This window comes from Setaria italica, chromosome VII (genome assembly GCF_000263155.2).
Source record: "Setaria italica strain Yugu1 chromosome VII, Setaria_italica_v2.0, whole genome shotgun sequence".
In the NCBI taxonomy this organism is placed as follows: domain Eukaryota; kingdom Viridiplantae; phylum Streptophyta; class Magnoliopsida; order Poales; family Poaceae; genus Setaria; species Setaria italica.
This window is the reverse complement of record NC_028456.1, coordinates 26,852,856-26,904,343: the sequence shown is the minus strand read 5'-3', so window position 1 is coordinate 26,904,343 and position 51,488 is coordinate 26,852,856. Positions and strand designations below refer to the sequence as shown.

At 47.5% G+C, this 51,488-nt stretch overlaps 7 protein-coding genes across 9 annotated transcripts; 6 read left to right on the top strand and 1 right to left on the bottom strand.

Moving 5' to 3' along the window:
* Positions 1–3,795: 3,795 nt before the first annotated feature.
* LOC101781015 (anthocyanin regulatory R-S protein) lies at positions 3,796–15,196 on the top strand. Its single transcript, XM_022828158.1, has 9 exons — positions 3,796–3,989; positions 4,378–4,525; positions 12,377–12,631; positions 12,750–12,846; positions 13,010–13,024; positions 13,126–13,208; positions 13,366–14,002; positions 14,108–14,530; positions 14,663–15,196. The coding sequence occupies exons 1-9, from the start codon at positions 3,971–3,973 to the stop codon at positions 14,732–14,734; spliced, it is 1,749 nt and encodes a 582-aa protein (XP_022683893.1). The 5' UTR covers positions 3,796–3,970; the 3' UTR covers positions 14,735–15,196.
* A 759-nt stretch (positions 15,197–15,955) lies between these two features.
* LOC101780613 (5-amino-6-(5-phospho-D-ribitylamino)uracil phosphatase, chloroplastic) lies at positions 15,956–18,264 on the bottom strand. The gene is made up of 2 exons (XM_004976415.3): positions 18,116–18,264; positions 15,956–17,411 (listed from the first exon to the last, which is right to left on the bottom strand). Exon 2 carries the CDS (start codon positions 17,305–17,307, stop codon positions 16,273–16,275), a length of 1,035 nt encoding a protein of 344 aa, XP_004976472.1. The 5' UTR covers positions 17,308–17,411; positions 18,116–18,264; the 3' UTR covers positions 15,956–16,272.
* A 3,107-nt stretch (positions 18,265–21,371) lies between these two features.
* On the top strand, positions 21,372–24,472 carry LOC101765627 (brain-specific angiogenesis inhibitor 1). Its single transcript, XM_012847478.2, is given in 4 exon segments — positions 21,372–21,599; positions 21,791–22,090; positions 22,949–23,003; positions 23,746–24,472. Coding segments are annotated over 4 exon segments (987 nt in total). The 3' UTR covers positions 24,150–24,472.
* Positions 24,473–26,665: 2,193 nt separating this feature from the next.
* On the top strand, positions 26,666–31,110 carry LOC101779272 (trichohyalin). The gene is made up of 10 exons (XM_004976411.3): positions 26,666–26,974; positions 27,292–27,363; positions 27,635–27,885; positions 28,313–28,433; positions 28,516–28,590; positions 28,684–28,810; positions 28,898–29,649; positions 29,795–29,922; positions 30,114–30,203; positions 30,548–31,110. Exons 2-10 carry the CDS (start codon positions 27,337–27,339, stop codon positions 30,651–30,653), a joined length of 1,677 nt encoding a protein of 558 aa, XP_004976468.1. The 5' UTR covers positions 26,666–26,974; positions 27,292–27,336; the 3' UTR covers positions 30,654–31,110.
* A 50-nt stretch (positions 31,111–31,160) lies between these two features.
* LOC101779938 (protein CUP-SHAPED COTYLEDON 1) lies at positions 31,161–33,765 on the top strand. Of its 3 annotated transcripts, none has more exons than XM_004976414.3 (4): positions 31,161–31,295; positions 31,378–31,756; positions 31,958–32,325; positions 32,454–33,765. In XM_004976414.3, the coding sequence occupies exons 2-4, from the start codon at positions 31,387–31,389 to the stop codon at positions 33,081–33,083; spliced, it is 1,368 nt and encodes a 455-aa protein (XP_004976471.1). In that variant the 5' UTR covers positions 31,161–31,295; positions 31,378–31,386; the 3' UTR covers positions 33,084–33,765. The 3 variants fall into 3 exon arrangements, with proteins under 3 accessions (XP_004976471.1, XP_022684034.1, XP_004976470.1); XM_022828299.1 differs by having other exon boundaries at positions 31,184–31,304; XM_004976413.3 differs by lacking the exon at positions 31,161–31,295 and having other exon boundaries at positions 31,343–31,756.
* A 7,036-nt stretch (positions 33,766–40,801) lies between these two features.
* LOC101778864 (cis-zeatin O-glucosyltransferase 1) lies at positions 40,802–42,540 on the top strand. The gene has a single exon (XM_022828051.1). The coding sequence runs from the start codon at positions 40,944–40,946 to the stop codon at positions 42,342–42,344; it is 1,401 nt and encodes a 466-aa protein (XP_022683786.1). The 5' UTR covers positions 40,802–40,943; the 3' UTR covers positions 42,345–42,540.
* A 4,720-nt stretch (positions 42,541–47,260) lies between these two features.
* LOC111257853 (putative cis-zeatin O-glucosyltransferase) lies at positions 47,261–48,841 on the top strand. Its single transcript, XM_022828050.1, has one exon. It carries the CDS (start codon positions 47,273–47,275, stop codon positions 48,680–48,682), a length of 1,410 nt encoding a protein of 469 aa, XP_022683785.1. The 5' UTR covers positions 47,261–47,272; the 3' UTR covers positions 48,683–48,841.
* The last annotated feature ends 2,647 nt before the right edge of the window (positions 48,842–51,488 follow it).

The window sequence follows — 51,488 nt, the reverse complement described above, 5'->3', positions numbered from 1 at the left end:
TAGGTTTAATAGATCCGTCTCGTGAATTAGGCTCCATTTGTGCAGTTAATTTTGTAATTAGCTTATATTTAATTCTCCTAATTAGCATCCGAACATTCAATGTGACCCTGCTAGCACCTCGTATCCAAAGCCCCTTAAATTGCTATATGCTTCAGTGAAATTCGCAGAAAGTGGTATCCCCCACATGGTGACATGGATTCGGTGCCTTGTTGCGTGGAATCAATTCGATTTGATGCCATCCTCTGATCCTTGTCTTGCTCCGGTGAGACCGTGGAAAGAAACTGCAACCTAGAAAATTCATAGGCGCATGTGGTTCTGTTTACACCGTTCTAGCGAAAGTTACGTCGAATGAATTCGGTGGACAGAAGCTAGTGGGATATGAGCTTGTTAGTGCCACACTGCCACTGCCATAGCATGAGCGCGTACTAGTTTGGGGGGCAAAATCGTATATGCGTTCCAAGAATAACAAATTAACAATGGACCGAATTGAACAAGCTGTTAGCTAGTGACGACGACGACCCACGTAGCTATAGCAGCGTAGCAGGCCGCCGGAGACAGCTCGTACGGAGCGTCTACTTGAGGTCACCGTGTTGTCATCGAGCAAGAAGCCAACAAGGGTCCTGCATCAGGCGTCAGATGCCGTCACGCCACGCGGACACGCGGTGCCCCCTTGCAATCGCTGATAGCCGATGGACGTAACTACCACACATGAAACGTGTGCTTCTTTCGACGGCGCAACGGGGACAGGGGTCCGCCGCCGAGTCGGCGACCGGCCGTTCTGGAGGCGATGCGTCGCGCGTAGGGTCATGTGTTACCTCCAACTTTCAATTTTGATACTATGCAAAAAGAAGATTTCCCATCACATCAAACTTGCGGTACATGCATGAAGTACTAAATGTAGACAAAATTAAAAACTAATTGCACAGTTTTGTTGTACTTTGCGAGACGAACCTTTTGAGTCTAATTAGTTAATATTTGAATAATAATTTACAAATACAAACGAAACGCTACAGTGTGCTACAGTACTGACACACTAATTTTGCCCTCCTAAGTTGGGCCATGTTTAGTTACTCCCAACTCCCAACTTTGACACTATGCAAAAAGAAGATTCCCCATCACATCAAACTTGCGGTACATGCATGGAGTACTAACTGTAGATGAAATTAAAAACTAATTGCACAGTTTTGTTGTACTTTGCGAGACGAATCTTTTGAGCCTAATTAGTCAATATTTGGACAATAATTCACAAATACAAACGAAACGCTACAGTGTGCTACAGTGCTGTAACAGTAATTTGGCACCTCCCAAATTCCCTAACTAAACAAGGCCTTGGCCAACTAACCAAGCCCTATGCCCTGGTGGCGACGGGGGCTAGTTTCTCCTGTTCGGCGACCGGGACGCGCTCGCGAATCACGAGCAAGAGCAGAGTAGCAGACTGGCTTGTCCCCCGCCGCTGTCAGACTGTTGCGTGTAGCCATCGTGGAGCGCGCCTCGGCTTCACGAATTTGGCTTTTTTTTCCTAATCCTGCGTGGTTGACGGACGGCCCCGTCGAGTAATGGAAAGCTCCTCCGATGAGTCCGGCCGGTGCACCCCCCTCACGAGTTGCAGAGAGATCCATCGCTGTGCGGTGACGACGCAGCAAAGCTACAGCGCGAAATGACCGGTACGGTTTAGCGTAGGGTACGGCGTCGGCTAGTGCCTAGTGCAGTTGTGCTCAGCAGGGACGTCAGTGCTGGCGACCCATAAAGTCGAAGCTTTTGACACGTAACATTTGTCTGCGGGAGGGGTTCCTCTAGTTTGAGCCTCTAACTTTGCGTCACTGACGTACAGATCCAAACACGGTAAATGCTACAGGTGACTCAAAGATAGAGACCTCAATGAGGAACTGACTTCAAAGATAGAGACCTCAAAGTTAGTTCCTCTGTCTGCACACGAACTCAACAGCGCAACATCAATAGCTGGAAAATTAAGCCAGAGCTGAATCAATCGTGATTGGTGAAGCATAGCGGGCGCACGCATGACCACATCACCTTGTGCCCCACGTAGCTGCGATCAGAGGAGGATTGGGTAGGATCGAGTTGGTGAAGTGAGTCCATGCTCGATCCTCTGGGCTGTTTTGTCCTACTACTTGGGTAAAAATTAAATAATCTCTCCCCACTTAGAATTCTATTTAAAAAAAATTATACACTTGAATTTTTGGATCATCAAATTCAAAATCAACTACTTGTATCTAACCACTCTCCAGCCTTATTCGCTCCCTCTGTCTCTACTCTGACACCACCTTGCCAGCATCGTCCCTAACGCCCGCGAGGCCTGTCCTGCCTCCATCGTCCCTTCTTTCTCCCTTCACCATTCGCACCCACCGTCAGAGCTCACCTCCGCGTTTTCCGCTGCCATCTCGACAGCTCCCATGCTAAGTAATTATTGGAGCTCGCTCTTGCGCCCCTCACCGCCCCGCCTTGCCGCCGCCTTCCCGTCACCACCACCCGCTACCCTACTTCCCCGAAGTTCCCTTCAGGTCATCAGGATGCAGGTAATCCCAAACCTCCAAACCTAAAAAACTCGTCGTGAAGAGCCACAGGGGAAGATGTGGAAGAGAAAAAAAATCAAGTGTGGGAGAGGCAATTTAATTATACTTAAGTCTAATCTAGCATTTATGATATTTTATCATGATGCAGGCATGATGCCATGAGCTACCATGTATATGGCGCTACCCGAGTCCCGAGACTCCGAGAGCAAATGGTCGTCATGTAGGTGGCCCACGTCTCTGTACTGTTGCTAAAAGCCTCTGCATGCACGGAGCAGATCGATCGAGTGTGTGATCTGTCGCCCTATGCTACAAATAACCTACGCACGGGCGATGCAAATGGGGATCTGATGAGTGATGAGCACTAGCTGCTACGGAGTAGTACCTGCTAACCTGCAGTGTATATATTTAGGGGACCAGGGCCAACGTACAATCATTGGCGTGCAGTGCAGCCATGCACTTTGGCTAGGGATCGGAAGCACTTCGTACGCTCCAACCTAGCAGTAGTACTCGTGGCACTACTAGTAGAATACAATGCAAGACATGAGTAGCTAGCTCGCCTCTACTCGTCAACTAGCTCGGGTTTGGCGACACCCAAAGTGATGGTGTGCCGGTAGACGCTCGCCCGGTCTGGAGGGCTCGCGGCTACGAGGCTGTGATGACGACGACGATGCGTGCGGACGCGTTAGGTGTCGCAGCCCACTGCCGTCGCTATCGCGTGATCAGCCCCGGCCCGCCGGAACTGTGTGACCGGCGACAGATCTCCCGCCACTTGCTCCACCAGCCGAAGGACCCCGCTGGTCAATTGCGCCTGTCACCTCCCTCACATCAACTGGACGCGTGACGCGCGCGAGGCTACCTTGTGCACCACTACTCCTGATCGAGCTTATTATATTACTTGCAAAATGCTCCATCACCATCAGCTAATAATAAGCTCATCGGTTACAACTAACACAATGCCTTGTCGTTTATGTGCCTTCAGACGCCTGCTATTTATTGGGAGGTGTGATGAACAAATAACCTTTCTCTGGTCACTGATGTTGGCCCTGCCTCTTGCTTCGCGCAGAATGAGACCTTTACCTGCCTTTTGACCAGCAAGAATTATATAAGGCAACACGTGGGACAGTGTAATACTACAGCGCAGGTCCTTTTTCCAGCTCATCAGTACAGCACGAGAGAAGAAAACTCAGGTAACCGGGTAACCGTGACGTCTAGCTTTATAGACGCTTTCGCCGCTCCTGCCAGGCTAGCACTGCACTAGCTCCTTCCTTTTGTTGCTGCAGAATTTCGTACGTCTCGAATCTTGCTTGGTCACTTGGAGATCCACAAAACCATTTTGGATTCGGAGATTAAATTCGTGGCGCAGCTGCAGGCATATATAGCAGTACTCCTTCGGCCGTCGTCTTCCTCGGGGAGGCCGCCGGGGTCGCCATTGCTAGCATATGGTGTGCTCGGAGATGCGTATGGCTTCCACCCAGAGATAGGATCTCTTATATTAGTGCGGAGCTGCTCCTATTCTTGACCGGCTTTGCAAGTTCTTTGCATTGCTTCCTTCGCTGCCTCTCTAGCTTACTTCCTGTTCGTGCTACACCCTCGTAGCTTCGTCTTTGGCCGATCTAGCTTCATGCATGAGTGAATCTGATCTGATCGGCAGAGATCAGTATTACTGAGCTAGAATCGAGTTGTATTCTTGGTGCATCTAGCTAAGCTCCTTAATCAGCATAGACCTTACAGTATTAGGTACAAATTAAATTAAGATATGCATGGCTACATGCAAATTGTACGCACTGTTATTGAGCTTCTTCTTTGTAGCTTACTGTAACATCACTTTTCTGACTTCTGGGTGTAGGAAAAATTACGGCGATGGCACTACCAGCTTCCCCAGTTCAGGAAGAACTGCAGCCAGAGAGTCAATTGAGGAACCATCTTGCTGCAGCCGTGAGGAGCATCAACTGGACTTATGCCCTCTTCTGGTCCATTTCAAGCACTCAGCCAGGGTAATGTGTAATATAGAGTCAATATTTGGCTGCCAGACTTGGACAACCTAATCCATCATTTTGCATGAGTATATTATCTTTATATTCCAGCTCATCTATCTATAAATCAAATAAATAAAATCAGATCAGGTGATGCAATTCTAGGTTACATACTTATCAAATTTTACATACAATTAATTAAGCAACTTTGTTACTTTTCAGTCCCTTTTTTCAGCCACTGAACCACAGTTAGTGTCTGTTCGTTCAAAAAAACAAAATCAGCCCGTTTTCCTCCTCTATGTTAGAACCGGCAAATAAAATCCCATGCATATTTCGGGGAGGTGCAATATTACACTTTGAGCTAAAAAATTAAGGCAAAATCACAGGAGGTTTTATTAACATAAAGCAGGATTAAAGTCTACTGCTCCCGACCTAATATTGTATTTGTAAGTTGTTTACAAATTAAAATCCTAACTAATAATCAAAATTATTTACCCGATACTCTCTCTCATTTTTTCAATACTTCAACATAATACTCATAAAGATGTGTACTTACCTTTGTTCAATTGTGATTGATTTTTAATTAGTAATTACTCTATACTTTTTCATCCACATTCAAACTTTTTTCATTTGAAAAAAGTTTATTTTACTCCTCTCACCTATTTACTTTATGCACTTAACCCCCTAAGCAAATTTAGGCTCACTTTACTCCCCCAAACTATTTCATTTGGTCCAATCTACCCCATAATTAGATTTCTCTTTTTTATTTCTTCGCGTACAAATTGAATTTTAATTTCATATTTTCTTAGTTGACTTATAACATGATGCTCCATGTCAAAAAAAATTTATTAGAATTTTTCATGATTACTTTTCGTACATTTTTGTATATCTAAGATCAATTTTGTACTAAATATTCCTAACCTATGAAAATAACCATGAAAAATTCGTAGTATAATTTTCTAACATAAGACATCATGTTTTGTATATGCTCACAAAATTTGAACTCAAAATTCAACTCATACATGAAGAAACAAAAAAGATAAATCTAATAAGGGGTAGATTGGATCAAATGAAATAGTTCAGGGGAATAAAGTGAGCCAAAACTTTGGTCAGGGGGTTAAGCGGACAAAGTGGATAGGTGAGGAGAGTAAAATGGACTTTTTCCTTTTCATTTTGCATCACACCTCCATGCATTATGTTTAGCATAAAAATTAATATTTTTCATCACTTTCTCACATTCATACATAAATGGTCTACATGGTGACACTCATCATTTATATATAATTTAACTTAGTATTTCTATACTAACAATGACATAAATAGGTAATTTAGAATCATATATTAGTTTACTGTTGGACATTTCTGTATGATGCACACGAAGATAATTAGATTAAAATTTAGGTATTTCCTTTAGGTTATTTTTAATAATGACATACATGAGTAACTTAGATACAAATTTAATAATGATGCACAAGTAAATTGGATGAAGATTATGGGACTATTTTAGATTATCTTTTATAATGGCTGAGCTCGGTAATTTACATATAGATTTATGTTTTATTTTAGAATATTTTCAGAATGACAGTGGTGGGTAACTTTTTATAAAATATAATAGACCAATAACTATAATTATTATAGTTTACATGATTGATGTTTGATAATTCTGATTTTTGTGAGAATTTTTAGGATTTGTCTTCTTTTCTAGCGTGTCTCTTGAGTACTAATGTGGAGTCTCCAATGATAAAAAATTAGGCCACATTGCTACAAAATCATTTCCTTGAACTACCTCTCATTTGTTAAATAATCGAACGCAATACTTATATAGATATGTACTTATTATCTTCGTTCATTGTGATAGATTTTAGTTAGTATTCTTTAACTTTTCACTTTGCATCATAGGTATAATCTTGAATTTGTTTAATGAATCTTAAGTTTGAGCTATACTTTTAACATAGAATCTATATTCTCATCACTTCCTCTATATCTTAATACATGGTGACACACATCATGTGTATATAGCTTAATTATTATATCATATACTAATAGTGTAACAAATAGACGATTTAGAATCATATGTTGGTATATATTTTTAATTAAGGTGATTTGGGTTCAAATGTAGGTTATCTCATGTTAGTTTTAATAATGTCATATGTAGGTAATATAGATGAACATTTAGGGGATTACTTTAAGTTATTTTAAGTTTTAGTGGTGGGAAATTTAATTGCAAATTTTGGAGGTTATTTTAAGTATTGTTTATAATGGCAAAAGTGGGTAATTTTGATGAAGATTAGGGGTTACTTTAGTTTATTTTATATAGTGGCAAATGTGGGTAATTTAGATATAGATTTAAGTGGTTACTTTAGGTTATTTTCGTAATGGCATAGGTGTCGGGCATGAATCCTGGGCCCACGAGTAGGTCCTGTGCGGCCCACTAAGGGGCGTACTCGGACACAATCAAGATTAGGGGGCTACGTGGCAAGAAGCGTGTCCCACTCGGACTAGTTAGGTGTGCATATAGAAACTACTTGGTCTACATCGAGTAGAACTCTGTAATCATACCCGACTAGGATTCAAACTTGTAACCCTGCCCTCCCGAGTATATAAGGGTGGGCAGGGACCCCCTCAAAGACAACTCATCCAAGATCAATACAACCAACTCATAGGATGTAGGGTATTACGCGATCTAGCGGCTCGATCCTGTCTAAATCGTGTTCCTTGCGTCACCATTGACTCCTTGATTCTTGACGGTCCTTACCGCACAAAAGACCACCTAGGGTACCCCTAGGCGGGTTGCCGGTCTAAAACACCGACAGCTGGCGCGCCAAGTAGGGGAAGTCGTCGAGTTTCTCTGCGCGAGCTCGATGGCACCTGTCGTTATCAAGCCTATTTTCACCTTCAAGGCAGGCGAAACTTTCGTTTTCGGACCTAGGCTCTGTATCGCCAACAGCGCTGGATCATTTCAGCGTCAAATCATCAACATCCAGGAGAAGAAACCTCTCAACGAAAGCCTTTCTCAGCCGAAAACAGAGATTTCGGTCAGAAAAAACCAAAACTTCAAAATCAATAACACCGAGTTCGACTACGCTGCGGACTCGATCCCAATTCGGACTAGTCGGTCCCAGTCACTTCACAAATCGACTTCGACTCCAAAACGGTTCCCATACGGACTCCACAATGCAACCAAAGTCTACCAAGGTCTCCTCACTCGAACTCAACTCGAACACGGGGAGGACAAAGGCGACTACTCCAACTCGGACTACGTCCCAGAGATGCCGCTGTCAGGACCAGCCCAAGGTCTGGTATTAACTTCAACATCGCAAAGCAGATTTTTTCACTGGCAAGGAATGAGACCATCTCTCCTTGCCCGCGACTACGAGTCACGCCTCATCGCTCATATAGACAACCTCCCGTACTAGGAAGGCGTCCCACTCACTTCGAGCCGCGAGGAAAGTTCCACAGAAATCGCAACATCAAGCTCTGGAAGCTACTACCCAGACAGAGAAGTCTTTATCATTACCCAAAATAACAACGCGGGTACTAGCCAACAGAGAACCCCTCGATGGATAGCACAACTCAACAACGTCTCAGAGGACGAGTCATCAACTAACGCCCCACAAGATGAAACTTCCGATCAAAGAAACCAAAGAAGGATGCGCAATATTACTCGGGCTGAACGCCGACAAATGCTGGCTACAAACATTCCCATCACAAATCTTGAAAGAGCATTTGACGCAGTACAGGCTCAAGAGCACAACACTCCACTCGCAGCAATTGCCTCGATCAACCTTATATCAACTCTCATACCTCGAGACAGAGACAACGAAATGACAGCTCAACTTGCGCAGTGAGGCAACGGACTAATTGTACAACTTGCAGAACAAGCTTACAAGCTACTCGATAAGGAATCACCAATCCCATCTGTTCCTTGCGTTATAGTTCATCAAGATGGCAGTAGAGATGCTGCAGTCAACAATGACTTCCACGAAGCACAAAGAAATAACAACGAAGTAGTCAACCAACCAAGGCAACATAGCCAAGGACCGAGCAAACACGAAACTCCAGTACGACAAAAAGATGTCGGAGAGGTCAGCTGCACCAATTCTGCAAAAAGTCCTCGCCATGTCCGAAAAAATCATGAAGTATCACATTTCAGCGATCTACAGGAAATAATCTATAGTCGACACAAGCGAGAAGTCGACAATTACAACCACTTTCCTGCCTTTATAACTCGGGTAATGAGGACAAGACTACCCAAAAAATTCAAGCCAACAGGAATCACTAAGTATGACGGCAAGCAAGACCCAATTCAATGGCTCCGATGTTACTCATTGGCAGTCCAGGCAGCCGAAGGCAATAACGACACCAAAGTCATCCATTTTCCTATATGCATGGAACTCGCGCCTCTAACATGGCTTGAGTCACTCAAGCCTAGATCAATCGACTCTTGGAGAGACTTGACAAAAGCTTTCACCAACAACTATGCCGGCTACATGACTAGACCAGGTAACAAGATCGACCTAAGTCAAGTAAAACAGAAAGATGGTGAAACACTACGTGACTACTTACGATGATTCTTCAAAAAGAAGGTCACTACAATCGACATTTCAGAAACAGACATCATCGAGTGCTTCCAAAATGGCCTCTACGATCGACGAACATACCAAGACTTCAGCAGACGACGACCAACCACCGTCAAAGATCTCAAAGCTATGGTGCAACAATGGACAGATGAAGAAGATAGAGAGAGAGAATGGTTCGACTCTCATCGCAACCGCGGGCGCGACAATAACAACCATGATCAGGATAGAAACCGACACAGCGATACTCAAAACAACTTTTCGAGTAACCAAAATTGCAAACGCAAACTCGACAACACCATTGCTTCCATGACTAACTCAGGGAAGAAGGGATCCCGCAAAAATGATGACGGACCAAGCTTCACCGAGCTACTCAAAAAATAGTGCACATAGCACCTAACTAGCAAACACTCAGCAATAGACCGCTACAGCATGCGTCGAGTAATGCAAGATTTGCCCGCACCACCACCTCACGAGGAGTACAACAAGAAAAAAGATAAAGGCAAAAGCAAGGTTCACAATGATGAAGAAGGAGAAGGCGACTTCCAGACCGACTCCAAAGTAGTCAACGTTATTTTTTGCGGAATCCCAGGTACTGCATCCAAACGAGCCAGTAAACTGGTACTTAGGGAAATCATGACCATCGAACCAACAGATCCAACACCGCTTAAATGGTCAGAGGTACCCATAACCTTTAGCAGAAGGGACCAATGGACAAAATTCTCAGAACCAGGCCGATTTCCCCTAGTACTCGATCTTGTCGTTGCAGGCTCAAAATTGACAAAAGTACTCATCGATGGCGGAAACGGAATCAACGTCATCTTCGCCAAGACACTAAGGAAAATGTGTCTTAACGTCACGAACATGCTCACTCCAATAGACTCACCCTTCTACGGAATCGTACCAGGAAACGCAGCCATACCACTAGGACAAGTCGTCCTGCCAGTCACTTTCGGAAATAAGGAACATTACCGAACCGAGTACATTAGATTTGAAGTCACCGACTTCAAGATATCTTACCACGCTATACTCAGGAGACCAGCTCTGGCTAAGTTTATGGCTATACCACACTACGTTTACCTGGTACTCAAAATTGTAGGGCCCAAGGGAGAACTAACGCTACGAGGAGATTTATGGCAATCCTACGAGTGCGACACCGAAGCCGTGGAGATTGCCGTAACCTCTCAAGCACCCAGCCCTATGCAACAAGTTTTCTCAGCTTCAAAGAAACTTCACCCAACAGAACTCGAAATACCAGAAAATAAGTCAGGGTCAGCAAAGGTAAAGCCAACAAATGAGAAAGACTTCAAACCAATTGATCTCCAAACCGGCGACTCTTCTAAGACAGCTCTAATTGGAATAGGGCTAGACCCTAAATAGGAAACCGCGCTCATCAGTTTTCTTCGGGCTAACCACGATATCTTTGTCTGGAAACCAGCTGACATGCCTGGTGTGCCCAAGGAACTGATTGAGCACTCTCTAAACATTGACCCCAAAGCTACTCCAAAGCGACAGTGCCTCCGATGGTTTGCCCAAGATAGACGAGAAGCAATCAAAAAAGTGCTAGCCAAACTACTCGCAGCAGGGTTCATCAAAGAAGTCTTTCAGCCTAACTGGCTAGCCAATCCTGTACTCGTTCGCAAGAAAAACAACGAATGGAGAATGTGCGTCAATTACACGGACCTCAACAAACACTGTCCGAAGGACCCCTTTGGATTACCCAGGATCGACCAAGTAGTTGACTCTACTACTGGGTGCGATTTGCTATGTTTTCTCGACTGTTACTCGGGTTACCATCAGATAAGCCTCAAAAAAGAAGATCAAGCTAAGACAGCCTTCATCACTCCATTTGGGGCCTTTTGCTACAAAACAATGTCATTTGGACTAAAAAACGCAGTGGCAACTTACCAACAAGCTATATACATATGTGCTTCGAAAAGCAATTGCATCGTAACGTGGAAGCTTACGTGGACGGCGTAGTCATCAAAACAAGAAATCAGGAAGATCTAATTGCCGATTTGGAGGAAACCTTCTCAAGCCTACGAGCTTTCCGATGGAAGCTTAACCCTACCAAATGCATTTTTGAAGTACCTTCCGGTAAATTACTCGGGTTCATCATTAGCCATCACGGCATTGAGGCCAACCCGGAGAAAATATCTGCCATCACAAACATGCACGCACCGGCCAACATCAAGGATGTGCAGAAACTTGGAGAACGAGGACTACCCTTCTTCAAGCTTCTCAAACGACAGGACAAGTTTAAACGGATAGAGGAGGCAGACAAAGCATTGACGCAACTCAAAGACTTTCTGTCAAAACCACCAATCCTCACTGCTCCATCTCCAAACGAGGACTTGCTCCTATACATAGCGGCTACTACTCACGTCATAGGTGGGCAATTTTTTTAGAAAATATAATAAATTTAATGGCTATGATTATTTGAGTCTACCAATTAATGGCGAGATGTTTTGCCTTTTTGTGAGAATTTCTAGAATTTCTCTATTTCTCTAAAGTTTCCACTTAGAATCCTAGGTGGCTTCACCTTCAGGCTTCAAAAGGAGCCTCCAATAGTAAGATGGCTAAAGTGTTTCTAAGAAAATTCATTTGGAGCTAAAAGTATATGTGCAAAGCGTTTAGACATAAAAGTTAACAAACTGTACTATGCAAGCAAAGAAAAACTAGCAAAAACCATTCATAATTATGCCTTTCAAGAATTAATTTTTATTTCACTTAATTCATCCTAACTAATATTGATTATGCTCTTCTTTGGGAAAAAAACTACTATAATTGATATTCAGGGTCAATCAACAAAATGATTTTTAAAACACAATACGAACACATAAGCATATAGTCACATAGTCTCTCTAAACCCTAAACACGCCCATCACACGTAACGTAAGCGCACACTCACACCATTGGCAGCATAACAAAAGTGAGCGTAGACTCTTGTTTTGTATTATGAGTTTGATCTCGCATGAGCAGGTGTGCAACCAATTCCATCAATTAACCATCCAATCAAGCAACGTTGGTTGGTTGAAGTACATATGAGCTCGTGAAGTATCATTTATGGTTTTGTTTTAAATCTAGCAAAAATATTGTAATACAAAGAGGATGTGGTAGAATATAAATTAAATATCCGTCACGTCTTCATAACTCGTAAATACTAAAGAAACTTATGTTGTGTAGTATGATCGTAAAAGTTGACAGCTACATCTCGCATTAGAGTTCTTTCTCACTAAAAAAAAATGTTCTCTCCTGTCGCGGAATCAAGTCAAGGAAAAAATTATGGTTGCAGATTCCTAACGTGGACGGATGGGTTCTACAACGGCGAGGTGAAGACGAGGAAGATCGCCAACTCTGCGGAGCTGACCGCCGACCAGCTCGTCATGCAGCGAAGCGAGCAGCTGCGGGAGCTCTACGAGGCCCTCCTCTCCGGCGAGTGCGACCGCCGGACGGCGCGGCCGGTCGCCTCGCTGTCGCCGGAGGACCTCGGCGACACCGAGTGGTACTACGTGGTCTGCATGACCTACGCCTTCCGGCCAGGCCAAGGGTACTTGTTACGTGATCAATTACTGAGCATAGCTGATGTCCCCTTCACATAATCACATTTCATTTTTGGTCGCCATGGCTTGTTTCGGTGCTTGCCATTCGCGTGCGTGCGGCTACAGGTTGCCGGGAAGGAGCTTTGCTAGCAACGAACGTGTCTGGATGCGGAACTCTCACCTCGCCGACAGCAAAGCCTTCCCCCGCGCGCTCCTGGCGAAGGTATGTCAAGTTCTGACGGGGAGGAAAGGCCGATCTGCATTAATTCTCCATTTCCATCCGTTACCTTCCATTCATGTTCTTGATTAACCGCTTGCAATCTTTGTTGGCTTATCATGAACTCCATGCTACCTCTGCATGTGACCTTGCCGGCCGGTTCAAGCAGAGCGCGTCCATTCAGGTAAGCGCTTCATGCTTCATTTCGACGTAAGCACTAAGCAGTGCACTTTCAGAATGTTTTTCTGAATATAACTTCATCCTGGATCGTTTTTTCTTTTGTAGACAATCGTCTGCATCCCGTTCATGAGCGGCGTGCTTGAGCTGGGGACAACTGATGCGGTATGCTCAATGGTCAAGTTAACACTGTCTGAACAAATTAATTGTTGAATCGAGAATAAAATATAACCTCAGCTCCTGACGGAGTTTATTCTTTTCAGCATTTTGCATTTTCCTGAAGATCAACTATATATATATATATATATATATATATATATATATATATATATATAATATCTTGGTCAGCCGAGCCACTGCATCTTTCTGGGAGATGCAGTTTCCGGCATGCTCGCAGGAGCCGAGCTCCAGCCCGTCAGCAAACGAAACCGGCAAGCCCGCCGACATTATCGTGTTCGAGGACCTCGATCACATTGCCATGGAAGCGATGATCGCCGGCGGACAGGAGCTAGGCGAAGCGGAGAGCCTGTCAGATGGAACCCTCGAGCAAATCACCAAGGAGATCGACGAATTCTACAGCCTCTGCGAGGAAATGGACGTGCAGCCACTCGAGGATACCTGGATCATGGACGGGTCTTTCGAAGTCCCCTCTTCGCCGCAGCCGGCGCCGGGGCCTGCTACTACTAACGCCGCCGCCACCTCAAGCGCTCTCGTTGACGGCTCTCGCGCGACGAGCTTTACGGCCTGGGCGAGGCCGGAGTCGGACTCCGATGAAGTGGCTGTGCCGGTCGTCGAAGAGCCACAGAAGCTGCTGAAGAAAGCGGTGGCCGGCGGAGCTTGGGCGGCGAACAATGGCGGCGGCGGCACGACGAGAATGGCCCAAGAAAGTGGCGTCAAGAACCACGTCATGTCGGAGAGGAAGCGCCGGGAAAAGCTCAACGAGATGTTCCTCGTTCTCAAGTCATTGGTTCCCTCCATTCACAAGGTAATAACGCACACATTTTTCGGTGTACCGTGTACGTTCACTTGCATGTAATCCTTGCATTCTGAACTTTCTGATACATTTTGAACTTTTTTGATTGTGTTGCAGGTGGACAAAGCATCGATCCTTGCCGAAACGATAGCGTACCTCAAGGAGCTTCAACGAAGGGTACAAGAGCTAGAATCCAGCAGGGAACCCATAATCTCGCGCCCATCCGAAACAACGAGGGCAACAAGGCGCCATGACGATGAGGCCGTCAGGAAGAAAGTCTGTGCCGCGGGCTCCAAGAGGAAGGGCTCGGAGCTCGGCGGTGACGTGGAGAGGGAGCACCCACGGGCCCTCTCCAAGGACGGCACCAGCAACGTCACCGTCACCGTCTCAGACAAGGAGGTGCTCGTGGAGGTGCAGTGCCGGTGGGAAGAGCTTCTGATGACGCGAGTGTTCGACGCAATCAAGAGCCTGCAACTGGACGTTCACTCGGTTCAGGCATCGGCACCGGATGGGTTCATGGGGCTGAAGATACGGGCTCAGGTATCACCGGATCATTAAGACATGGGAATTGCAATGCAATGTAGTAGGTTCTGGTTAGCAGTTAGCTCTCCATTAGTTTGTTGGTTCGAGTTTTGTTTTACTGATGCTGCTGTTTCTGTTGAGTTTCTACAGTTTGCCGGCTCAGCTGCCGTTGTGCCGTGGATGATCAGCGAGGCCCTCCGTAATGCTATAGGGAAGCGATGAGGAGCAGCTCAATGTTCTATATCGATTTACATAGAAGTTCCATGAACACGTTCCTTGTGAATCCTATTTTTGCAAAATGGGGTGCACTCATTTCATAATTTTTTCTTTGAACACTCACCTTATGAACATGCGTGCTACACTATGAGCAACTCGGCGAGATTATCCCGACAGTTCTTAAGATTGACAAAATCACCACAACCACCTAGCTATCAATGAGCATGTCACTTGCCCCTGAGTGTATTGCCTACCCTGAAAGATTTCTTTGAAAATAACCTACCCTAAAAGAATAAATATCTAAGAATACAAGCATCCCTATTGAATCGGAAACTCCCGGAACACAAGTGGATAGGTTACTGCACCAAGCAAAACTAGGACCAAGCCCTTCCTTCACGATCTTGGATGGGTATGCTTTATGCAGTGTACGGTACAATGGGAATCATTGAGGTGTATGCACCAATCAGTTCAATCCAAAAGTTTAAGTTAATGGAAAAAGATAGACAATTCACTTATACTCCAACAGCGATTGTCCCTTCTGTTTTGTCCTTTTTGCATCATGCCATACGATGTTGATCGACCATTACATGGATCACACCATTGCTTGACACATGATGCGGTGCTCGGTTCAACCCTGAGCCTCTCTTTCTCAGGAAAATTTACCAAAGCTGCCTAGAGGCACTCTCAAGGATCAACTGACTTGCATCTATGGCCACGAAACCTGAATAAACCATGCTTGAAGGCTGGAGCAGTACAGGAAAAAAAAATCTTATATGGTTGGTATTGCTGCAACTGCAATGATAGTACTAGTACAGCATCATTCTTTTGCCAGATGTATAACAAAGTCAATGAGTTGCTGATGCATTTGGAACAGCTAAAATAATAAATGAAATTCAGTGATAAGAAACCAAGATTAAGCACTGATTCACTGAAGAAACCTTGGTATAGCTAGCGGCGCAATGATCGTCAAGAAAATTTCCGAGTCAATACGAATGATCCATGTGACAAGTCAGAAAGCATAAAACCAATTGGTTCTCAAATTGCATGAACGTTACTCTCTACTGACATTTGAGACAAACCAAAGGTCGAAATTTAGCAATTAGCATTCCCTTTTAACACCATTGACTTCATTACTTGGAGATCTTCATTATATTTCCTGATAATGAAATTATGTAATGAAGAGTGCTTCTACTCTTCTCTTTCAGGCCTTTGGACAGGGCAGAGGTACTTTAAAAGTTCCAGTTTAATTTTCATCACCGTGAAACTTGGGAATAAAATAGGTGAAATATAGTATATATACATGCACCAGTTATGGGCAGGAGTTTCTTCACTTCAAAGTTCAAACCCCTAATGACTATGAGTAGTTAAGCTAAAGGAATTCCAGTGATGCATCACAGGAAAACCAAGCAGGTAATGCAATCTCAGGACTATCCTTAGTCCTGATCTCGCAATGACTTGGTCTGTTTACAAAATGTAATGCATTACTTAGGCTACATCAGATTATAAGTACAACAATATATCGGTATGTCATGTTTGCAGAAGCATCATTCCTCAATCACAATTTCCATATCCATGTCAGATTCTCTGCCCCTGCGACCAATAACCTCACCATTAACAAGCCTCTTCAAGTCAACAACAGAGAGTTGATCAAGCCATCTCACAACATGATTTGCTGCTTGCAGCTCATAGGCAGGGTGTCGGCCTGCAACTGCCACACACCACATCCCAGAAGTATGTGCAGATTCTGTCGTCAAGTTTGAATTACCAAACACAACACAAACGTCTGGCTCAAGACCAAGTTGCTCCGCTGCAACCTCAAACATCTCACCATCAGGTTTCCCTAGGCAGAAATCCTCTAATGCAATTATAGCATCAAAGTAACCTTGCAGACCAACAGTTTTAATCCCTTCTTCAAGGCTCTTGCGTGAGCGGGGAGCTGCAATTGCTATCGGAATTTCAAAATCCACAAGGGTATTCAAGAAATCAAGGACACCTGGTCGCAGTTGATAGTATCCTCCTCGGAGGATTTGATATATTACCTCCTTGCGTGCTGCCAACCTTTTAATTTCCTCTGGATCTTCTGACCAACATAACACTTCTGAAATAGCCTGCTCAGTTCTCATTCCCTCAATTTCCTTCAGCAATGCATCCGGAGGGAAAGACTTTGCCTCTTCAAGTGATAGAACATACCAAACCCGGGGCTCCAAGTCTGGATCGTCATCTTCCACAACAACTCCCTCCCACTCCAAGATCACACCAAACTGACCAGTCACCATTTCATCCTTCTGTTTCTTCTTCTTTGAGGCTGTTCTTTTAGGAATTTCTGGTGGCTCCAACAGCCAGCTAAGGTTTTCAGGAAGTCTACAAACCAATTTGTAAAGTTCATGGGTCTGGGGTTTCCTATTGATGTCCGTGGCATGTAGCTTCAGACGTGCCCTCTTCATAATCATAGCTTTACCCATGGACTTTGCAACTGAATGCATTGTCACTGCAAAATGTGGGTTATTTGGCAAGCATTTTCCGTAAAACTTGAGAGCAGGCTGCTGAGAGCTTCCAAATAAGCTGATAGATGAAATCATTTCTCCCCAAACCCTATCTTAAACTTGTATTGAAATTTCAAGTTCTCCACAGACAAGCCAGTTCAGCTCATGAATAAATCAATTAGAACCAGCAATGACGTAAACTGCATAGGAACCAAGCGAAGTTATAAAAACGTAATGCACAACAAGAATATAAGAAGAGAAGAGTCCACACCCAGAATCAATATATGAATCCTCGATGTTAAAAGCTTAGTTTCTGAGAGTTTACTTCAGTGAGAAACTAAAGAAATCTGCAGAACGAGAAATAATATTTTCCTTCTCTGCTTATTAGCAATCTAGAATAGTACAAGCATTGATTCGTTCACTAGGTTCTCCCATTTGTCCCTTCAGAAAAAAAAAAGCCCTACTCCCCCTTGCAGTATGTTTGGAATGTAGGAACAAGACATATGCAGAGCCCCACTTATTGCAGCATTTCTACAGATCAACCTCCATATGAACCTATAGCAAACCATAAAGGGAAAAAAGAATGCCTAATAATAACTTTTTCTACAGACATTACTTCCGCATTTTAGGCAAACTTACAACAGGTATCAGAATAAAAGGCGAACTTTAGCATAAAAGGAGGCAAAACTTTAACATGAGTGCTCGGCCTAATTAGCTCCATCCCAGCTACGTACAGAAATTGCAAAGCTTTAAGAGGCAATCTTGCAGCGAAACTCCCTTTTTTCTCAATATTTTACAGAGTAGAAGACAGCAGCAAACTACAAATGCACAGCATAATGCGTCGTCCGAGCTCAAACAGCAGCAACTTCCCAAGAATCCGGGAAGAATAGAGGATTCTACTGACCTGAAGAAGGAGAAGAGGAGGAGCAGCTGAAGAGGGCACCGGCAGGAGCTGGGAGTGGAGGAGGCGCCACTACAGCCGGGCTCTTGTCTCTTGCGCTTCCCTTTGGATGGTGGCGAATGGCGATGAGCCCCCCATCCGGATAGACAGGGACACGGACGGCCGCCTCGTGGCAGCTGCGGCTGCTCCATTACCATGCCAGGTGGGACAGGAGAAGCCGGGACCCACTTGTTAGGGAGAGAAGGAGAGCGGCGAGAGGAGGGACATGTTTGGAGCTGGAGCGCTTCCCTATGGGCCGCGGCGCTGTCTCTCCACTTGCTTGGGCGGCATGCGTGTTCGTCGCTCTGTGCCTCTGTCCACCACCCCATGTAAAGGTGTGTCAAACGCAAACCTGTTCAAAAATGTGACCAATCGCTGACACAGGCACACAGCAAGAAGGTTGACTACTTCAATATTGACTCCAGCAGAATATAAAACAAAACAAGTTCTTCACAAATGGATGCAGAAATTTTGCCCTCAAGAGTGCATGCTTTGGCGTCAATCACCGTTAGATCTGTGGTGAATCTCGTAAGATTAAATTTTACTCTCCCTGCCGGAAATTTGTAAAAGGAACCGTTTGATATAGAAGGGTAAGCATTTCGCGCTCACATGATTGCTAGTAATCTGTCCATACGTTGTAAACTTGTAATGGATCTTCAATAAAAGAAAATTAAATTATACACTTAAACCATCTGGTTACAGATTTAGGGTAATTTGTAAATTGTAAGTCATGATTCTTGAAAACGTATAAATAGGGAAAACATATACTCAAGTTGAATGGAATGTGTGATCGCAAAGGAATTTAGAATGCATGAAAGTTACTAATCGAGCCTTGGATGAATTTCGAGAGATCCAACTTCATGTTTATTTTCCTACAAAATTCTAAAACAATCATACATCACCAAGGATTTCATGGGTGCAATCCTCTCTTTTTTTATCCTTTGTGTCCAAGGGACATGTTAAATTTACCTAGGCAAAATTAAAATTCTCCATGGTTTTCTTTAGCTCCAAAGAGGTAATCACAAGTTTGTTATTAACACATTGAATGCATGTGAGTACCATTGCCCATAAATGATAAAATTTGTACATACGCAATTTGTAACAAGGAGGGCATCATTTTTCTTTACACGCAACTTTGTCCAATAGTGATGGTACAGAACTCGTCCAAATCGATACCAAGGAATTGAGCTTTTGGACTAACTTCAAACAAAAATCTCAAGGCTTCTTGCTTCGTGGAAAATCGGGCTATTTAGGTTATGTTTGGATACGCTTCTCCTGACCACGCTTGAATTATAATCTAAGCGAAGATTTTCTTACATCTCGTTTTTCACTTCTCGTAGTTCAAATATCTGAAGCGGCTTACCACATAAGTGAGAATCGGTAGAAATAAGCAAAGCGGTTAGTGTGATTCTCGCTTATTTTCACCGATAAGCCGCTTATAAGCAGAAACAAACGAGACCTTAATTTTTTGCCACTCTTACAGATGTCACTTAATCTCCTGTCACTGACCAGCGGGTCCAGCTGATCCACTGGCAGAGTATTTGGGCTGCCATTCACTCCGTAAGAGTGGCAAAAAGTTAAATATACCTGATATTGTCCAGAAAGCAAACAATAGCATGGTCATAACTATTCGAGCATAGATAGCCATTTTGTCCAACATTATCGTCCGTCCATTTTTTTTTAAAAAAACTACTGGTACATATATTTTAAAGACCTATAATTGACTTGCATTATGGAGTATGGGCTGCCACATAGTTTTTCGGTAAAAGAAGGTTGGATTATCAAATTCAAGTGTCTTATAAAATCTAATGATAAGGTCCTAGTTCATGTTAAAAACCCTCTAAAATGCGAAAGTAATTAATGGATCCCACACGAATTTTTCTCAATTCCTACTAGAGTGATTCAATAATATTCCAACAAAAATGATGTCCCTAAAACATTTTTCATTTCAAAGAAGACTTGAATGATTTATTGTTCGACCCTTCCATCCAATACTACGATGTGTGATTTATGTTTATCCAATCTTTAGCGTTACATTATTTTCCCACAAGGTGTATCATTGGCTAAAATAGTACAATACCATGTCATCATTCGAACAGTACTCCCTCCATTCCAAATTATATATATTATTATGCACCTAGATATACCCTGTATCTAGATAAATAATAATATCTATGGACTAAAAAACTAAAAAGATCTACAATTTGGAACGGAGGGAGTATAAACTTAGTTGTATATGTTTATCCAATATCTAGCATTTGCTGACTTAGGACCTATTAGCTGCAACTTTTGATCTTTTCTGAAAAGTTGTTGCTGGCTTTTTCTTCTGAAAAGCTAACACTAACTTTTACAAGATGTGTTTAGCTTTCTGAGCTCAAAAAGCTATTGCTTTCCAGCTTTTCATATAAACTTAACTTTTCTGGACTTCCAGCTTTTCGGAAGCTATATGAGAAAATTGTTGTTTGAATGAACTTATAGCTTTTCGCGCTGAAAAGCTGCCACGAAGTTCAAACAAATATGACCTTAGTTTTTCGAAGGTACTCATCGTGAGGAAGGTTGCATGCGTGTATGTAGCCTCGTAGGGGGTGAGTGTGCCTATACATGATTCGGAAAAAAAAATAGTTGCAGCCTTGTTAGGAGAAGTAAGAGTAGCTCTAAGAGACCGCTAATCTTACCCCCAGTATCCTTTTTAGGGAAAAAAGAGAAAAAACAAACTCCAACAGTCCACCCAAACCTTCCCCAATTTTTTCGTGACACTAAAAAATAGACTGCCACCGTGTATATTTTAGGTAGCATGGGTGTTCCTCCCAATCCATCATTTTTTTCTCTTCTTTCCATCTTCCCGCCACCCATCCACCCACGCGCAGCACCGCTACTTGCTCGAGGGCGCACCGCAGAGGCAGGGGCATGTGTCGCCTCACCACGCGCACGCGCGGCTAACACAGGAGCGGGAGCGGGATCCCGGGCCCTACACGCGGGAGATCGGCGCCTGCGTCCGCGCGCGGTGGTGGGGCGCGTCGTGCGAGGCATTCGCGTCCATGTGCGTCGCGGGGCTGTGCAGGACAGGTTCCTCCTCCCGTAGGTGCTCCGCGCCTGCGCCGGGCTGGACGCCCCTCACCTCGCGGTTTGCTACTTTGCTTTAAAAGTTTCAGTCCGAACTGACAACCGCAGAACATTGATGGAGGGTTGGATGCTTCCTTCACTCAGCCACAGAACAGTGATGTCAAGCTTCTCGAACGAAGAATTCAGCTCTTGTCCATTCTCCAGCATCTTCAGTGACAATGGCAGCAGCAAACCACTGGATGCAATCGAGAAGAGCAAAACTTTAGTTGATTCGAGCGTTGAAGAAACTGTTCAAGATACAAAAGCTCCTCTGCAGCTTGAATCAAACCTTTTTAGCGCAAATCTGGATGGAGCTCCGGAGGCAGAGGAGGGCTTCGTTCCAAAGGTAGATCCAGTTACGATGACGTGGTAAATATTAGGAAGTAGTTTTTTCCGTTCTGTCGTGACCTCATATATTTTTAGAGGAAATTTTTTTTAGCATAGCCTCCAGTATCTTGTTACGAGGGAAATTTTTTTTGAAAACTCTTGAAGTTGGTCTTAAGTCTGAGAACTTTCGATAACGTAAGAGCATTCTAGTCCAAATCCCCATTGTTATGGGTCGTCTCGCCTCCAAACCACCCCCCATTTCCCTCCAGGCCTCCACGCAGCCGCGATGGCCCTCCGGCCACCATCCCCGCCCATCCGCCTCCGCCGTCGGAGTCGACGACGACAACCACCAGCCTGGAGCAGCAGCAGCCGCCGCCGCCTGCTCCTCCTTCCGGCGTTGAGTCCGAGGCGCCGCCAAAGAGGCGGAAGGTGGAGGAGGTGGGGTTTCAGCGCTCGCCGTACTACACGATCAGATAAACCGTCGCGAATCTCCGCGGCCGCTTCCTTCAGGTACCCGCTCAAAACCCTAGCTAACATCCTCGAGCTCCAATTTCCATCCAGCGATAGTTGCAGCAGTAGCCTCTAGCACGCACGCACGCACGATCATTTAGAAATTCAGCATGTAGGGATGTTTTGCTTCGATGTTTCAGGGCAGAGCACTGGAGATTGTATTGTGCTTGTGAATGAAATAGCGGAAGATCTTATCGACGCTTGAACTGAAATTGTAGTGCTGAAGTTCATAATCCACATCCTTAGGCGGTTTCTCTTTGTGGTCTGATGAGGACGAGTACGTACTGAACTAATGATACAAAACGGAATCGAAGTTCAAGGGATGGATGTGGTCTTAAGTGATCAGGTTGGCTCACCATGTTTGTGTGCACTTTTTTGTTGATACATGTGGTATTGCACTACATATTCCGAATTCAACATGCAGGAATGTTTTTGTCTGCGTTGTTTCAGGGTATAGCACTGGTGGTAATATTGTGCTTCTGAATGGAGTTGTGGAAGTTTCTATTGACGCTTGAACAGAAAACTGTGTGCTGACTTCATAGTCATAATAGTTTTTAGGTGGTGTCTTGCAAGTGAAAATTATGATATGATGGGGAGAAGTGCATCCTAAGATCAAATTGAAATAAGAGTTCAAGTGATGGAGGCAGTACTGGTCTAAGTGATCAGGTTAACCAGCCATGTCTGCGTGCCTTTCAATGTTGATATATGTGGAATTGAAGTACATTTTTTTGAGAAATATATTACTACCTTTGCCAATGTGAATGCTAGTATATCTCATATCTTCTTTGCTTGTCATGTCATTGGTTACATTTAAAATAGCAATGAGTTCTAAAATTGTTTACATTTGGTGGAATGAAGGTTTGCCAAGGAACTGACTCAGAAAAGAAAGATGCTGCTGTTGAGATCTTGAAAGGTAAGTGACTGGTCCGTCATATTGGAACAATATGTGGAATTTCCCAATGTATTTCAGTGATCATGGTCTGCACTAAAGATAGTGTTATGTTAGAAGATTTTGAAATTTAACCATTATCTGTTGCCTATCATCATTTTATAGAAAACCATATTGCTATCTGTGGACTGTGGGTTGCAACATAACTACATAAGTATGACAACCTCAGGCGCTATGATGTTTTTTTTTTCCTGAAAAGTGGCTATGATGTTTTTTAGTTCCTCTCAAATGTGCACTCCTCTGTGTGGTTAACCCATCTGTGACTATTAGTATGTTACATTCAATTTATCTATCATGTAAGTGTATTATTGCGTTTGAATGCCTTCCACCTAAGTCCTGCCTTTGTCACATTATCGTGTTCTACATTTGGTATAAAACTTGTATGGAATTCTTTTTTGATTATATGCTCTACTCAGAAGCAGCTATCGTTCGAAACAAGCTGCTGTGTAAATTCAAAAGAAAGAATAGAACTCTGCACTAAATTATTGGTGACTGGAAATTCACTAATCAGCAGCTTACTTTCAAAATGCATCTGAAAAGGTCAGCAATAGTGGTGCCCTTGTGATCATAAATACATGTTTTGAGTATGTGGGCCTTATATTTGAATGATTTTACACATATGTTTTTTCATGCATATGTGTGCATACAAATTCTTGAGATAGTTAAAGCTAACTTGTGTGTCTTCTGCTCTTCTTTTGTCTTACAGAGATGAAAGATGTCATGGAATTATCCAAGAAAATGCGGCTTGATCTGTCCTCTGCTGCTGAGCCTGTGAAACCGCTCGACAAACCTGCAGATAGAGCTCCCAAGGATAAGCATGCTGGAAAAGTTCCATCCTCAGAGAAGTCAAGTTCCTCTGACAAGCCTGGCTGGAAATTTCGTGCTGATAACTCAAACACTGCAGCACATAGGTTACTGGTGGAGACGAAAAAGGGGGCCGGACCAAGTAAGACAACAGATCATACAAAGCAGCAGGGTAGACTCCCGCAAGGGTCTTATGTCATCGGTGGATCTCCCATTGGCTGGAATTTTCTCTTGTGGCCTGGACGCAAAGCAGTCTACTACGGTTTGACCAAAGAAGAGTGGTTGGCTCGTCGATCTGCGAAATGAAGTTCCATCCTCCTGTCCCAGCAATCTAACCGCTATTTTGATCTTAGATCTTCAGAGGATAGCATAGTATGTCCCAGTAGTTGCTGTGATATGAGTACTAGTGTAGAACTGAATAGTACATGACACTTCAGGAAGGTAACCTCTTGACACCAGAGCATGGTAACTTGGTAAGGTACTGTTGTACCGAGGTGTATCAGAATCGCTATGCTTTTGGAATGGTTTTTGTTGCACAAGAAGGGCAATCAGCAATAGATATACAGAGAATTTTGGTTGTAAACTGAACGAGCTATGTGCTCATGTTATATTTCCTGTTCAGAAGTGAATCCGAGGCTAAGCACATGATAGCGCATTACTCTGTGACTATGTTCCCTTCTTGTTAATGGCTTGTGGTCGAGGAGTTTCTGACTCTCTGTGACTAAATGTGTTTTTGGATGTTAAGAGTTGCCAAGTTTTTCGTGTGTGTATCCCTTCATTTCTGTATGCTCCCTGATCAACAGTTAACAGACTATGCTCCCTTCATTTCTGTATCCTGCCAACCTTGCTTAGCCTGTGGACCGTCCAGAGAGAGCGTTTTTATTCCCCCGACGAACAGAGAGAATGCTTGTGAAAAGTTGTGTTGCAGTTGCAAGCTTGTACTGTTCTAAGTGCAGGAATGTTTGGTCCTGTTTGATTTCATGACCTCTCTTTTGATCTCTTTTAATCCGTATAAACTTCAAAACAGAGGGACTAAATGGAGGACTAAAGAATTAGTCTTCTAATCTTTTGGGATGACTAAAGGCTCACGAGAACCGCCCTTGCTCCTCATTATTGTTACATAGGATGCAGATTTTGTGCATTAATTAGGGGTATTTTGGTCATTCATCTGCTTTAATGACCTTTAGTTCCTGGATCCGAATAAGGCAGGACTAAACTCTACTCCGGACACTAAGCATATGTTTGGATGGGAGACAATGTAGGATGGGACGGTCCCATCCCAGTTTTTTAGGATAGGATGATCCCATTTTATGTTTGGTTAAATGGGATGGGTTCGTCCTAATTTTTTGTTTGGTTGGAGAGATTGCAACAGACGGAATGAGCACCGTTTTCTCCTTCCGTTAAATACCGTTTGTGGAGCCCACTTGTCATACTAACAACATCTTCTTCATCCACCTGCGCCACGATAGCCTCACCTGCTCCACCCGCGGCGCCGCCCCTGCTCCACCCCGCCGTCGCCCCTGCTGCCCCTTGGGTCACCCCGCTGCCCCCCGATCCACCCCACCGCCGCCCCTGGGTCACGCCCGCGCCGTCCCTGCTCCACCCCGTCGCCCCCCGATCCTCCCGGGCGCCCCCGCCTCCGCCCACATTCGCCCCGGCCGCGCCCGCCTCCGCCCGCAGGAGCTCCGGTCGCGGCTCCAGCTCGCCCGTGCACCCGCGGCGGAGCTCGCCCACGCCAGCCATGGAGGGCCGCGACGGAGCTCCAGCTCGCCCGCGCGGCCGCGCGCGGAGCTCGCCCGCTCGCTGTTGCTCCCTCTTGTGTGACAGACGGGGGGCGACGGCATTGAAGTGGGACGACCCCGTCCGCTCGTTTTTGGCGAACGGGAACGTCCCGGATATTTGCGGTATATTCCCTACTAGGGACGACCCCATCCCGTATGCTTCCTAACCAAACACTGGCAATAATGGGATCGTCCCGTCCCGTCCCGTCCTCGGAACCAAACGCACCCTAAAAGAACCAAACATGCACTTACTTGCAAGAATTTGGCAAGCATCAAACGTTGGATGGCAAAGCTACGGAATAGTTCGGGGGCGTTTGGATACCAACGGCTAAACTTTAGCCTTGTCACATCGAATGTTCGGATACTAATTAGAAGGACTAAACATAAGCTAATTACAAAACTAATTGCAGAACCCCTAGGCTAAATCGTGAGACGAATCTATTAAGCCTAATTAATCCATCATTAGCGAATGGTTACTGTAGCACCATATTGTCAAATCATGGACTAATTAGACTTAATAAATTCGTCTCGCGATTTAGCCTAGAGATTGTGTAATTAATTTTATAATTAATCTAGGTTTAATACTTCTAATTAGTATCAAACATTCGATGTGATAGGATTAAAATTTAGTCCCCTCCTCCCAAAAACCATAGATAAACAGGTCTGAAAGCCTGCGTCGCCGGTTTACAACTTGGAAGTGAAGTGACTGACAGGCACCATGTTACCAAAAAAGCACTACGCAACGTCACTTCCCTTTTGCTGTCAAGAGAGGAGTAGGGGACCAAGGCCCAGGCTCGAGCTCTCCCATTCTTTTCGGACTCTGCTCGTCGTCGCGGTGTTGTTGGCGAAAGCAACGTTTTTTGGGCAAGGAAACGGGCCTGCAGCGTCCTAGCTCGCGATTGGGCCCTCGCAGCAGATGCCAAAACAAGAAGCCCAATGCGCCATGCGGAGGTTCCAGAGACATCTGAGCCGCGGCGACGTCAGGTTTCTTACCCGGCGCAGGCGAAACGCCTATTTAACTGTGCGCCAGGCTCAACCCTCTGCCTGCCTCCGCCCTGCTTCCCATTTCCACCCAACGAAAGCCAAAAGCCTCGCTGCCCCCACGCCGGCCCGCCCCGCCTCGGCCGCGGAGGCGACCCCTGCCGTTCCCCGCGGCGGCCGTGCCGCGGGCTCTGATCGCCCGCCGCCTCCGCCCCGTGCCTGCCCGGCGCTCGGGCGCCGCCGCCGCTCCCGCGGACGGCCCGGACCGCACCCCCTCGGCGACTTCTGATCCAGCTGCGTCGCGCGACAGCCGTCGGGCGAGTCCGATCCCCGCGGCCGGCGCGGAACGAGACGTTTCCGCTCCCCGAGGTGAGGTCTCCGAACCGGTGGCTCGAATTCGTTGGTTTCCTACGGTTGCTTTGCCGCCGCGGCGTCCCAGATTCGCCCCGCGGTCTCCGTCGAAACCCTAGATGCGCCATTCCTTGCGTCGCGTCTGGGGCGGTATTTGGCCGATTAGGTGCCTGGGCAATGGTTTGAGCCCCTTTGCACAGGATTTTTGGGGTCAATCGATGTCGGTTCGATGTGTATTTGGTCCCGATTTGATGTTTGTCTACTTCACATGGACATTGTCAGAAAGATTCATATGGAGCTCTGAAACTTATGGAAGTTAAATTTCTCTGATTCAGGGGATTTGGGGATTTTGAGGCTGATACGACGGGATCCTGGTGATAATGAGGGGCTACGAGTATGACACCAATGTAAGCTCTAATTTTTACACTTAATTGTGCTTAAGCTCGACCACTTATGACCTATGATCCTTAAAAGCACTATAAATCACATTTCAAGGTGAAATTAGTGTATCATGGAAATGCCAGGTTAGTTTATTGGATGGAGAAAAACTGAGGTAGACAGGGGACCATGTCTCATTTGTGATTTGCTCTGTGGAAAGTAATTATAACAAAACAAAGAGGGAGCCTTAGTATTGACAATCTTGAAAAATCTGTGCAAATGATGATGATTGTCATGTAGGGTTACCATCGAGCAATGGAGGATGAGTACGGAGATGAGTATTATGATCAAGATGAGTATGAGGAGGATGGTTCAGGTGCCGGGGATGAGTATGTTGAGGAGGAAGAACCTCTAGAGGGACAGAAGGAGATCCTTGAATTGAGAGAACGGCTAAAGGAGCAGATTAGGAGAAAGGCAAAGGCTGCTGCAGCCAGCGCAGCTGGCCGCTCGTCTTCTTCCCATGATAGAATTCTACCAACCAGGGAGAACAAGTAAGCATGTTTTATGTACCTATTTCACATTCATCAGCAGCATTTCCTTTCTTTCTTTAAAGAAAATACACTCTTTGAGTTCATCCCATCCAGAAAAATTCAGATTTGCATGGTAAATAATTGTTCCATTCTGAAATGTCTCCTATCACAGAACTGAAAGTTTTCATATACTATGGATCATCATACTCTTTTGTGAGTTGTGTGCCACTGGAAAATTCATGTTTCACTAGCTATTATGTATTTTTTTTATAGTGTGGTTATGATGTTGGTGAACCAATTTTCTTTTAAATTGAGGCGAGCACCATACAATATTTGATGAATAAGGGAAACTTTTAAACACTATGCAGATGATATTTCTGCTGCATATCCTACGATGCTGTTGTTATATAGTCTTGTTCTGTGTTTATGACTTTTCTTTTTCCTGTAGATTTGGCTCCTTCTTCGGACCATCCAAGCCGGTGATTTCTCGACGAGTGATTGAAGAAAGAAAATCATTGAAAGAACTGCATAGCACAATCTCAAGAGATCCGAGGCCTTCTGGAGTACATGTAATACTATGCTCATATGGGTAATTCTTATTAGTGCTGAAACAACATTAAATAACCATTTCCTTTTTTTTTCCTTTTGTAGAGGGACATGCCATCATCCTCCAAAGTCCAAAATAAAGGAAATGGACATCAGCATAAACCCAAGATGGTTAATGAGGTATAAATAATTTGTATTCACTGCATTGTTTGCATGTTTGCTACACTTGAACCTGAAATAATGTATTCACAAAATAGCAGCTGCAATTTGCAGGTAAAGAAGAAGGCTGAGGCACTTAAGGATAACCGGGATTATTCATTTCTACTCTCAGATGATGCTGACCTTTCGTCCTCTCCAAAGGAGAAACCTGCAAATAGATCTTCCTTGACTCAAAAGGCTGGTGAGTTTGAAGTTTGAACTTTAATTTCATTAAACATGGTTTTCCATGTTTCTTTGAATGCTGATTGTTGTTTTCTCGATATTGAAGATCGTGTGGTGATGCACTCAGCAGCAAAGAGCAAGGCACCAACAAGTCAACCTGCACGATTGTCAAATGGATATGGATCTAAGAACACATTGTCAACCCAAAGACATGCTGAAGGTAGGGTAGATTCAATGAGAAAGGAGGTTTTCTCAAATAGAGAAAGGTCTGTTTCACGTGACAATGAGAGGATGAATAGTATTGTTAGAAATGGATCCAACCAGGCAAATACTAGCAAAATTACAAGCCAAAAGCTTCCAACCAAGGGCCCTACTCCTAATAGGCATCCTTCAAGGGATTTGAATGATCCAGCTCTGAGGAAGGGCAATGTAGTGTCGAGGCACGAGATTGACAGACCAAAATCCTCGCAAAGTCAGAGGATGCAGTCAGCTGTTCAGAGACCCCAGCTTTCTTCCCATGGTCAGAGGCCACATCAATCGATGCAGCAGAGGCCGCAGCAGTCATTGCAGAATCGAAGGCTGCAGCAGGTGTCACAGGGTCAGAGGCCACAACAGTCATTGCAGAGTCAAAGGACGCAACAGTCCTTGCAGAGTCAAAGACCACAGCAGTCTTCACATGTTCAGAAATTGCAATCTTCGCAAACTCACAGACCACAGTCGCAAAGTAACAGGTCTCAGTCGTTGCAAGGGCAAAGGCCTCTTTCTTCGCAGTGTCAATACTCGGAGCAAAGAAGACTTCAGGCAAGTGATAGAGTAAAACAAGTAGAAAGGCAGATTAGACCTCCTTCGAAAGCCATGGTAATATTTATTAGCAGAAAATACCTGTTTGCCTTTCTTTTCTGCTTAATGCTATGCCACACATATTTCTTCTATATGAATGAACTCTTCGTTTTGACAGGATAGCTGATGTTTTTCATTTGTTTCTTTATTTTGTCTCCCGTAGCCATCTCGGCCTATCTCTTCCAATGGAATTCGTGATGATCATGCTAAGAGAAAACAAGTGGCGAAAAGAAGATTTGATGAAGATGAAGATGAGGAAGACCCCCTTGCAATGATCAGAAATATGTTCGGGTACTGTCCTTGATAAACTTTTTCTATCTTGTCCATTTGGGTTAGTAATTGTGAGCGTCACCCTCTATAAAAGTGCATATTTTACTAAACAGGGTTGTCAAACTGAGCAAACCAAGCATTTCTCGATTGCAATGGCTGTTCCAAAGTATGGCTTAAAGATAATTGGATTCTAATTTTGGCTTCCACTGCAGGTATGATCCTAGAAGATATGCGGGCAGAGATGAGGATGATAGTGACATGGAAGCAGATTTTGCTACTATAGAGAGGGAAGAGAAAAGAAGGTATTGATTTCTTCTCTTATGAGTACGTTGTACAAATTGAAGAAAAGTTTCTATAATATGGTTATTTCTGTGGCAGTATACCTAATATGATTGTAAGCCTTATGCTAAAGATTTTGCACTGCCTGCACAAAGATAACTTTTAGTATCATAGTGAGCCATTTAGTGGTTCTGTGGGCTCAACCTTGTGCTATTCGATTACATGCTAGGGTCATTCCTGTGCAACGTGTACTCACAGTCCAGAAACATACATGGCATATGCATCGTTAAGCATTCCTTGAGGTTTCCCTGACTTAATGTCCTCTGTTTCTGTATCTGATTTCAACTTTGATCTTGCTTCTTTTCAGTGCGAGGATTGCTAGGCAGGAGGATGAGGAGCAACTCCGCCTAATTGAGGAAGAAGAGAGACGTGAACAGGAGAGGAAGAGGCGGAAGATGGCACGGGGCCGATAGTAACTGAGGATAGCTCCAATACACAGTTATCTTGGATGTTATTCAGCGGCCATATTGCTCGAAGATAAGGCGTGGTCGATCAGACTGCCAATTGGCTGGCAATACTGATGCACTGGTGCATTGCGAACAACCTCAAGCATTGCCGTAAGGATTGACAGGAGAGAAATCAAGAAAGCCGGCAGGTGAGCAATGCAGCAGGGTGTCTTGGCAAAATGTTAGTCGTAGTGGTTCTCAGTCCCTGAACTTGACCGGGACCCTATCTAAACTCTCGTTGGGGTGCTTGGATATGAAAAAGGTTGCCAATGGCGCAGCGCCCCCATCGGATTGTTGGACTGTACATGATTTCTTCTCACTACACTGATTTGTTCTGTTAGCCTCCTAAGGATACCAAATCCACATTGTTGAATTTGTTTGGGTGTAGCAGCTGTGTAATAAACGATATGTTCCAATTTTCAGATACAATTTTGTCCACCAGGTCAGCCGAGATGCTTTTCTGGCAGCTTACTCTGGAGAGAGAGTAGGAGAGCAGAGAGCAGAGCAGAGTACTCAGCTCGGTTCTCACTGCACGTGCACAGGTGACGCCTCGGGGAGCCAATCAGATGCTACGAGCTGTTTCCTTTCCGGAATGGGGCGGATCGCAAGGTATCTTAGGTTAGTCGAATACGGACACATGTTTCTACAGCTGGATTTGCACTGAAACGTTGGTTGTTGATCGATGATGAAGGAAGCTCGAATGCGGATCATGCTAGAGTTGTTGTTCGTCTCCAAATCAGGTTGGTTGACAATAGAAAAGTTCATGGTTTTGCGGCCCAACAAGGACTCCGACGTATCTATCCTACCGTCGTCTATCTTCCTTGCCATCATCAACCTCGAAACCTCGCGGGTCACGCGTCGAGTCGCCGACATGGAAGCAGCAGAGGAGACGCCGAGCGGAGGGGGAGACGACGAGAAAGTCAAATATCCGGTGGGGTTCCGGTTCAAGCCGACGCTCCAGGAGCTCGTGGAGTTCTACCTCCTCCCCAAGCTGCTGGACAACCCGACCGTGCCCAACGATGCCGTCATCGAGGCGGACGCGTACGAGTGCGATCCGGAGATACTGACTAGTAAGCACCACCTGACCTACCTGACCTGAACCCCGTTTCCTTTCTAGTACTCCAGTAACGAAGCACCTGGTTGGCTATGGGCTATTATGGCTGCGATGAATTCTTTACAAATTTAATCTCTTGACAAAACAAAGGTCTTTTTACACTTTGCATATGTATTTCGTGGTGTGATTTGATCCTGATCACACGGTGCGTACGCAGAAAGGTACGAGGCGAGGGGCGCGGACGAGAACTGGTACTTCCTGTCGCCGAGAAGTCGCAGGTACCCGGGAGGGGACCGGCCGACGCGGCGCACGGCCGACAACCGCGGCCGGTGGAAGCCGTCAACGGGGCAGTCGAAGCCGGGGAAGGACGCCGCGGCGGGCCACTCCAAGGCGAAGAAGGTTCTCAAGAAGAACCTCAGCGTCGGCGCGTACGAGTTCACCGAGAACACCCTCGCCTACTACGTGGGCGACCCAAGGAACGAGACCAAGACCAAGTGGCTGATGCATGAGCTCACCGTCCCGGATCCCGAGAAAGAGAAAGACCTCGACAGCCCGACCGCCGAGAAGCCACGCGACCACATGCTGGTCAGTTCTCTCGCTACGTCTGACGACAGTTCACCCTCTGCGATTTTGAAGTGTTGTTTCCCCGCCAATTTCTTGTTTTTGCATCTAATGGCTGTCCTGACTTGAGACTAGTTGTGTTATGCTTGCAGTTGAACAAATACGTCATGTGCAGGATCTACAAGAGCCCGTTGAAAAAATGGAAAGAACTCGAGAACGAGGAGGGTGGCACGAGCTCTGCCTCCGCGTGCGATGAAGAGGTGCCAACCTCGTCGCAGTCCGGGCCGGCGCCGGAGGGCTCCGGGGAGGCATCGGCGCTGACGCCGTTGTCGAGCAAGTGCGCGGGCAAGAGGCCCGCGGCGGAGCAGCCGACGAGCGAGCAAGCCAACGCGCCGAACAAGCGGGCTTCCCAGCACACAATGCGAGCGCCGCCGGTCGGAGTCGGAGCCGCGGGGTACTACGACTACCGCAGGGTACCAGCACAGCTGCCTCCGCTGATGCAATGGCCGCCGGCGATCTACAGTAGCATGCAGGGACCAGTGAAGATGCAGCGACGGCCACCTTTGATGAACGCGCACAACGGGCAGCCGCCGGTGCAGGGGCCGCCGGTGTTGAGGCTATACCCGCCGCACCGGGCCGCAGCAACCGTTCCCAACTCTCTTGGTCGGACGGTGATGATGCGTCCCCCGAACCTAGCCGCCGGCCCACCGGTTCGGCCGCCGTCCTTCCCCCGACCACCGCCACCACAGCAGCAGCAGATGGAGGACATGATGATGCGCTAGCAGCGAGTGTACGCGCAACTGTTAGCTGAGATGAAACTGCAGAAAGCACCGCAGGAGAGGGCGCCCTGCGCAGGGCAGCAACAGATCATGCCGGCGGCGTCCACGCAGCCAGCGTGCTTCGACGAGGGTGCCAATCATCCCGCGGGAACCAAAGTCATGGTCCCTTGCACCCAGTTCCCGGCGCCTCACAACTTCTACCCTTGCAGCGGTGTCCAGCAGCAGCTGCAGCAATCTAGTCCAGCGATCCCAGCGGCCAGTGTTCCTCCCGGCGACCCGGCGCCGGCGGCTGACGACGCGCCCGGTAATAAGCTACCGATGCAAGGAGATGCAAACGAAGGAAGCGGAAACGGGGACTGCAGCGACTACCGCAAGCAACCTTTTGCAGATTTCGCGGCAGGTTTGGCCGCTGCGAAGAATTTTTAAGATGGATCCTGGATGGGACTCGAGTTACACAGCTTTGGGACGCTGATGGGAGGCAACACCGTCAGTTTTTTTTTCTTTTTAACCAAGTTTTCGAATTTTCGTTAACAAAAGGGGGGACAGGGGGTTTTGGCGTTTTGCGCCTTCATCGTCCTTTTCGGAACTAGATAGATTCATAGATACTATGTTTATTTCTTTTTTTGAAACCTTCTTTCGATCGATATACTATTGTTTATACATGTGCATGTGCATGGTTTTGTAAGCTTGTGAATTTATTTGTTGTTTCGAATTCAAACCAATGCATTCGCGTGGGCTTCAATTTCTTGCAAGCTAAATCACCAGAAAAAGCGCACGCATTAGGTAGGTGTTTTGGAATTTTGTTGCCCCCAAACAGGCCGAAGTCGAGGCCTACCTACTGCGGGAACAGGCTGGGCTGCAGCAATGCAGCGATGGGCGGTGTTACGCAACGCCGCGCGGTGGCTCCCGCGCATGTGGTTGGCACGGCAGGTCGGCAGCCGAGCCGAGCCTGACGCTCACGGGGAGCACCCGGCGGACGGAGGATAGCGCGCGGCTGTCTGCGCACACGACGACCCGAGACCCTGGAGCTTCTCGGTGTCTCCGGCGCAGCACGCCAGCGTCGCAAACCGCCCGTGATCGGCCGGAACTTCCCACACCTTGATCGCTCCATCAGCCGTCGCCTCATCCGAGAGCATCTTGCCGACCGCGTCGCGTGCAGGCCGTAGCCGAGCCCATGAAAGAGTAGGCTCTCAACTGTTAAGATGTAAAGCTATTTGGTAAACGTGGTTAGCAAACTCGCATCCCACGGTTCCGCGTTTATATAGTGCCGGAGGCTGTCACAATTACATGGAGATAGATTACAGCTTGACTTTCAAGTACACGGTTAAACCTCCCTATCTCTAACTATCTTCTTATCTGTTACAAGATTGTTACAATATTCTACGTCTTTATCTCATGGAACCAGATAGCTTCATGCGCCTAATCCTTGCTGTACGACGTACCTTGACAGGATTGCCATGCGCTGTACGTGAGCAGGTCTTTAACAAAGTCCTACACCAACACGTTTTCTTAACAGCCCCTCTCAATCTTAACCCGGTTTCTCAACCATGTTAAGATTGTTTCTGAACATCTTGAACTTCTGTGTAGCAAGCGCTTTTGTGAAACCATCCGCTAGTTGATCTCCTGAGGGTATAAACCGAATCTCCAACTGTTTTCTTGTAACCCTTTCTCGAACAAAGTGAAAATCGATCTCAATATGTTTAGCCCTTGCATGAAACACTGGATTTGCTGATAGATATGTTGCTCCAAGGTTATCACACCATAAGCGAGGAATTTGATATTTTACTCCCAATTCTTTTAGCAACGTCTCTACCCAAATTAATTCAGCAGTAGCATTGGCAAGAGATTTGTACTCAGCTTCTGTACTGGATCTTGACACCGTAGGCTGTTTCCTAGCACTCCAGGAAATCAGGTTTGGTCCAAAGAATACAGCAAACCCTCCTGTCGACCGACGATCATCAACACATCCTGCCCAATCAGCATCAGAGAATGCACTAACAAGGACGGAATCTGAAGCTTTAATACTCAATCCCATACTGATTGTTCCTTTGACATATCTCAAAATCCTCTTTGCTGCACTCCAATGAGATGTCGTCGGCGCATGCAAGAACTGACAAACTTTATTTACAGCAAACGCTATATCTGACCGAGTCAGAGTCAAATACTGCAACGCTCCAACTATACTTCGATATCGAGTTGAGTCACCCGGCGACAGGAGCTCACCATCTTCCCTTGACATCTTTTCGATTGATGACAAGGGAGTTGGTGACTCCTTGCAGTTCAGCATACCAACTCTTGTCAAGATATCTCTTGCATATTTTTCTTGGCATAATTGAATACCACCTCGCATTGGCTGCACTTCAATACCAAGAAAATAATTTAAGCTTCCAAGATCCTTGAGAGCAAATTCTTCTTTCAAATCCGTCAGCAGTGCTGTGATAGCCTTGGGTGACGAGCTAGTCACAATAATGTCATCCACATATATAAGCATGAAAATTGTGACACCTCCTTTTGAATAAATAAATAGCGACATATCTGATTTTGAAGCTTTGAACCCAAGATCATACAACTTTGAGCTGAGCCGAGCATACCAGGCTCTAGGAGCTTGTTTCAACCCATATAATGCTTTGTCTAACCTGCACACAAAATTGGGATGTTTTGGATCCTCAAAGCCTGGCGGCTGTCTCATGTACACCTCTTCTTCAAGAACGCCATGTAAAAACGCATTCTGAACGTCCAACTGTCGTAGGCACCATCCTCTGGCAACAGCTATAGACAAGACCAATCGAACCGTAGCAATTTTTACAACAGGACTAAAAGTATCTTCATAATCAATTCCATACCTTTGTTTAAACCCTTTTGCTACGAGCCGAGCTTTGTATCTATCAATGCTTCCATCAGACTTCCTTTTCAGCTTGTAGACCCATTTGCAATCAATGAGATTTACACCTTGCTTGGGTGGAACTAATCGCCATGTTTTATTTCGGTGTAATGCACCAATCTCCTCCTTCATAGCTTGAGTCCAGCGAGGATGACCAAGTGCCTCAACTAGGCCATCAGGCTCTCCTGTCGAGCAAAATCCTGTATACCGAATAGTACCATCTGTATACATTTTGGGTTTGAATATTCCACGCTGCGATCTGGTTGTAACTCGCTGTTGCCCGTCAGCCGTAGAAAATCCGCCGTCCGCGGATGGTCCGTCGTCCGTAGGAGACTCCGCAGCGAATCCGGAGTCGTTCCCCCTTGGCGCTGACGCAGGGGCAGCAGATGAAGCGAGAGTATCCGCTGGAGCTATGCCAGCCGGGTACAGCGTATCCGCTTGGAAGCTGGAGCTGTCCGCCAGCGGATCCATCTGGCCTTCTGTGCTCCCCTGGCTGTTAACCAGAGATGGCAATCCAGTGCCTGAAACAGGATCCGATGCCTCTGTTTGATTCCTGGAGACTTCCTGCGCATCACAATCATCACTGAAAAAATTGTTATGAGGATTAGATAATACCATATCATCACTATTTGCTTCCCCATAGCTGGAACGAAGATGTGAAGGAAGGAGTAATATTTCTTGACGGAGCCTTGCTCCAGCACTTTCATGTAAAGCTTCAAAGGGGAACATTGCTTCATCAAATATGACATCCCGAGAGATATACACTCGCCCTGTCGATATATCGAGGCACTTGTAACCTTTATGGAGAGAACTATAACCGAGGAAAGCACATCGGACAGAGCGGAAAGATAGCTTTTTAGCATTAAAGGGTCTAAGGTTCGGCCAGCAGGCACACCCAAATGTACGAAGAAAGGAATAGTTTGGTTGTTCACGACATAGAAGCTCAAGAGGAGATTGATAATCAGTGACCTTGCTAGGGAGGCGATTTATAAGATAGGTGGCAGCAAGGAATGCCTCATCCCAAAATTTCAAAGGCATAGATGCTTTAGCAAGAAGAGCTAGCCCAACTTCTACTATGTGCCGATGTTTTCTTTCAGCAGACCCATTCTGTTGATGCGCATGGGGACATGAGACCCGATGGGTTATCCCACTCCTTTGAAAGAAGGCGTTTAACTTTTTATACTCACCACCCCAATCTGTTTGCATAGAGAGGATTTTCTTATCAAATTGTCTTTCGACTAATTTTTGGAAGTCTAGAAACACATTGAACACATCTGATTTATTTTTAAGGAGGTAAATCCAAGTGTAGCGACTAAAATCATCAATGAAGCTGACATAATAGGTGAACATCCCAACAGATGTAGGCGCTGGCCCCCATACATCGGAGTGGATCAAAACAAGAGGAGCAGGAGCGGAATTCTCAGATGTGGAATAAGGTAGCTGATGACTTTTAGCTCTTTGGCAAGAATCACACACTGAATTGATAGTATTATTGCTACTAAAAGGTAGGTTATGATCTCTAAGAATACGAGATACTATAGGAAAAGCAGGATGTCCTAGACGACTATGCCACCGTTCTATCGTCGGTTTAACTGCGGCGAGGACTTCTTTGCTTGGGCTGCCATCTGAGTTGTGCGGCACCAAGGGATAGAGACCCCCTTTACATCTTCCTCGATGAAGAATTTTCCTCGTTGCCCGATCCTTGATAAGGAAAAAGTTTGGATGAAATTCAAAAAGAACATTATTGTCAAGGGTGAGGCGATGGACAGATGCAAGATTTTTATGTGAGCTTGGAACATGAAGAATATTTCTCAAGACCAGATTGCGAGAGGGGGTTTGCAAAATAGAATGACCGATATTATTAATCCTCATACCTTGGCCACTTGCAGAGTATACTTGATCTCGACCGTCGTACTTTTCTTGCACAGTCAGCTTCTCCAAATTGGAAGTGATGTGATCTGAGGCGCCACTATCTGCATACCAATTTGTATCAATCCCATATGCTGCAGCAGGGCTAGAGTTGGATGTCTTGTTGCTGTTCGCTTGATTGTCATCATCATATCTATACCAACACTCTCTTGCTGTGTGATTTGGCCGATCACAAATTTGGCACTTTGGCTTGTTGTTTCCCTGGCCGCCACTCCTAAAAGATGGACGAGCATCATCGGCACCACCATAGCTTCGGCCTCCACGATTTCCTCCACGGCCACGGCCAAAGTTCCCACGACCACGTGGGTTATAACCACCACCGCGACCTCTGGATGCAGAATTGGCAGACGACATGTACTGGCTGCCAGAGTTGTCACGCAACATCTCCAGCCTTGTTTCATATGCCATCACCTGAGCATATAATTCGCTCAAAGAAATCTGATCAGTACGACCCATGACAGAAGTAACAATAGGATTATACTCACTGTCCAAGCCAGAAAGAATGAAGGATATCATCTCATCGTCTTCTACTTTCTTCCCAGCGCCGGCAAGCTCGTCGGCGAGTGCTTTCATCTTGTTGAAGTAGACTGATGTCGTCATGCTTCCCTTCTTGAGAGTTGACAATTGCATCCGTAGATGAGTCACTCTTGCTCGGGATTGGGCGGAAAACATATTTTCCAGCGCCGCCCACACTTCTGCAGATGAGGACAGGGTTGCAACCTGTCCGAGCACGTCCTTTGTAACTGAGTTGAATAGGAACGCGAGAATTTGCTGGTCTTGCGCCAGCCATGAGGAATATGCCGGGTTGCTGACAATCTCCTTGGATTTGTCCTCCCTGACGATCTCCAGAAACTCAGATGGGGCTTTGACGGATCCCTCTAGGATTCCCAATAGCTGCACCCCTCTGATGGGTGGAAGAACTTGCGCCTTCCACAACATGTAATTATCTCTGGTAAGCTTCTCGGTGACTTGGGGACCAAGCGGCGCCAATGCTGTCGCCGAGGAAGAGGATTGTCGCCATGACGTCGACGCTTCTTAGATGAAGATGGCTCTGATTACCATGTTAAGATGTAAAGCTATTTGGTAAACGTGGTTAGCAAACTCGCATCCCACGGTTCCGCGTTTATATAGTGCCGGAGGCTGTCACAATTACATGGAGATAGATTACAGCTTGACTTTCAAGTACACGGTTAAACCTCCCTATCTCTAACTATCTTCTTATTTGTTACAAGATTGTTACAATATTCTACGTCTTTATCTCATGGAACCAGATAGCTTCATGCGCCTAATCCTTGCTGTACGACGTACCTTGACAGGATTGCCATGCGCTGTACGTGAGCAGGTCTTTAACAAAGTCCTACACCAACACGTTTTCTTAACATCAACTACTGCGGAAACAGGCTGGGCTGCAAGCCTGCAACAATGCAGGCTGCAGCGACAGCCGACAGCGATTCGTTGACCTCACGCTCGTGAAACCAACCGTTCGACGCTGGCTGTGCAACAGAAACGTGCGCGCCCTGTAGCAAAGAGACTTAGGCCTAGTTCCCAATTTGGGAGTGGCAAAATTGGCATTTTGCCATAAATGCGCAACTGTAGCGTTTCGTTTGTATTTGTGAATTATTGTCCAAATATTGACTAATTAGGTTCAAAAGATTCGTCTCGCAAAGTACAACAAAACTGTGCAATTAGTTTTTGATTTCATCTACATTTAGTACTCAATGCATGTACCACAAGTTTGATGTGATGGAGAATTTTCTTTTTGCATAGTGTCAAAGTTGGGAGTTTGGAAAAAACTAAACATGACCTGAAAGAGGGACCAGAGAATCCTGACCCAACACCGCGCGGTGGCTCCCGCAACGCCTGGCTGGCACGGCAGGTCGGCAGCCGAGCCGAGCCTGAAGCTGACGGGGAGCACCCGGCGGACGGAGGATAGCGCGAGGCTGCCTGCGCACACGACGACCCGAGAGGGCGAGACCCTAGAGCTTCCCGGTGTCCCTGGCGCAACACGCCAGTGTCGAAAACCCTTATCCGAGAGCATCTTCCCTTGCCGACCGCGTCCCGGGACGCACAAAAAAAGATTCGAATTTCTGTCACTGCAACTGTAACCCTGGACTCCCGCAGACCGGCGCCTTCCTTGTCTTATCTCGGGTTGTCTTATCTCGGGGTCCGGCCTTCGATCCAACCAAGCAGCACGTGCCAACAACGCTCGTAGCAGGGATCACTAGGCACAGGCCAATGGAATCGCCGGAAACCGTGGGGGGAAATCAAGGCACGCGGCGAGACATTTGGGGTGGCACCGTGCAAGCGCAAATGCCTGACGGCGACATCCGTTGGTAGCCAAGCCGGCGGGCGGGCGCACCGGGGCAACACATGACAGTGAAACATTCGTTCATCATGATGATGTCAAAGGATTGGGCTTGGTGAGGCACGCCCGCAGTCATTTTCATTTTACCCGAGGTCGTCCAACTTTTTATCGCCCGTCAATCCCTCACGGATCGATCATGGATGCTAGTACTTCACGTCATTGATTGCGTACCCACTGCACTTCACTGGCCTGCTTCGTTTATGGCGTTCATCCGCGCTGCAGAGGATCTCCGGCCGGCCCGCCGTTCGTCACCGATGACGAACGCGCTACGCCCCACGCCGCTGCGCCGTTGCTGCCTAGCCGCGAGCTTTCCAGCAAAATCCGAAAAACGGGCGTGCACCCGTAACAAGGTCCCAGCGTAGTGCGTAGCTGAAGCCACATGCCAGCGAGCCAATCACTTCCTGTGTCGCCATGCACTTTTTTGGTCCGGTTTGTCAAAGTTGATCGCTATGGATTGGTCATCCCACTCGATCACGCGCCGCCAATTTTTTGCTTAAGTATTACCCCCAGCGATCCAGTGCGACATTTCCGATGGACACACGAACCGCAAGTGGTTTCCACAAATGCTGTGGTGCGTGTGTGTATATATAGCCCACCGGTCCACAAAAGTTCTACGCCTCTGGAACCGGAAGCACACCTACAGCACTACACAGCACACACACGATCTGAACTTCCTCTGACAAGCCCGATGACGGTTGAAGCGCTGGAATCGGTCGCCGTGGTGGCCGTGCCGTTCCCGGCGCAGGGCCACCTGAACCAGCTGCTCCACCTGTCGCTGCTGCTCGCGTCGCGGGGGCTCCCCGTGCACTACGCTGCGCCCCCGCCGCACGTCCGCCAGGCGCGCGAGCGCGTGCACGGCTGGGACCCCGGCGCCCTCAGCTCCATCGAGTTCCACGACCTCAACGTCCCCGAGTACGACTCCCCGGCCCCGGACCCGGCGGCGCCCTCACCGTTCCCGAACCACCTCATGCCCATGTTCGAGGCCTTCACCGCCGCGGCGCGCGCCCCGCTCGGCGCGCTCCTCGCCCGCCTGTCCACCACCTACCGCCGCGTCGCCGTCGTGTTCGACCGCCTCAACGCCTTCGCCGCGACCGAGGCGGCGCGGCTCGCCAACGGCGAGGCGTTCGGGCTGCAGTGCGTGGCCATGTCGTACAACATCGGGTGGCTGGACCCCGGGCACCGGCTCCTGCGCGACTACGACCTCCAGTTCCTCCCCGTGGACGCGTGCATGTCCAAGGAGTTCGTGGATTTCGTCCTGCGGATGGAGCTGGACGAGCAGGTCGCGCCGGTCGCCGGCGTGGTCATGAACACATGCCGGGTGCTGGAGGGCGAGTTCATCGACGTGGTTGCCGCGTCGCCTCAGTTCCAAGGGCAGAGGCTTTTCGGGGTCGGGCCGCTGAACCCGCTGCTCGACGCGGACGCCCGGAAGCCAGGACAGGCGCGGCACGAGTGCCTGGAGTGGCTCGACACGCAGCCGCCGGCGTCCGTGCTCTACGTCTCCTTCGGCACGACGTCGTGTTTCCGCGCCGAACAAATCGCCGAGCTCGCGGCGGCACTGAAGGGCAGCAATCAGCGTTTCATCTGGGTACTCCGCGACGCTGACCGAGCGGACATATTCGCTGACTCCGGCGAGAACCGGCACGCCAAGTTCCTGTCCGAGTTCACGAAGGAAACCGAGGGGACGGGTATGGTGATCACCGGGTGGGCGCCGCAGCTGGAGATCCTCGCTCACGGTGCCACGGCGGCGTTCATGAGTCATTGTGGTTGGAACTCAACCATGGAAAGCCTAAGTCACGGGAAGCCGGTGCTTGCATGGCCCATGCACTCCGACCAGCCATGGGACTCGGAGTTGTTGTGCAAGTACCTCAAGGCCGGCCTCCTCGTCAGGCCCTGGGAGAAGCACGGTGAAACAATACCGGCAGAGGCCATCCAGAAGGTTATCGAGGAAGCAATGCTGTCAGACTCAGACAGCGGGATGGCGGTGCGGGAGCGGGCCAAGGAGCTCGGAAAGGCGCTCCGCGCCTCCGTGGCCGACGGCGGGAGTTCACGCAAGGATCTCGACGACTTCATTGGGTACATCACGAGATGAACATACGACGCATGTGGGGGAAACACTTATGGTGCTTTGAGCGGTCGAGTGGTTCAGTTTGATTTTTCATAGGGAAAAAATAATTTCAATGCACCGTACCACACAGAAGTTTAAAAATATACCTTTTCTGTTCACTTCATGACATTTGTACGCCGGAGCTGTTAACACATGGACATTTGTGATTGGCGGTTTCGGACAAATGCTAAGGCGACTCATCAGCATTCTTCCATCTCAATCCGGTTTTATCCATCTCAAAGAGTCAAAGTGCATCCGGCTTCCTCCCTCCTCGTCGTATAAGCATATGATTGATGAAGTTGCTATCGGTGACCAAATCACCTACAACTAAAAGAGTAATGCTAGTTGAGCACCTCTCACAAGTTGAGGATTTCGCAGGTATCTCGCTGTCGACGGGCATATTACCTACTATTAATAAAAAAATAATGCTAACTCAATTAAATTTTAGAATAAATTAAAAAATATGAGCATCCGTAACTCATCAATAACTCGAAATCAGGTAGGTGGATTCCACCATAAGTAATTTTAATTTTACACTTTTATTTTTTGTCCTGATGCGGATGATAAATGACACTCAATTTTAGAAAGGCTGACAGCGGGATGCCGGCGCGGGAGGGCCAAGGAGCTCGGAGAGGCGCTCCGCGCCTTCATGGCCGACAGTGGGAGTTTGCGCAAGGATCTCGACGACTTCATTGTGTACATCACGACTCAGCGGTCGAGTGGTTCACTAAGATTTTTGATAGCAAAAAATAATTTCACAATGTACCGCACAGAAGTTCAAAAGATACTGTTTTCTGTTCACTTCGTGTCATTTGTATGCCGGAGCTGTTAACACATAGGCATTTGTGATTGGTGGTTTCGGACTGTTGGCGCTAAAGATCAGCCAATTGAATCTCAGCGTCGGACACATGATCCGGAAGAATCTGCTTAACTCCTGTTCGGGTAATCGCCCTGGTGCGGTTCGTGTGGCGTGCCAACCAATCTGACCTATTGATTGGTAAGGAAAGAAACGTGTCAGATCCCAGAGGTTGCGATCGACTGAGGTTCCGATCTCGAGGAAGCTTATCAGCAAATCGGCCGATTTGCTATAATAAGGAAATCGGCTATGGCGTAGCCGACCACTAGGTAACGTTTGTAAAGGAAACTACCAGAGTAAACTAGACAACGCTACAGTAGCAACACTTGAAACAGATCTAATCGGCTATGCGAAAGTGATAGATAAGCGATAAAGATAAATAAGCCGAAAGCTCTAATTCCAAGCTGGATAACTAGTGATAAAACTATAACAGAGGGTAAAACCTAGAATTCTAGTAAATATCGATAACTGATGAATAAATCTAAACGAAACGACAGCGATGCGCCCGAAGTCAAAGCTTAGATGTTACTCGATAAACGAAACTTACTGAATCGACCAGAGATCAAGTCGATGCAGTCCTGCCAACCCGTACGAACTCGTGAAAGGAAGAAAAGTATTGGCGAAGTCGCCGACTTGAAAGTAAAGTACTAGGAAATAGTAGATTGTTGTATTGATTTGATGTTGTGTTTACAGATCTCTAAAGATGGCTATTTATAGCCTGTTACAACCAACCTCTTTAACCGACTAGGACTCTATCTCTAATTTTAAACGAAAACGAATATTTACAAGCATAACTCGTATCGGAGTTGGTCGTCACGCTCCTGTGGGCCAATCCCCCTTTGTTTTCTCTTTGTAATCCACTTTAAGTCCATATTGGCCCAATTGCCCCAGCCTCTTAATCGGCCGATTTCTACCAACTCCATCCGCCAAAACACTGCAGCGCCAATCGGCCGATCTCCAACTGTAGCACCAATCGGCCGATTCCTAATCGTGACCTTTTCATCTCGCCGCATCAGCTGATCCTTTCCTTTCTTGACGCCGATTCCATACGTGTCAAAATCTGACGTCAACACGGACAAATCCCAAGGCGACTCGTCAGCACTCTTCCTTCTCAACCCCTTTTTTCCATCTCGATCAAAGAGTCAAAGTGTGTCTGGTTTCCTCCCTCCTCGTCGATCACAGTACCACTGTAAGCATCTCCGAGACATCGATGAAGTTGCTACCAGCGAGCACATTGGTTGTAGAATAATGCTAGTTGAGCACCATGAAAGTTGAGGACTTCACATGTACCTCGCTGCCGACAGTCGCCTACCACTAATAAAAGAATAATGCTAATTAAATTTTAGAATAAATCTAAAAGTATATAAGCATCCATACATCATCGATGTCTCGAAATCAGGTGGATAGATTCCACAAGTAATCTTATCGGCTGAGCTACGTTTATTTCGCTTCTACTTTCTTCCCGATACGGATGATAAACGAGTAAACGATACTCGATTTTAGAAAGGCTGAGCACTTGATTATTTCCTTCATACGCCGTACTGCCTATATTGTTGAAGTTGATTCTTTTTTAAGTTCTCCCTCGTCTCATGTTGTGAAACTTGGTACGATGTTGCGATTCCCCTTTTATGCATGAAGTTTTCCACTATTAAACAGGGTATGTCAAATTGGCAAATGGCTCGCATTTGAATGGCGACCATCCCAAGAGAAAATCGATTCCCTTTTCTATGGTCTGTTTGTTTCAGCTTTTCTGAGTAGCAATTCTTTAGAAATCTAGCTATCTTGAAAAGCTGATGTCCACAGAATCTGTTGATAAGAGAAGTATAGTGTTTGGCAACCTGATTTTTTTCAGGGATAGGGAGCTCGACAGCAGTGTGGTGCTCGGCGGCTGACAGCGGCGGAGAGAAGAGGCAGAGAGTGGATGAGCGAGGGGACCGATGCGGATCTGTGGGTGCGAATGTGATCCCGGTAGAGGGAACTCCGTTACCGCGACGCTCTGCAGAGGGAGCTCGACATGCTAGCGCGCGAGCCGTGCTCGCGCCGGCGCGGAGGGGCTGGCGGCGGGGCGAGGAGGGGCCGGTGGCAGGGCGCGGATCGGCCTAGCGGAGCAGCTTGAAGGCCCCCTCGGCGGCGGCGCAGGAACATGCCTTGTCCGGGTGGACGAGGAGGGACAGCCACCGGTACTGCTTCTTGACGGTGTCCTTTGTGGTGGCTGCGCCGAGGCGGATGCCAAGGACCGCGCGCCACCTGCCCCACGTGACGGTGTGGACCTCGTACGCGGCGAGCGCGTTGGCGATGCCGGGAGCGATGGGTAGAGGCGCTTGGCTCGGCCGGCCTCGTAGCACGCGCTGCGGATGTTGCCGGTGAGGAAGAGCTCCTCCCGGCAGCAGGGCGCGGAGGGGCCGGTGGCGGATGGTGCGGAGGACGAGTGGGGGTGCTGCCGTGCTGGAATCGACGGGATTTTCCCGCAAGTGGCCCTCTGGCCGATTCTCAGGTCACGTTATACTTCCACTCGGGAGAAAATCTGATTGTTGTGGAATCGAACGAGAATCGTGGCGTTTGGGAGGGATTGTTCGATGTTTTTCACTAGAATCCGCCCGGAATCCTGAACAAATAGGGCCCTAATCCTCCCTCAAGGGATCTTCAACGATGTCCGACATCCCTCGGTAATGTCGTTACAATTTGTTCAAAAGATTTTTTTGAACGAACATTTGTTCAAAAGATTTAACACTGTGTCCTCACCATTTCCTACTGTCCTCTTTCTTCCTTATGATCGATCATTTGCCTTCAGCTTGAGGGGCCTGTGTGCCGTTCAGCTGGAGCTCACTTTTATTTACTTTTCAGTAGCTTCAATCCGGTTTGTGTAATCTCAACCTGAAACTTTGTAATTTCGTTACTTCTGGTAATGAAATCCGGGCAAACCCCTTAGTGGAAAAAAAAAAGATTGATCATTTGCAGCCCCATTCCCATCGATGGCTCTGCTGTCCGTGGCACTTGGGCATATCCTAATTACATCCCCGCGCACTAGTGGGCCTTGTCATAAAAGGTGATGGTCCGGAGTAAAAATTCAAGTTCAAAAGGATGGTGAGAAAAATGAATTCAAATATATTTTAGGCATATTTAGTTCTTTGGCCTGTCAAACCTTTTTGGATAGTGACGATCCTGCTCAGCAAAATACTACGGATATACTTTCTGCGTTCCAAATTGTAGGTCATTTTGATTTTTTAGGTTTGTAGATGTATAATAATATCTGTGCACCTAGAAAATTAAAATAATCTAGAATTTGGAATAGAGGAAGTATCATGCAGAAAGGACATTGGACAACAGCATAAATGAGAAGCATCCGGCTCCAAGTGGTTTTTTTGGACCATTCTCTTGTTTGTATGCGTGGGCACCGGTTAAAAATTTGTTCTCGACGTCGACGGCTTGACCGTCAATTGTGAAAGAAGCAGGGAACTATGCCTGCTTATCTTGGCTGACCATAGGTTGCATGAACAACTCCAGATAGATTACAAGTCCTAGTTGGTTAGAGTTCGATTTCATTGTGTAGAGATACATCTTGTAGATAAACTAAACCATCTGTCCTATCTATAATGGAACTAGAATCTAGAACCAACCCTATGCTTTCGGTTACAGCCGAAGGTTACAAGATTATATCTCTAACAAATTGTACTCCAAAAGGTGAAGCGTTTGCTGTCATTCACACTCTGTCTTTGTGAGTTATGACCATACCTTATACCTTCCTCATCGCTTCCTCTGGTTTACTGCAAACAAGATGACGCCCCAGTGCTACTTGCGTTTCAGTCAAAAGTCAGAACAAGTGAACAACCGTTCAGAATATGAATGTCGAATGTGTTGTTTTGCAATTGGCCAAGATAGTCGCGTGCTTGAAATCTTTTAGACTTTTGGTAGATGTCGTAACCGCAGGGGAATCTTCCGTCATGGCCGACTTGGTGCCCACTTGCGTTGATGAATGGCTCACTGCCGGACGCTGCATTACATATACCCTGCGACTCTTCAGCCCATCTGCACTCCAGAGCAAAACACGACACAAACAATGGTAGCGAAAGGGAGCGGGATGGAGTCGGTCGCCGTGGTGGCCGTGCCGTTCCCGGCGCAGGGCCACCTGAACCAGCTCCTGCACCTGTCGCTGCGGCTCGCGGCGCGGGGCCTGCCCGTGCACTACGCGGCGCCCGCGGCGCAGGCCCGCCAGGCCCGCGCGCGCGTGCACGGCTGGGACGAGGCCGCCCTCGGCTCCGTCGAGTTCCACGAGCTCGGAATCCCCGAGTACGTCTGCTCACCGCCGGACCCCACCGCGCCCTCGCCGTTCCCCACGCACCTCATGCCCCTGTTCGAGGCCTACACCGCCGGCGCGCGCGCCCCGCTCGCGGCGCTCCTCGCCAGGCTCTCCGCCTCCCACCGCCGCGTCGTCGTCGTGCACGACCGGATCAACGGGTACGCCGCCGAGGAGGCCGCGCGGCTGCCCAACGGCGAGGCGTTCGGGCTGCACTGCCTGGCCGCGTCGACGCTCGCCGGCAAGATGGAGGCCGGGCTCCCGGTCCTGCGTGAGCGTGGCCTGGTTTTCCTCGCCACCGACGCGTGCGCATCGAAGGAGTTCGTGGAGTACGTCGTCAAGCGCGCGAGGCCGTCGAAAGAGATCTCGCCTGGCGCGGGCATCCTCATGAATACATGTCGCGCGCTCGAGGGCGAGTTCATCGACGTCGTTGCTGACCACCTGGCCGCCGACGGCAAGAAGTGTTTTGCCATCGGGCCCTTAAATCCATTGCTCCACACGGACGCGCAAGAGCAGAGCAAGCCGCGGCACGAGTGGCTGGATTGGCTGAACAAACAGCCGCCAGCGTCGGTACTCTACGTGTCGTTCGGCACAACGTCGACGCTGCGGACGGAACAAATCGCTGAGCTTGCAGCAGCGCTGCGCGACAGCAACCAGCGGTTCATCTGGGTGCTGCGCGACGCAGACCGCGGCCATGAATTCACGGGCCACGACGAGAGCCAGAGCAGACACGCCGAGCTGCTCCCCGAGTTCACGAAGCAGACCGAAGGGAGGGGCCGGGTGATCACAGGGTGGGCGCCGCAGCTGGAGATCCTGGCGCACTGTGCCACTGCGGCGTTTATGAGCCACTGCGGCTGGAACTCGACGGTAGAGAGCCTGAGCCACGGGAAGCCTATCCTGGCGTGGCCCATGCACGGGGACCAGCCGTGGGACGCGGAGCTGGTGTGCAAGTACCTCAAAGCGGGTATCCTCGTGCGCCCTTGGGAGAAGCACGGTGAGGTGATTCCGGCGGAGGCCATTAGAGAAGTCATCGTGACTGCCATGGTTTCTGAAGGAGGAATGGCAGTGCAGCAGCGAGCAAAGGTGCTCGGAGAGGCCGTCCGTGCTTCCCTTGCCGACGGCGGTTCATCGCGGAAAGACTTGGAAGATTTCATTGCCCATATCACGGAGTAATCATTTAGTTTGATTGGAATTGAAGTTTATCGAGCACTTTCAAACTTGTGCTCACTTTTGCTCTTGGGCGGGCGATTCATGTAGCAACAGGAGCATCTGCTCTATTTTTTCATATAAAATGGCAAATCATCACAGAAAGTGGAATTTTCAGAGGAAAAACAGCTGACACTGCGTCTCGTCTATCTTCGCCCCGGTCTAGACCTAAAAACCCACAATAGGCCCGGCCTGAACCCACCCATACAAGCTGAAAAAACAAGCATATTTATGGAGCGATAGCTAGCCCTTTCGAAGCCCAAAAAGGCCTTGCGCGGCCTCAAAGATAAGATCGAAGAAAAATGGAACGCATTGGCTAGGCGAGCAAGCGGCTCTCCCTTTCAGATCCTAGAAAACATCTGAGAAAAAACGAAGAAGAGTAAACCAATTATTTTCACTAAAAATTGGCTAGAAGACCCGGCCCAGTTCAGGAATCAGGACTCAAAATTACTCAGTGAATTTAGAAATATTTCAGGACTAGAGTAAAACCATCTTTTTTATGGAATGTCAAAATGCTTAGGTCATCAATTCATGCTTTCATCGTGCTTTCTAAAGGAAATCATGCACTCACCCTCCTACTCTCGATATGTTCTTTGAGTAAAATACACCATTAGTCCTTAAACTGGCAGGGAGTGTCGCCTAGAGGTGTGTTTGCTTTGCGTCCAGAATGTGCCACACCGCAACTTCGCGCGCCGTGCCACGCCACGCCACATCTTAGGGTGTGTTTGGTTTGGAGACGAGATGGGATGGGTTGGTCCTATCCCAATTTTTTGGGATGGGATCGTCCCGACTCGTGTTTGGTTGAGAAGGATGAGTTCATCACTATTTTTTAATTTGGTTGGAGGTACTAAAGTAGATGGGACGACCACCATTTTCAACTTCTGTTAGCTACCGTCAGCGGACCCCACCTGTCATTGTCACGAGTACATCTTCTTTCTCCGTGTGATAGTAGCCAGCCAGGGGAGCTCCGGCCCCGCCGGTTGCCGGCCTCAGACCCCGGCCGCGCCGCCTGATGACCTGCCCCGTCAGCCTTGTGCCCCGACCGCGCCGCCTAGGGACCCAGCCGCGCCGGCCTCGTGGCCCGGCCCCGGAGCTCGTCGTCCTGCGATCGGCGGGAGCTCGCTGCGCCGCGCGGGGAGGTTGCCACGCCGGCCCTTGGCACCAACCGTGCTGCCTAGGGAGCACACCACTCATGGAGCTCCGGCCCCGCCGATCGCTGGCCTCGAACCCCAGCCGCGCCACCCGAGTACCTGCCCCCACCGGCCTTGTGCCCCGGTCGAGCCGCTTGGGGACCCAACCGCACCGGCCTCCCTGGCCCCGGAGCTCGTCGTCCCGCGACCGGCGGCGAAGCTCCCGCTCGCCCGGCCGGCAGCGCAGCGGCCGCCCGAGCTCGTCACCCACAACGGAGAGGCACGACGTCGAAGCGGGATGACCCCATCCGCTCGATTTGGAGGGACGGGGTTATCCTGCATATTAGAGGAATATTCCTATAAGGGGATGACCCTATCCCACTAAACTTCCATCCAAACACTCCTAAAATTAAGACCATCCCGCTCCGTCCCGTCCCGTACTTGGAACCAAACGTACCCTTAGATGATGTTTGAATGATGCACGCAGATTTGGCGTCCTGAACTCACAAAGCACTTTCTTCGTTGATTTTCTGACAGAATCTCGCCAAAAGCTTGGCGGACGATTTGCCCGCCAAACCTACGGCGCGGTTATCACAGTTGTGTCGCGTGAACGGCGCGGCCGGCAGGAAAAAAAAAAGGGTGCAAACCGCGCCTGGTGCAGCCCTGCCCTCGATTCGTGCCGCGCGTCAGTCTATGGGATCCAACGCTCCCGTGGCCGCAGCTCCAGGCGTAAGCGCGCACGGCGAGGACTTGGCTCTAGGGGGCGTGTCCTCGGCTGTCGGCTCCATTTGTATTCCCCGTCCGCCCACCGCATGCATCGGGCATCGATAGGCCGCTGCCACCGTCGCCTACTCGCCTCAGTTTACGTGTGCAACGTCCATCGTGTTTATATCATTCGTCACTCGATTCGACGCGACCGGCGTCGGCAGTACGGCAGTGGGCACGTCAAGGGCGAGGCCCTGAAGGCTGGTTGCAGGCTGCTGATTGTTGAGTGAAGTTTTTTTTTTTTTTGGAAAGATAGATTGTTGAATGAAGTTCCAATGCAGTTTTCTAGTTTGATTGTTAATTGTAAGTTTTTTTATTTATAACAAGACTGATACTCGAGATAATCTGTAATCTATAAATCTTCAGTGTTTGTACTGTTCGTCTTTTAACCATGTTTTGATTATTGATCACCAAGCAGTCATGTGTGCTGCTTGCATCTTGATAGGTCAAAAGGGAAAACCAGTATGTATGGCAGCATGATACTAGTGTTGCATTTTCTGTCCTTTTACTGAATCCTTTTCCAACAGGTCACGAAATTTAAAAATTTGGGATTGGATGTCTGCGTTCTGTTGAAAGCACGACGGCTGCTAGGGCTAGAAACGGACTGATGTTTCAGACGCCAGCGAAGGCGTTGTCAATCGGCCGGGAGCTGGGGCCGTGGGAACGTCGGATTCTACAGGTTGACGCGTGGCGCGAATGGAGGGCGGGCTGCACCAGGCGCGGTTTGCATTGCAGCCGGGCTGCACCAGACACTACCCTCCGCAGGCCGCAGCCTTGCACCGAGCCTATATAGAACGCCGTTCCGCCATCCGCCCGCGCCTGCACAGGCAGCGACGACACGGCTACGGGATCACGCTCACTCGGTCAGTCGGGCACGC

Bases quoted from the DNA above. Each gene is read 5' to 3' on its own strand.
- LOC101781015 (XM_022828158.1), top strand. The intron at 4,526-12,376 runs GTAATGTGTAAT...TTATGGTTGCAG, and splicing joins ATTTCAAGCACTCAGCCAGG to ATTCCTAACGTGGACGGATG. The intron at 14,531-14,662 runs GTATCACCGGAT...GAGTTTCTACAG, and splicing joins GGCTGAAGATACGGGCTCAG to TTTGCCGGCTCAGCTGCCGT.
- LOC101780613 (XM_004976415.3), bottom strand. From the start codon at position 17,307: ATGATTTCATCTATCAGCTTATTTGGAAGCTCTCAGCAGCCTGCTCTC.
- LOC101779272 (XM_004976411.3), top strand. From the start codon at position 27,337: ATGAGGGGCTACGAGTATGACACCAAT. The intron at 27,364-27,634 runs GTAAGCTCTAAT...ATTGTCATGTAG, and splicing joins GCTACGAGTATGACACCAAT to GGTTACCATCGAGCAATGGA. The intron at 27,886-28,312 runs GTAAGCATGTTT...TTTTTCCTGTAG, and splicing joins CTACCAACCAGGGAGAACAA to ATTTGGCTCCTTCTTCGGAC.
- LOC101779938 (XM_004976413.3), top strand. From the start codon at position 31,369: ATGATGAAGGAAGCTCGAATGCGGATCATGCTAGAGTTGTTGTTCGTC. The intron at 31,757-31,957 runs GTAAGCACCACC...GTGCGTACGCAG, and splicing joins CGATCCGGAGATACTGACTA to AAAGGTACGAGGCGAGGGGC. The intron at 32,326-32,453 runs GTCAGTTCTCTC...TTATGCTTGCAG, and splicing joins AGCCACGCGACCACATGCTG to TTGAACAAATACGTCATGTG.
- LOC101778864 (XM_022828051.1), top strand. From the start codon at position 40,944: ATGACGGTTGAAGCGCTGGAATCGGTCGCCGTGGTGGCCGTGCCGTTC.
- LOC111257853 (XM_022828050.1), top strand. From the start codon at position 47,273: ATGGTAGCGAAAGGGAGCGGGATGGAGTCGGTCGCCGTGGTGGCCGTG.